This window comes from Felis catus, chromosome D3, assembly GCF_018350175.1.
Source record: "Felis catus isolate Fca126 chromosome D3, F.catus_Fca126_mat1.0, whole genome shotgun sequence".
Lineage (NCBI taxonomy): Eukaryota > Metazoa > Chordata > Mammalia > Carnivora > Felidae > Felis > Felis catus.
The window spans coordinates 80,958,793-81,018,092 of NC_058379.1; the positions used below are offsets into that span (position 1 = coordinate 80,958,793).

The following is a 59,300-nucleotide window of genomic DNA, read 5'->3' on the forward strand; positions in this document are numbered from 1 at the left end:
CACCTGGGCACCACCCTTTCCTTACGTGTCCCCTTCTTGCAGCTCTATAAACTGTGTGCTTTCTGGAATCCGCCGAAATCCCCCGTGTCTTCTGCCCTCGTACGTCTGCTTGTCTCGCTGAAATGCACCCAATCTTCTCGTAACAAATTTTTACTCATTCCTCACGTTTCATCTCCAGAACTTCCTCCCCTGTGAGACCATGCCTCACCTCCCTGGGCAGTCCTACGAGCCCACAAGAGGGTCGGTACTGAGGAGAGAAACTTAAAAGTCGGAAAACAGGGGTTTGGGTCTGGGCTCCATCACTTAGCAGCTGTAACCTTGGGATAGTTACCTAACCTCTCTCTGCCTGTGCCCCTCCGTATAACAGGGGGGTATAAATAGTACCATTTGAGGGTTAGTGTATGATTGAAATGAATTAAATGTGAGACGCTCACAACAGTGACTGGCACGGGCTACGTGTTTCAATGTTAATTACGATCTGTGAATCATAGCTATTGTCAGATTCACAGTGTAATTTCTGGCATATGTTTTCCTCTGTAGATTACAAACTATTTGAGGACAAGGACTATATTTTTCCTTTGTGCATTCCCAGCCTAGAATAGTCTCTGACATTCAAACATTTGTGGCGTAAAATGCGGAGGCCCCAAGCTGAAGAAAGGCATGGGGGAGTGATTCCTCTTTCTCCAGGAAGACTTGTAGAGCCTTCAGAGGGATGAAGGCACAGGGACGCAAGAAACGAGAAATGTAATCACCACCACGGAGGGACAAACTCTTTATGCAGATGGTATCCCTGGGTGCCTGGATGCCGAGCTCATCACGGGCACTCAATAAATATGTTCAAAGAGGGGAAATCGGGGGTATGCAACAGGAGTGGAACAAAAGAAGTATTTTTTTTCCTTTTTAAACACCTCCGTGTGAAAATTATAGAAGGGATGTCGTGTGCCGTTAATGTACAGACGTTGCTCAAATTAAAAGAAAGCTTAAGCTTGCAAACCAAGATGTCCAAAGAATCTCTTCACAATGTAAACCAAATTTTCCCACCTGAGGACTGAGAAATATTAAGGCATGTTATTTTATATATCAGTCTTCTGTGCCCCTCAGCATCTAAGAGATATTTCATTGTTAATATATGCAGGTTTAAAGTATGGGAAATTGGGGCGCCTGGGTGGCTCAGTCGGTTAAGCGTCTGACTTTGGCTCATGTCATGATCTCGTGGTTCGTGAGTTCGAGCCCTGCATCAGGCTCTATGCTGACAGCTCAGAGCCTGGAGCCTGCTTCGGATTCTGTGTCTCCCTCTCTCTGCCCCTTCCCCACTCACACACAGTCTCTCTCTCTCTCTCTCAAATATAAATGAACATTTACAAATTTTTAAAAAGAAAGTATGGGAAATTTGTTTTTATATGAAACATAATGACATTAGGAAACTTTACTAAATTCCACATTTCTTATCCTTTTACTCAGGTATCCGCCCCCCCCCCCCCGCCATCTGAGTCACACAAACACAGAATGTATTTGAAATGAGGGCTCAGAATACCAAGTACTTACTCTGAAAATATTACTTCCTAGAAAATGATCGAAACCAAGCCTTGCCAATGTTTAGGATGCAAGGTGAGGATAACATCATGAAAGAGATCTGTGTTTTGCTTAATTCACTGTCTCTTAAAAATGCAAATTTCTAGAAAAATAAGTTTTCAAATCTGTAAAGCTTGTTCCCCCTTTATTTTTTTGTTGTGATTCAGAAATACAAGATATGAAAATGAGGTTACAATTCTGCCACAAAAGCTTCCAAAGTAGCAAACACAAGTTCTAATATATATCAAAATAGCCATGTGCATTCTTACACTTTAAAAATGTCTTTAAAGTTGCCCCATCAAGCAAGTGTAAAATATAATAGCTATTAACTCCTCTTCAAAATATCAAATCTGCCATCACTGCAGCGAACTAAGCAAGGTTTAGTCCAGGATATGGAAGGTTATGTTTAGTAGGTACTTTTTCAAACGGAGTTACTAATAAGAACTAAGGACATGAGAAAGATACAAAGCATCGTCTATCAAAAACTATGAATATTTAAAAGTGTCCTCATGTGAGTAAGACATGTTTAAATTAGAACATGACATAATAAAATTAAATCTGTTGATGATATAATTCAGTAAAAAAAAATTTTCACGGTATTGCCTTCTTCTAGAAAGACAAAGACGTACAATTCTTTGAATTGAAGCAACTATTTCCTAAATGTTTTTGTCATCTAAATATTAGAAACGGTCTCTCAATGTTTCACTTCCAAGAATCGACAATATACGGTTTAACAAACAGATTTAAAACTAAACGTATATACGTATTAACGTAAAGAGGCCATTATGGACAGCATTTTTAATTCTCTCTCTCTCAGCTTTGAAAATTAATTATTAAAAAATACAGAAAAGAACAATTACCTTGACTTGGTTTTTTTGTAAAAAAAAAAAACAAAAAAAAAAAACCTTTTTTAAACCTTTTTCAGTAATGAAGGGTCCTTGAATATATTTTGGTATTTCTATGGATGAATGACATCAGGCGTTTTCAAATAAATATACTTGCAAATACGCTATAACAAAACAGTAAAACCAAAGCCGGCAGAGAAAAGATTTAGAACCAACACTCACATAATAAACTGTTGTTGGCTACAAACAGAAAGCCAACATTTCATCAGAATTGTAATTAAACTCTTTCTGCCACAGGTAAGGCATAGACACTTCTGTTGAATCAAGGACCCCTTTAAAAAAAAAAGCCAATAGCTTCCTGAACAATCTGACTCATGGTTTTTTGTTTTCCTTCCCCTGAGCAAAAACACAAGTCTACGTAAAAAAAAAAAAATGAATAAAAATTGAGCCAAAAAAGATAAAAAAATAGAATTTGCCTTTGTCCTATTTTCATGTTTCGGATGAAGTCAGATCTTTGCGTGATGCTGCTGAATTTCTATAATCCTTTACCAAACCCTTAGGGCCAGATGTGTTTCAGATTTCTTAATTTGTTAGATTTGGAAAAGGTATATGGGACATACACTGGATATTACGGAACATCTCCACAGAATCTGGGGCAATACCTACAATTAAACCCACTAGTGTCTCTTCAGGAAAAAGGAGTAGTAGATGAAATGGATAAATCAAAACTATAATACATCCGATTTGGCTATCAAATGAATAATGGCACTAAATTTAGAAAGAGGAAAAAAAAAAACCACCTTAGTTTTCAAAGCTTTCTGGATACAGAGCTTTGGCCCTTTGACATCTCTGACAAAAAAAAGCCCATTCCCTGACATTTTGGTCTAAGCAAAATCTGCTCTCGTGAGGGAGCTTCCATTGGGCTGGGGATAACAGTTCCCACCATGGAACAGGGGCTCTTAAGTTTGTTCAGGTAGCAGATTCCCTGGAGGTAATAACAGTACAGTCTATGAGGATAACTTGAGAAGTGTCTATTGAAATAACTGTGGTTAAATAGTGAACTGTATTAAATGAGACACCATCTTGGACTAGATTTTCATATAGACCAGCAGTAGAAAGTGCTGATATTCAAGGAACATTTAGGAGAGAAACAAATACAAGTGAGAAACATCCCGATATTAACATAAATGTTTTCTGTACCTTAAGGAGACACAGTCATTACTCTCTCTCAGAGGCTGTGAAATACGACCCAACATAGTTTGCAAACAATAAACAAGGGCTGTATGAGACTGAAAGAATCATCAAAGTACTGTGGCGTCAACCCACCCCCACAAACTGCAATGAAGTCACTCCAAGCAACGTATATATTCAATAATAACTTCTTCTATCTTTGTCAGTGTTAAAGTATGCCATTCCCAGATCCTCATTAAAAGAACACCAGGAATTAAAGCCATGAAACATTTTACTGGAAAAAAAAAAAAAAGAAGAAGTCATTTTGAAGTCAAGAGGGCCAAAAACTCAAGAGCAAAAAAGGTTGGCTATAATTTTTAAGTCTTTAATCTTTTGTATGCATAGTATATGCATACTTGTGTATGCAAGGAGGAGGGGGGTAGCATTATGAGGAAGGTGACTTGCCTTCAGCAGGGGAGCGAGTACAGTGATGGCGTGAAGCAGGGAACATCGGCCAAACTCATCAGAGGCACTTTATTGTAGAAATCCACTAAACTGAGCAACGGAGCTTGGGATCTAAAAACGGCAGCCACGGGGCCGAGAGGGCTCCAGGGCTATGTGACAGGAGTGATAACTGGGCTTCCTTACCATGGGGCACGGAGAGAAGGTTCTCTGGGTCAGCAGGAGTCACGGAAACGATGGGTGATCATTTTCTTGCCAAGATGAGGATCTGCGAGCTCGGCCCTGTCCTATCTTCTTTTTCTTAATGAGGAAACCGTACATGGACGCTCATCAGCCTTTCCTAAAAGCTACATGTATGCTACGAGAAGAATGTCACGCTTTTCTGAGTTTTTTTCGTGTTTTAATTAATTCGTGAGTTAATTTAAAAAGTCAAGTCAAAAAATTTTCACTGGTCATTTTTTGGTTTTGTTTTTGTTTTTTTACAAAAATAGTATAGCAGTATCAGCAAAACTGGAAAGGAAGGGATGGGAAGAATGGAAAGAGCCCTCTAACGGAATGGGCGGGCTCCACGTCACCATGGCTATTGAAGAAATTGTAAACTTTTAAGCTTCTAAGATTTTATTTCTCTTCAGAAAAAATTGGGGGAGGCTGCCTTTCCCCGTGAATGAAAAAGGAGAAGTGCTCTAAGCATTCGCGTCTATCTAAAGGAGGCAGGAAAGCGTGATTTTTCCTACTGGAGGATCCTTCTCTCCTTCCCTTCCACTGCACTGCCCTCTCTCATCCCCCTGTAGTTTTATGGGATCAAAGAGAGAGAGAAGCCACGAGTTTCCACCAGAAGCACAGTGAGTCAGGGGCTCTCTCGGGCATTCAGGCTCTCCAGCAATGTGTGAAACTCCTCTTGAATCAAATACACCATGTTAAAAAGAAGGGGGGGGGGGGGAAAGGCTCCCAAAACCCACAGAATGCCTCTCGTGGAAGGTTAAGAATGTCCTCGAGACGTCGTCCTATGTATCATAAGGTACATTTCTGGGCTTAATCTCAGTGGAGGAAGAAAAAGAATAAATAGAAAAATGTAAATGATCACTCTGGAATGACGTTCTTTCCCCTGCTCACAGGCCCTTCGGTCCCATACGATCCTCATGTCTCCACCTCAGACAATCAGGGGCCTCCCGTTCCATATTTGCATAGTATTAATAATATCACCTGGCGCTGAACATCTATCCCCTCGCCTGAGCCAGGTATCTGAAGAGCGCTGGTCCAATCTCACAGATTCAAAAGCAACACATTTAAGTGGCTGTAGGCCACAATCTGGGTCCCTTTAAGCAGCAGGCTGTTCAGATTATTTAGAAACAGCCTTTTCTCCCGGGGTAAGAATTAGGCAGTTTTGTCTGCAACTTCCGATTTCGCTCTCTGCATCATGCAGCGACGGACTATGCTGTCGAAACTTCCCAGGTAAAACAGAGCAATGGTGCGGAACAGGCCCATGGTGACCACCTGCAAGACAGAGACAGACCCCTGAGCTCGTCCGACAGCACAAAACAACAGCTCTCTTCAAGGGTTTGTTTTTAAGTTTTGTTTATTTTGAGAGAGAAAGGGAGAGAGATGGAACATGAGTGGGAGAAGGGCAGAGAGAGAGGGAGAGAGAGAATCCCAAGCATGCAGGGCCCAATGTGGGGCTTGAACTCACGAACCGGGAGATTGTGACCTGAGCCGAAGTCCGATGCTTAGCCAACTGAGCCACCCAGGTGCCCCTGATAAACGGTTTCTAAGACACGTCTTCCCATCTGCTCCAAGGATAGGCACGACGAAAACCCCGGAAGCGTCAGGACAACACAGAGGACAGGAGCTGTCCGCTCTGCACCCCTGGACGGCACGTGTCCGTCAGAGGTGTCACAGCGAAGTATTTGTCCAATTAATAAACTCACATTATATAAAGAACAAAAACAGGTATTCCCACTAGTCCTAGGGTTCTACCAGCTAGGGAAGAGCCACTCCAGCATCCCAAATATCCAAACTACCATTAAGGCTTTGTGGTGCAAGACTTCCGTTCTGATCGCAAAAGTCAGACCACCGTATGCTCAGCGCTAACACTGTGGGCAGAAAGACACCGTGCTTGCCCTCCACGAGCTTATTAGATAATTGGAAAGACAACCAGCTGGAGGAGGTAATTACTGCGTCCAGTTGAGACAGCGGATGTCCATTAACTGTCACTCTTTCTGCCACTGCGCTCTCCCTAGGAATTTTTTAAATTCCTAGAAACACAAGGAAAAGCATTTTCAAATACACCCGTTCTCAAAAACCTTGCCTCCCACGTGCCCTTTTCCAGAAAAGTATTAGAAGAGTTAAAAAGGCACATTAAGGGGTCAACAAAGAAAAACAATGTCATGTGACCCAGGAGGCGGGGGACCCGGCCCAGATGAGAGGCAGAGGGGACCCCCGGACTTGCGGCAGTCAGTTCTGACGGGTGGCTCGGAGGCTCCAGGAAGGATTCCTTCCAGAAGGGGAAATTGACAGAGTGCCCGATATGTCAGAGAGGAAATGAAGACGGTCATTGTTAATCATACTTAGAAAAAGGCCAATAATGGTTCCGGGGAAAACAAAAGGTTGCACAAGAAAGGAAAATTGATAATGTGTAATACGGAGTTCGGCTGCGAATAACATTTAAATAGCCAAAATAATGATGACCTCAAATACAGATCTAACCCAAATCGCAACAGAAGTAAAAAGGGGGGTGCGAATGGAGGGGAGGTGGCTGTAAGCGGAAGGAGGAGGGCGTGAAGACGAGCTAACTCCTCGTCTGGGTAGAAATCAGCGGAGGGGGCCACGGCAGTCTAGACTCTGGATGCACCCTCGATGGAGATGTGGAGGCGAATCTCAGGAGGCCCCGCCCACGGGACAGCGCGGTGGTGCGGGGGGGGGGGGGGGTGGGCATGTGGCACAGGGGCCGCTGTTGCTCCGAGGGAGCCCTGAGAACACTGGTTCTCTGAAGGGCGTGTCAGGACAACGCTGAAAAAACTAAGAACCAAAGGGAGGCTGGAAAAAGGCAAAGCGACAGGGCCAGCAATGAGGTCAGTGGTTGCCCGGGGTTCAGGAGGAGGGAGGGAGGGACAAGCAGGCGAAGCACAGGAGAATGTTCGGGCTGGGCAACTATCCCACGTGACAGTCCAATGATGGTCACGTGGCGGCTATACACCTGTCAAAACAGGTGTGACCCCAAGACTGAACCCTAATGCAAACCAATGACGTCTGCAGACGGGCTCATCACCGGGGACAACAGACGGTGCTAATTGATGCAAGATGCTAAGAATGGGGAGCCGGGTGGGGACAGGAAGAGAGCTCCCTAATTTCAACTCAAGTTTTTTTGAAATGTTTTATTTATTTTGGGGTGAGTGAGCATGAGCGGGGGAGGGGCAGACAGAGAGGGGGGCAGAGGATCCCAAGTGGGCTCTGCCCTGACCTCAGGGAGCCGGATGTGGGGCTCGGGGAACCCTGGGGTGGTGACCTGAGCGGAGGTCCACCCAGGCAACTCAGCCCAACCAACTGAGCCATCCAGGGGCCCCTCAACTCAAATCTTCTATCAACATAAAACTGTCCTAAAAAATAAAGTTTATTACTTGAAAAGAAAAAACACCTAACAGAAAGAAAAACACATCAAGAAAAAGCAACTGTAACACCGCATGCCAAAACACCAAAATACTTAAGTCCAAGGAATTTTACTGTCTTGGGAATTTTCTGCAAAAAAGCAACATATAAGGTGAGACTTGCAGTTGGTGGGTTGGTTGGAACAGTTGGTCAGAAAAAGGAAGCGTGGGGATAGAGGGGCAGAGACAAAGTCTTGGAAAGAGGGGGAAGAAAGGCAGAGGGTGAGCGGAGTCAAATGTCAGAGGGTTACCCCATGTGACGTCACGGAAGCTGTTTACCTCAGTGGTACTGGGGAGCCACTGAGGGTTGCCATGCCAGGTGGGTCTGCAGTTCAGAAAAACCAGCGTGGAACAGTGATGGCGCTCTGGTGCACCGGGCCTGGGACGGGTGCTGTGAGGCCCCCGGGATGGGGGGGCCGCGTCCTGTGTCACCGGAGGGGCCGCCACCTGCCCCAGCTGGTTACTGCCAGGTGCCGTGAGGCCTTCTGATTTCCCAAGAGAAGTCCGAAATCTGGACTTTGTGTGGAAAAGCTAATTAAAAAATTTTTATCTCAACAAGCACACTCGTACCAGATGAACCAAAAACATTTTATAGGCCCTCGGGCCCCCAGTGACGACCTCTGGCTCGCAGAGCGTGAGACCCAGGCAGGGAGCCGACCGCGGCGTCCCAGGCCCGAACTGGGAGAGCAGCGGCCGCTGGGGAAAGAAGCGGACCAGGGACTGGAGGGAGGGAGGGATGGACCTGACCCCTCACACGCAGGGCAGAATGAGGGGGGCAGGGACGCCACCCACTGCCTCGTCGGGCTCCTGAGTGAACACGAACACTGATCCTGATCACAGCGCCAATACGGAATCGGGGCCGGGACGCTGGGAAACAGGGCTCTACTGTGGGCAGTGCGGTCACAGCCCGGGGAAACGTCTCAAAGAAGCGTATTCGGCACCGGAGTGGAGGAAGCAGCTCCGTGCTCAAGTTTTAGGTTTGGCGTCACGGAAGCAGAAGGGACAAGGTGACCACACAGCACGTGAGGAACGCAGGCGGCGGCTCCAGCCAGCCTCCGAAGCTCCTAGCATGTGCCAGGCGCGGGCTGAGAGGGGCGTCATGTAGTACAGCCTCCATCTCTAAGAGGAAGTCACGGAGTCGTGGAAGAGAAGAGTGAGGGAAACCCACACCCGCGTCATTTGGGTGTTCAGTCTAGACACGGTCGGCGGCACGTAACTTCGTACCTGGTTATAAACTATATAAACTACCCAACGGCGTAGACAGGCCCCTTCGCGGGCAGCCTTCTCTCCGTCTACACTCCACCATCCGCCATCGGGTCTGTGCAGAGCCAGCCCTCTGTTAGGACACTTGTTATATGACATGGCACGGGTAGCACTTTTTTGTCTGTCTCTCCCCCTAGCCCGTAAGCCCCTGGGGCTGGAGACATTGCTCCCTCCTGATTCTGCACGCAGCACATCCACAAGCGGTTAACTTCCGTGTGGCCTGGATGGACCAGAATTTGTGGAAGAGTAGGCTCTGTGTTGAATCCTTGACTCGTTACCTCCCTAGGCTTAGTTGCCCGTGACCTGACTCGCCTAGGAAAGGTGTTCTGTTCCGATACCCAGTACCTTGCATCACTCTACCGCAAACACTCGGATCGGTGGTTCTCAGACGAGAACCCGGACGAACACCCCGAGGGCGGAAGCGGCCTTCCCTCTCTGTGTCCACAGTGCCCAGAACACAGAAGACCTCTCCCCTGTCGGAACCCCTCCGGTGGTGTCTTTAACCTACGTCCAAGTTTCGTGTCCCTGACACAGGGAGGGAGACAATGGATACTGCCCCATCCTCAGATGAAGGCACTGAGTCTTCCTTTAGCCTTTTCTCATGGGGGTTCAATGAAAGGCACTGTCTGTCTGTGCATCCATCTGTCCGTTGACGTAGGCATAGCTCACCTGCTGGAGCCCTTCAGTAATAGAAGTCACAGGAGCCATTCCACAGGTCAGGGATGAGAGCATGTACCCATCTGAGCCAATGGAACTGTTAAAATTTCCTTGCTAAAAGAAAAGGAGAAGAGGCAATGGTAGTAACCAGGAAAGGAAACAGCACATCAGAAACAACGAAGCGGGCCCACTCCAGGTGGCACACCAGGGTGACAGAGCCTACGTCGGAGCTCACAGATGAACGTGGCCTTGGCAGATGGGCTGGAATAGGGACACAGGTGGTTCCCAAAATGTACGTCCGTGGACGCTGGGGCTCCTGAGACCCTTTCAGGGGATCCAGGAGGACAAAATGATGGTCATAACAATACGAAGACCTTAATCGCCTCGTCGCCGAGTGACATCTGCACCGATGGGCGAAACTGCTAGCTCATCAGCACAAACCACAGTAGCGGCACCTCCCCACTGCCACACGCACTTGCAGTATTAAATGTACAGAAATTTAAAAAGTCTTTAAAGAGGCGCCTGGGTGGCTCAGTGGGTTGAGCGTCTGACTTCGGCCCGGGTCATGATCTCATGGTTCGTGAGTTCAAGCCTCCGTTCAAACTCCTTGCTGTCAGCGAAGAGCCTGCCTCGAATCCTCTGTCCCCCTTTCTTCTGCCCCTCCCCCACTCTCTCTCTCTCTTCCAAAAATAAACAAACATTAAAAAAAAAATCTTACAATAATTTTTAAATGTCAGTTTTGCTTTAAAATGCCCTTGATAGGGGTGCCTGGGTAGCTCAGTGGGTTGAGTGTCCGACTCTTGACTTTGGCTCAGGTCATGGTCTCACGATTTGTGAGTATGAGCCCCACACGAGGCTCTGCACTGCCAGTGTGGAGCCTGCTTGGGCTTCTCTCTCTGCCTCTCTCTCTCTGCCCCTCCCCTGCTCGCTCGCTCTTTCTCAAAATATATAAACTTAGAAAAATTTTAAAATAAAATAAAACGCCTTTGATAAAGCAATAAAATTACTCATTTTTTTTAATTTTTTTTTTTAACATTTATTTATTTTTGAGACAGAGAGAGACAGAGCATGAACGGGGGAGGGTCAGAGAGAGAGGGAGCCACAGAATCCAAAACAGGATCCAGGCTCTGAGCTGTCAGCACAGAGCCCGACGTGGGGCTTGAACTCACGGACCGCGAGATCATGACCTGAGCTGAAGTCGGACGCTCAACCGACTGAGCCACCCAGGCGCCCCTAAAATTACTCATTTTATTAAATCTCAACCCTTAAGGGCAAGTCTTAAGAGCCTACGTCACAAAAAGAGAGGGCACACCCAGCGCCATCTGCTGTGTTCTGTACCCAAGGGGGACGGCTGCCCAGCAGAAAGGCCCTCCTCTGACCGTTTAAGTCATGAAAATTAATCTGTGGTTATTCAGACTTGGGTATTTGGAAGACATTTTGTGGAACACGAATGACAGGAGCCTGTGACTTCAAGGAAGGCTGGCAGCTTTTATGGTCAATGTTAACATCTGAGCTTTCAAGGAAAAATTACGATTTGTGAAAACCTGTCCGCCATTGTGAGACTGTCAGCTGCCCAATATGTAAAGACTTTTATGATAAGACCAGCGGTGATACGAATGGATGAAATTTGGTTTTTTTTTTTTTTTGGTAACTCAATGAACCCATATTTTCCACATGACGGATGCATAACATTACAAAATCATGAATGGGTACAAAACATGCAAAGTGCAAAGACCAACGGGTTTTAATGTAACAGAGAACAAAAAGTTCATTAATGTGGTTTCCAATTCCACACTGTAATTAACCTTTAAGAAACTACTATTCATCCGGTTTGGGTTTAATATCAAAGAAGAATGTCTGCAATTCTCTGAAAAGCCTATTTAATATTCCTCCCTTTCCTAACTACATATCTGTATAAGGGCAGATTTTTTTTTATATCCTTCACTCCAAACAACATTTTAGGGCAGGCGGAATGCGGAGGCAGTGATAAGAGTCCAGCTGTCTTCTTTTCACAGAAACATTAAAGACGTCGGTGAAACGTAAAACAATGGCACCTTTCTCGCTGAAGTTGTGTTTTGGGAAACTATTATTGTAGAAAAATTGCATTAAGATGTAATGGGTTAAATTGTGGTTATTTTAAGCGGATTAATAAATACTTTTTAGATTATGCATTTGCAGTTTCTAATACGGCAAGCATTGATAAATATAAATCTGTAAAGAAATCACTGGGATAGTCAATAGTTTCCTGTGGAAAGTGGCCAAAAAATGAAGTTGCAAGACCACCTGACTCAAGGAGCCCTGCCAACATACAAAGAGCTATTTCAGATCGTTCAAGGCACGGGGTGTGTCCGCTTTGATCTGAGGGGAGCAGGAAAAGCTAAGTCCGCTCGATCCACTCCTGCCATCTTTCTGTGCCCTTTTTTTTTTTTAATGTTTATTTCTGAGAGAGAAAGTGCAAGTGGGGGAGGGGCAGAGAGAGAAGGGGACGGAGGGTCTGAAGCGAGCTCCGCACGGACAGCAGTGAGCCCCACGTGGGGGCTTCAACTCACGGACTGTGAGACCCCGACCTGAGCCAAAGTCGGACGCTTGGCCAACTGGGCCACCCAGGCGCCCCCCTTCTGTGCCTTTGAGCACAGGGCACGGGTGTCCCAACTGGCTGTATCTTAATGGAGTTCGATACTTCTCGTAGCCTGCTCAGCCGGTGCTCGTGCAACAGTGCATGCGGCCCTTCAGGGAGGCTGAGCAGCCCGCTGACACCTCATTGCACGGGTCCTCAAATCTCCCACGTGCGGCGTAGGCCTGAAGTTTACAGACATCCCCCGTTGGTGTGTGTTCTTCTGCACGTGGGCTGACAGGATGTTGTCAAAAAGTGTGTGGCAGTCGGGGCGCCTGGGTGGCTCGGGTGGTTAAGCGTCCGACTCTCGGTTTTGGCTCAGGTCGTGATCTCACAGTTCCGGAGTTCAAGCCCCGCAGCGGGCTCTGTGCTGACAGAGAGGAGCCTGCTTAGGATTCTCGCCCTCCCTTTCTCTCTCTGCCCCTCCCCTGCTCTCGCTCTCTCTGTCAAAACAAATAAACACCTGAAAAAGAAAAAAGTCTGTGGCACATACGTTGTTTTAGAAGATGGCAGGCTCCAGGGGCGCCTGGGTGGCGCAGTCGGTTAAGCGTCCGACTTCAGCCAGGTCACGATCTCGCGGTCCGTGAGTTTGAGCCCCGCGTCAGGCTCTGGGCTGACGGCTCAGAGCCTGGAGCCTGTTTCCGATTCTGTGTCTCCCTCTCTCTCTGCCCCTCCCCTGTTCATGCTCTGTCTCTCTCTGTCCCAAAAAAAATAAATAAAAAACGTTGAAAAAAAAAAATTTAGAAGATGGCAGGCTCCAAACAGACTCAGCAGCCTGGAGGCACATTATCTGGGTGGACAGGATGGTGGCCTGGTGGGGTTGGACACACTTCCTTATTAGTGAACATTTGGGGAAAATGGCACTGGGAAGCAGGAAGGTGGAAGAAAAAGTCCTTCATCAAGGAGTCAGGCAGTTAATGAAGTACCTAACATCACCTACAACTGCGAGTGCTGTGGGCAAACAGCAAAAGGCAGCAGGGCCAGACATGGAACGTGGTCCCCACTACTGACACACGGCTCGAAGGTCTCACGTTCTTTTTAAAGAACCAAAGTTCCCAGACATCCTTACTCATCAATCTGTTCCTAAGGTTGAGATATGTACTTAGTTTCCAGAAGCCTACTACTTTACATGGAATCAATAAAGCATCTAAGGGAGAAGAGTGGCGTCCAACATGCGACATGAATGTGACCCAGAAGTAACAATGACTAACGCTTTAAAATAAGCCCTGGGACAAACATCGTATCTCTTTTCAGAAATCCAGCATCACAACTATTAATGAAGAAAACAAGGACCGTACTTACTATGGCATCCTTAACAATTTGTTTGGCCACTTGCTCTGGTTTGCAAACAGATACGGTCTCTGAAATCAGACGAGTCTCCAGAGGCTGAAGGTGGGAAAAAAAATGGATGCATCAGTACCATTATTGCCCATTAAATTAAAGAACAAAGAGTTCTTTTTTTTTTTTTTTTACATTTATTTATTTTTGAGAGACAGAGAGAGACAGAGCACAAGTGGGGATGGGGCAGAGAGAGAAGGAGACACAGAACCGGAAGCAGGCTCCAGGCTCCGAGCTGTCAGCACAGAGCCTGACGTGGGGCTCAAACTCACGGACCGCGAGATCGTGACCTGAGCTGAAGTCGGACGCTCGACCGACTAAGCCACCCAGGTGCCCCAAGAACAAATAATTCTTACAACCCTCCTTCCCCTTCTTTGTAAATAATTCCAATTTTCCACCTTTGAGCAGATTCCTACTTTTAGAATCCGGTCCATCTGGATTCTAAATCGGTTTCTACCTGGTTACTGTATAAAATTTAGTGCAGTAGCTGAAGCAAGATCACGAGGCCCTTGCCACTCGCCACTGGACACGTGTGGTCTCGGCTCCAGTGGGGACCACCAGAGCTGGAATAAGAAAACGCCACTGGGACCATGCCGGTAGACTCCTCACTGCTGGCCAGACACCTGACCGACAGTGTTTATGCAGAGCCTCGACCGTGTGTCCTGAGCAAGATGACCAGCGTCTCCGTTCTGACCATACTCCCAGGCTAGCAAAAGACTGACACGCGGATAGAGCTGAGGCTATGGGTCGAGACAGCCCCAGCCCAGTCCCTGTTCAACAATGCTGCTGCTTCTTAAAGGACCTGCGGAGGAGGCGGGAAGGAGGAAACTGGGACAGAAAACACCGAGGGGCCCCTGGCACGGGCTGTGCGCTCATTACCAGGCTGGAGCATCAGCACCCCAAATCAAAGGTGGTTAAAGGTTCACCTCAGTTGTCTCCTTTCCTGAATTAAAAAAAAAAATTTTTTTTAACGTTTATTTATTTTTGAGACAGAGAGAGACAGAGCATGAACGGGGGAGGGGCAGAGAGAGAGGGAGACACAGAATCTGAAACAGGCTCCAGGCTCTGAGCGGTCAGCACAGAGCCCGATGTGGGGCTTGAACTCACGGACCACAAGATCGCGACCTGAGCCGAAGTCGGATGCTTAACCGACTGAGCTACCCAGGCGCCCCTCCTTTCCTGAATTCTTAACTGGAAGTCCTTTCTCTTTTCATCTTTGCATGTTGCTGCCTTAATATATATTATAGCTACTTGTATATTTGTATTTTACCTCCTAAGTTCTTTGTGGGAAAGGGCTCCCCCCCACACTTTTTTTTATCTTCCTTAAGGTGACATAAACACGTGCTCAGAAATTCTTTAAAAGGGAGTTTCAGTTTGAAGTTTTAAAACTTAAAGCCTTAAACTGCATGAAACTATACATATTTTTTTACCACGTAGGATTGAGAAAATTGAAGAACAGAATGTATTTTCTTAAATTGGAAAAGCATAGCACTTCATAAAAGTCAAGTACTTCTTGATGAACCTGAATTAAGAGAAGGGTTCTTCTGAAAGTGCCTTGCTCCTTCTTCCAGACCACCAGGCCACACACACAGTAGACTGAAAAGCACTATGGCGCCCCCTGCAGGGCTCACACATCGACATAGAATTTCATTTATCCAAAGTTGGCTCAACACTACACCAGAGGGAAAAAAACCAACTTAACATCAAAATCAGATCTTCCCAGGGAAATCACCACTTTTTGTCAGCTTTGGCTTCAAACAGAAAAGACTGCTTACCAAATGTTACAAATCCGCTTAGCGGGCCCCTGCTCATTCTAAGACAGGGCGTTTGGCTTACATTTACTTCTTTGAAATAGTTGTAATTTTAAGAGGCAGACTCAAAAAGAAGTGAATAGGGAAAAAAATGTTCTAAATCATACACATCTTTTCGCAAATACACAGTCTATGGAGCATAAGTGCCAATTTTTATGCTGCAGAAACTCGCACTTACTAAAGCATTACTACGAAGGAAAAGAAAACCAATCAACGCCCATTCAAGGTAGTTAAGTTCTGGTCGATTCCTTTCTTCTCCACTTGATTCATGTGCTCGGAGGAAGCCTACAATGCATCAAGGCAAGGAAGAAAGAAGTTCCTTTGAACAACGTGCAAAGCTTGCATTCAGCTCAGTCTGTCATTGTGTGTGATGTAAATGTCCAGTGCTGATAAGCATCATAGAGAAAAGCAAAGCCAGAGGAAAGGATGGTGAGTGTTCCAAGGGACTGACGTTTGAGAGACAGAGGGTCAGGGAAGTCCTCTCAGGGTGATGTCTGTACAGAGATAGAAAGAAACAAGGGATGAAGCCATCTGAACATCCAGAGAGAGAGGGGAGCAAGAGTAAACAAAGCCCACAGGTGAGGACAGCCTGGGCAAGCTCAAAGAACAGATGGGGGGTTCTGGTAGGGCTGAGGGCAACAGGAGACACCACTGTGGACAGGTGGCCAAGGTCCACATAGTGCAAAACCCAATGAGCTGCAACACCTTTGGATTCGGGGCACCCGGGTGGCTCAGTCGGTTAAGCTGCTGACTTTGGCTCAGGTCACGATCTCACATAGGGCTCTGTGCTGACAGCTCAGAGCCTGGAGCCTGCTTCGGATTCTGTATCTCCCTCTCTCTCTCTGCCCTTCCCCCACTCGTGTTCTCTGTCTCTCAAAAATGAATAAATATTAAAAAAAATTTTTTTAAAAGAAAAGACCTTTGGATTCTACTCTAGGCATAATGGGAGCCACTGGGGCCATACTAACACATGACAAGACCGACATGTGCGTTTTAATACTAACTTTAAAGGAGTCAAAATTAAAAATTCAGTTTTATGATGGCGGGGGGGGGGGGTCCCACTAGCCGCATTCAAGTGTTCAACAGCCACAATGGGACTACCAGATTGGAGAAGGCAGACACAGAACATTTCCATTCTAGAGCATTCTATTAAACCGTGCTGTTTAAGAAGGGTTTTTCTGGTTTTGTTTTTGGCTTTTTTTTTTCTTCCTTGCAGAAGAGGTGTTTGAACAGGGGAATGACAAGACCTGACTTACAGTTTAAAAGGATCACTGGTCACTATATGAAGAACAGACAGGGGGTCAAAAGAGGGGCAGAAGCAGGCACACCAGTTTGAAGATTATGAAGAGCAGTTCGGGCAAAAATACCAGCAGCTACCATTACGAGGATGGTACTGACAGTTGCGGTCCGAAAAAAAATGGGCCAATTCAGGACCAGTTCTGAGAGTAGAGCCAGGAGGAAGTGCGCGGGTCAAGACGTGTGGTGTGGGAGGAAGAACCAAGGCTGGCTTCTCGGTTACCAAGGAGATGAAAAGCAATGAGGGGGCAATGAGAGGGAATCAAACATTCTGTTTTTGAAACGCTAAGTCTGAGGTGCCCCGGCAACCAGGTGTTTAAGTCCAGAGGAGAGGATATTATTTCTAAAGAGTATCCTCTCATTTGCTAAAAATGCAGGCTGTATTCGTGAAGATAATACCTTGTTAATTAAGTAAGCCTTTGAAGATTATTAGCAAAACTCATGGCCTTGGAAAATATGGGCTGTGTTCTCTAAGACTCCACATGAGAGTTCTGGAAAGTTCAGAGGCCTCTACCTTGCACATCAATTGTAAAGAACGCAATTTTCTGAATGATGAAAATGACTCCAGGCTGAGGGGTGGAAAGTCAGAAAACTGAAAAAGGAAGATATACAACATTAAAGGCTCGAAACAGACACAGAGGAATACTTACCTTTGTTTTGTTTTCTTCCGCAAACCCAGGGGTGTCTGTGTCGGGAGGGTAGGCCACTGTGACGTAGACGTTATATGGCTTCACCTGCATTTCGGAAACAACATGTGCCCCTTCAGTAAACAAGGTCCAATTCCGCATCGACCCTTAGCCACCTGCACCGGCCACCAGGCAAACGTCGTGAATCCTGCCCTGATTTTCCCAAGGCAGAATGTGGCTCTGGGTGGAGAACCAGCACCGACTGGGTCAGGAAAACTCCTCTCCATGAAGATCATTTGGAAATAAAGGCACAGGGTTCACCCCGACAACCTCTACTCCCAAAAACAGCTGGCAGAGATTCACCTCCTTCTGAGTGTTGCCCACCCCCACTGAGCAGGCAAGGCCCCAGGAGCCGTCCAGGAGGAAGGTGGACAGCTAAAGGGAGGTCTCCTTTCCTGCCTGCTCCCCGCCCCCCCCCCCCCCCCACCGGGACACCACTCAGCACTGTGTGCAGGACCATGGGACCGGTCTCTGCGACTGCAAACCTGGCTTCCTTCACAGCCGCTTCTGAAGCTCTTGATTTCGTCTACAGAATGCGTTAAGATCAGTCAAAACCCTTTTCCTATGCTCTTCAGAGCCAGGCCTAGAACTACACGGATCCCCTGAGAAGTCTGCCTGGTCGGGAACTTCCTAAGCCACCAGCCCCTGCCCAACAGGGAGTCAGGAGTCACTTGTACCCTCCCCCACAGAAGAAACCAACAGCCAGGTCAGACAAGCCAAGCAACTCCAGGAAAGACGACCTCACCCTTATTTATATGCAGAAACCCCTTCCCAGCTTCAAACAGGTTCCTCAAACAGGTTCCGAGGCTTCGAGGCTTCCTTGCCTCACTACAAGGCCTCCACGCCTCCACTCAGAAATACACCCCCAGCAATTCCAGAAGATTCTCCCGCGAGCGAGTCGGCCAGGACATACCCTTCCCAAAGATCCTGCACTTCAGTGGCCCTGCTCCACACTCTCATCTGGCCCTGATTCTTAGTGGCTCTAAGGGTGATAGTTCACACCATCCAAATTTCTGTCCCCCGATTTTTATTTGCTCTTGGATGGCTGCTTAGCCCCAGGACGCTACCTCGGGAAGTTAAAAGCAGACAGACAGCTGGGGGTACGTAGACCACTGTGCATCTTAAGGAGGTTGAAAAGTGCCAATAGCGTGTCCTCAGGCAACAGCCCCTTAGAGCACCCCAGGGTCCCGTCTGTTCACACAGCCCTTATTCTCCCTGGGTCCCTCTGCCGGGCACAGTTCTGAAGCCTGTGGGAGGAGCTGTCGGGGTCGGGAGAAGCATTAGATCCTGGCCAGCCATGCTGAACAGCACAATAGCAAAGGGTGATGTCTTTGTTGGTTCATTGCCACTGCACTCAGGGCGTGAGACAGCCCGTTCACTCGGCCTCCACGGGGCATGCAGCTTCAAGGCCCAGCCGTGCTCAGAAATAGCTCTGGATTCGGGCCAGCCAGTGAGGTTGATGAGCAAGCAATTTCTCTTCCACTTGTTTTTGAGATAGTGACTTCAAAAACTGTCTCCCATGGCCTTGCCCTCTGCTGTGCACAGACCAGACAAAAACACCACCAAAAAAGCCGGTGCGTGGCAACTGGCCCACAGAAGGCCTGAAGCAGACTCGACTCAGACGTTTCTCTAACGCTCCTGTGCCCCCTCCCCCTGAAATGCGTAAGGACCGCGGCGCACAAGCAAATGTAAGACAGTGTGTCAGAGCAGTGTTTCTCAAGTTCAAGGTTATGGCTGAGCTACCAAACGCCTGAGACAGCTTTTCAGAACAGCTTTCTCCTGGCGTAGACACAGATCGTCGGGGTTGGAAGAAGCCAGCCCCGGAAGCAGCAGTTTGGGGTGCTGGTAGTCTTGAAGTCACATGACGCTCTCAGTCTGTGGTTGGGTTCCTCCAGCGGCTAGTCCCTTCGTTGTTGTATTTACTCATCCAAGGGATACTTACTGAATGAGTCCCGTATTGTTCTGTGAATGAAGACGTGGACGTCAACAACTCGAGAGAGCCCCTGCCCTCGTGGCGCGGCCCGTCTCTGGAAACTCTTGGTCAAATAACCGGTAACATCTAAGTACGCTATACTCCATCCACACTTTCCTTTAATCAACTAGTCCCACAGCCCCGGCAGAAAACGAAAGGGGGCTGATGTGGCTTCACTTGCTCTTGCTCAGACGATGCCGACTCCTAGAGATCACCCCTGTCTCTAGGAATTTACAAGCCCAGACTTCACTAGCTGACTCCTCTGCTCACCTTGTGGCCGTGTGTTTCTCCTTGTCCCTGCTGACTGGCCATCCTCTTTTCTCCTGCTCTGCCCACCTCCATGCTTTTCGTCATGCTCTTCCTTCCCCTGGTCTCCATTTCAATCAGAAAGACAACCGTCTGCTCAAGAACTGACTACCAAAATCATCCCGCCTACAATGTGTGGTTCCTAATTCCATCGAAATGAAGACGGGGCGAGGGGGGCGGGGGTCCTGGAGGGAGGAGCAGAGCTGTGTCTGAGAAGCTCCAGAATTTCACCTAAGCGTACTTTTCAAGGCTGTGGGGCAAGATGGCCTTAGGGGGAGGGGAGCATGACCGGAAGGAGGGAAGCACAAAGGCTGTTTTTCTTTGACTTGGTCTCTGCTACCACATCTTTGGCCATAACCCAGCAGAAGTTGGCTTTCCAAAAAGACTAACTTTTAGAATCTTTAAATCATATATTTGTCCCTAAAAAAAAGGAGTTAAAAAAAAAAAAAGGAACACCAAAAGGTGCAACAAATGTTTTATTATGCACAAAGCATGGCTAGGGTCCTACTTTAGTTTGGCGGGCAAAGGGTGAGGTGGACAGGAAGACTTAAGAGTTAGTTAAACCGGGGCAACTGGGTGGCTCAGTCGGTTGAGCGCCCGACTTCGGCTCAGGTCATGATCTCACAGCTCATGAGTTCGAGCCCCGCACCGGGCTCTGTGCTGGCCGCTCGGAGCCTGGAGCCTGCGTCAGATTCTGTGTCTCCCTCTCTCTCTGACCCTCCCCTGTTCATGCTCTGACTCTGTCTCAAAAATAAATAAACGTTAAAAAAAAAAAAAATTAAAAAAAAAATTAATCCGAAAAAGATCATCACAAAGTACTTCTAGTCTGAGCAATTCTATGAGGTCTGTTTCATTCACAGAAAACACAACCACGATGGCAAAACAGACTGAAGTATCCAGGTTTCCAAAACACCACACTGTAAGTTTGCAGGGAAACAACTGTTCTGACGTAGGTCTACTATGAACAAACTGGATTTTGATTATTGAATTTATTCCCCTCTAAGCCTACTTTTCACGGCACGTGTTTATCTTATTCCGTGCTTCCGTGGGCACATCTTTCATGGAGTCTGAATATGGACAGGAGTCAAGCTGACTTTCAAGTCCAGGCAAGCTTCCTGCAGCGTGTGAATCACATTTGTCACAAAGAGGCTTTGGGGACTCTGTCTGTATTAGCAACTCACTTTCCTTTTCCTCTTCTTTAGTAACATGTCTGTCCTACCATGTACAAGGCTTAGGGACAAAAAGCCCTAATAAGCAGATTTTTCATTTCCAAAACAGCCCTTCACTTACCAGATGTCTAAGGCCGGATCCATCAGGTAACTTCTGACCTGAATTATAGACACATCATCTGCCCAGGGAACCAGAAAGCCAAGACGTTGTTACTGCTTTTGTTACAAAGTAACAAAGTGGCTTTCAGCAACTCCATGAACTACCATAACTCAGAGTTGGTATCTATCAGGTGGCAAAACGACATCCACCTCACAGATTTCCCAAAACTTTTATAAGCGTGCCTGGGCGGCTCAGTTGGCGAAGCACCTGACTCTCGATTTCAGCTCAGGTCATGATCTCACGGTTGGTGAGTCCCGTATTGGGCTCTGTGCCAACAATGCAGAGCCTGCTTGGGATTCTCTTTCTCTGCCCCTCCCCTGCTCATGTGCACGGATGTGCGTGCTCACTCTTGCTCTCTTTCAAAATAAACATTTTAATAAAAACAAATAAATGGTTATTTGCAAAGGGACTTTCCAAGTAAGAATTTCAAAAGAAATGCTGGCATTCTTGTTTGAAATTTCACAGCCTTACGTGTCCTATTGGCTAAACATATTATAAAGAGCTATTATTGATTATGAGTATTTTTTTAATCTTTATTTTTGAGAGAGAAAGAGAGCATGAGCAGGGGAGGGGCAGAGAGAGAGGGAGATGGAGAATCTGAAGCAGGCTCCAGGCCCTGAGCTGTCAGCACAGAGCCCGATGTGGGGCTCGAACTCATAAACTGTGAGATCATGACCTGAACCAAAGTCCGAGGCTTAACCGACTGAGCCACCCAGGTGCCCTTATTGATTATGAGTATTGAGCAAGTTGATGAAAATGAAATTTGGGACTGGTTCCTTTTCGATGAGAATGGCACAGTCTACCAGTCTCTAAGTGGCTCATGAGGATTCTGTCATTGATTGGACAACTCATCTGTACTGTGATGCTGGGCAATGTGGTGCTCTGTCACACACCATCAAGGGCTCTTCCGGGGATTTTATAAATCAGCGGTCAGCCAACTATGGCCTGTGGGACAAATCTGGCCCTCTACCTCTTTTTGCAAATAAAGTTTTATCAGAACACAGCTATCTCTGTTCATTTACTTTTGCACATGGTTGTTTTCCTGCTCTCACAGTAGACTTGAGTAGTCGCGACAGACACCATCCAGCCCTTGAAGGCTAAAATGCCTACAATCTGGCCCTTTACAGAAAAAAGTTGCCAACCCCTAACCTAAATTATTAAACAGGATCCCCAGGTCACACACACTCCTACCATGAGAAGGTTGGCCAAAATGAATTTTCTTCCGGGCTTTTAACATCACGATGTAGTGTTACATTTCAGTGCAAGTTACAATAGAAAGAATTTTACCTTGCCTTTTCAGTGTGTGATTTGGGATAGATATGTGTGGTACTTTCTAAGCGTCCCCATTGGACAACAATGCGGCAGTCGGCTTCCCACAGCTGAGGTTGTGTGAAAGTTGTCACATCATGACAAGCATTTATTTCGATGCTAATGCTAACCACACCCTCTTTCACAACACGTTCTCTTAACTGTGAAAATAAAAAGCATTCGCTTTCATCAAGATTTCTTTAAGATACTAAAGTATAAGTCTCAGGAGAGCCAAACGATATTTTTAATCCAACCCTCTTGTTTTACAGAAAAGGAAACAGACCCAGTTAAATGATTTGTCTCACAGCTGAGAGCTAGACAGGAGCTGATTCAAGCTTTTCCCTCAAACACGTGCTAATTTCATCACTCGGTCTTAAAGCAGAGATCTTTTCGTTAAAGAAACACCTCTAGAGAATCGCAGGCTCACATGGTATTAGACTGAAAAATACAGAGTAAATATAAAGTAGTATTCTGCGTGTTAAATTAAGCGAGAGAAACACCTCCCAGCCCTTTTGCTTCTATCCCCAGTAGAGTCCTTATGCGATGAAAAATGTTACCTGCAGAATTCAAGGGCTGAGCCGATGCCCTTTCGCTAACGTCACGTCTACAAATGTCTAACGTGATACGACAACGCGTGTCAAGCAGCTGCAAACCAAAGGGGAACATCCACTGCCGAGCTGGAAGATAAAAACTGTGAAACTGAATACAGTGTTTACCTCCATCTGCAAAGCTTCAGCCAGTCCCCTGATGGCAAACTTGGACGAAGAGTAGGCCGTAAAACCGAATAATCCCAGCTGTCCTGCCTGGGACGAGACAAAGACTATCCGGCCGACACGACGCTCCTTCATGGTGGTGATCACTGCTCGGCTGGGGTACACGCTGCCCAGGTAGTTGACGCTCATTAGTCTCTGCCGGGAACAAAGGGCCACGTGAGGAGTGAGCAAGGTCAGAGCCTCAGGGCTGCACTCCATGGCAGTTGTCTGCTCTCCGGATCCGAGGGCCAGTGGAGCCCAAGTGACTGGGAGCCCAAGGGATGTGTCGAGGGAATGAACGATGCAGTGATGCTGTAAATGAGCCCCGGTGCCCATGACCTGCCCTCTCAAGCGTACGTCAGTCTAGTCTCTTATTCTCCTCGTGACGGCAGTGATGTCTTCACTGAAAACCGGTCAGGATTAGTCTTCTCCTTATCCAAAGTATGCTGTGTACTGCAAGCAATACTTTCTGAAAAACAGTTTTAGGAAAAAGCCCCCGAGGATCTCTGGCCCTGTTTAGTTCTAAGCTACGGAAACATCACAAAGAGACTAGGACGTGGTTAACGGCAAGGACTGTGGTTACTACCTATTTGATGACGAACAAGAGAGTCAGGCACTACTTATTTCTGCAGCTGAACACAGGGCTAGTGCAGGTACTAGCCACAGGGTTGTTGCAAGCATTGAAAGAGGAAACACGAGTCAAGGCATAGCCTCTGACCCACCGTCACGTGCTCGGTCAGCGCTGGCTCTTGTATCATGATGGGTAAGAACTTACGGAGGTGCCGAGAGTGTATCTTCCTTTCATCCTGGCAACTCTCAAAAACCTTACATTTTAACTTGGAAATCTGAAAGTGCTGGCATTAAATTGTTTCTATATTAAGGGGCGCCTGGGTGGCTCAGTTGGTTAAGAGGCTGACCCTTGATTTCGGCTCAGGTCATGGTCTCATTTCATGAGATCGAGCCCCGTGTCAGACTCTGTGATGACAGAGTGGAGCCTGCTGGGGATCTTCTCTCTCCCTCTCTCTCTGCCACTCCCCTGCTCGTGCATGGGTGCTCTCTCTCTCTCTCTCAAGATAAATAAAATATTAAGAAATGTTTCTATATTTAAAGTCCTCTAAAAATACTAGATCTATCACCATGTGAAACCAAACACTTCATTGCATACTATATTTACACTGTGACTGTAACTAATTCAAATATTACACAAAAGTACACGTGCATAGGTGCAAACCCAAGGAACTCCAGAACACTGTAAATGATTGTGTTAGGATTCTGGGATTCCCACTTTTCCCAAAATGTCTTTTAATATCATTATATTGTCTTGATAACAAAAATGCTCTTAAAAAGCACCCCGAAAAGATGGCACACTAAACCCAAGTGTTCACTTCAGCTCCCTTCTAGAGACCTAACTAAAATCTCAATAAAAAGATAAATTTTTGTAAAGGCAAGAACCCACAGAGCACAGACAACAGGAAAGAAAATAACATTTTGGAAGCTGAAAATCAGCATGGCGAGTGATAACAAACTTAGTGGAAAGCTGAATGCTAGAAGCAAGGAGCAGAGAAACTAGGGGCGCCTGGGTGACTCAGTTGGTTAAGCATCTGACTTTGGCTCAGGTCATGATCTCGCAGCTTGTGAGTTCAAGTCCCACGTCAGGCTCTGGGCTGACAGCTCAGAGCCTGGGGCCTGCTTTGGATTCTGTGTCTCCCTCTCTCTCTGCCCCTCCCCCTTTGTGCTCTCTCTCTTTCTCTCTCAAAAAAAAAAAAAAAATATATATATATATACACACACACATACATACATACATATAAGAGCAAATTAAACCAAAAGCATGCAGAAAAAAATATTAAAAATAAAAGAAGGAAATAAATGAAATAGAAAACAGAAAAAATAAATGAAATAGAAAATAGAAAATTAACAAAGCCTAAAGCTGGTTATTAAGAAGATCAATAAAACTGAAAAATCTCTAGCCATGCTGGTCAAGAAAGATAAAGGACACAAATTATCAATCTCAAGAATGAGGGGGATGACATCACTACAAACTCTAAGTTTATTTATCTATTTTGAGAGGCCAGGGAGGGGCAGACAGAGGGAGAGAGAACCCCAAGTAGGCTCTGTACTACCAGCACAGAGCCCAATGTGGGGCTCAAACCCATGAACCACGAGATCATGACCTGAGCTGAAATGAAAAGTCAGGTGCTTATCTAAAGATATTAAAAGGACAATAATGGAATGTGATGAATAACTCTGTGCCAATCAATTCAATAACTTAGATGAAATGGACCAATTCCTTGAAAGACACAAGCTACCAAAGTCACTCAAAAGAAATAGATAAGAAGATATAGATGTAGCCCTACATTTATTAAAGAAATTGAATTAAAGTTAGAAATCTTCCCACAAAGAAAACCTTAGGCTTCCGTGGTAAATTCTACCAAACATTTAAAGAAGGTTAATATCAATCCTACACAAATTCTTCCAGAAAAGTGAATAGGCAGGAATACTCCCCCACTTATGCTAAGAGGTCAGCAATACTTTTACAAAAAAATCAGAAAAAAACTACAACTGGGTCTACCCCAGGAATGCAAGCTGGTTTTACATGGGAAATTAATCAGTGTAATTCACCATATTAACAAACTAAAAACAGAATTCTGTGATCCTCCCAATAGATGCAGAAAAAACACCTGCCAAAATTCAACCTCCATTCCTTATAAACACTCTCAGCAAGCTAGGAATAGAAAAGAACTTTCTCAACTTGATAAAAGACATCTACCTAAACAAAGCAACACAGAACTACAGAAAACATCATACTTAATGATTAAAAAACAAAACAAAACAAAAGTTTTCTCCCAAGATCAGGAACACCACAAGTATGTCTGCTCTCACAACTTCTATTCTGTACGGGATGTTCTAGCCGTACAATAAGGGTATCCAGATGGGAACAGAAAAAGTAAAATTGTTGCAGATGACATGGTCTTGAACGAAGAAAATCCAGTGAGCACTAGAATCAATAACTGACTTCAGCAAGACTGCAAGATCAATACATAAATATCAATTGGATTTCTCTACCTTCATTCGCAATGAACACTCAGAAACTGACATGAAAAATGCCATTTACACTAGCATCAAAAAACAGGAAATGCTGAAAAACGATGTGTAAGACCCATACATTGAAACCTACAAAACACTGCTGAGACGCAAAAGAAAATGTAAATAAATGGGAGATATAGACTACGTTCACAGGTTAGAATACTCGGTTATTGTTACAATGTCAATTATCCCCATGTGGATCTACAGACTCAATGTAACCCCAATCAAAAGCTGACAATAATTATCCTTAAAATCCACAGGTAGATAAAACAAAATATAGCTCCAAGGATCCACAAAGAAAACCATTAAAAAGGAAAATTAAAAGAAGTTCCCCGGGACCACCACCAGTTTCGGTGATTCACGGACAACCTCACGGAACTCTGCCCCTGATCATACCCGTGACTAAGATTTATGATAGTGAAAAGGCACAAAACAAAATCAGCAAGGGCAAAAGGCACCTGGGCCAAAGTCCAGAGGAACCAGGCAAATTTCCCAAAGTCCTGTCCCCGGGGAATCATACAGCACGTGCTAAGACCCCCCCAGCGATGAGTTCTATCCTGTGCAGGCAACTTCTGTGCCTGAGAACCCTGTGGGTCTCAGTAAAGCTAAAACCAACCAAGCAAACAAACAGATCATCAAAACAAAACAAAACAATCAAATAAAAAAAAATGAAAGCGAATTGATTTTAAATAGAAATGAACTCTTATCTTCAGAAAATGCATCAAGCCTGGCAGTGGGCGTTCCAACAGGACTTACCCACGATGAGCACACATCCAGATGTGACCACGACACGGCAAGGGACGGAGACGGAGAAGGGGGACAGCCGAGGGGCAGATACCGGCCTGGGAGGGGGACGCTCCCCAGAGTACGTTGGCCTGCTGCCGGCATTCAGGGCAGCCGGGAAGAGGGCCCTTCTAGAGCGGGCCATGAACACGGGGTTGGGGGGGAGGCCTGGTCACCGATAGAGGCAACAGGCTTTGGGTTAACAGTCCTCTCTTTTTAAAAGTCTGGTTCCCGGGGCGCCTGAGCGGCTCAGTCGGTTAAGCATCCGACTTCGGCTCAGGTCATGATCTCGCGGTTCGTGCGTTCGAGCCCCGCGTCGGGCTCTGTGCTGACAGCTCGGAGCCTGGAGGCTGCTTCGGATTCTGTGTCTCCCTCTCTTTCTGTCCCTCCCCTGCTCATGCTCTGTCTCCCTCTGTCTCAAAAATACATAAAACGTTAAAAGTAAATAAATAAATAAATAAAAGTCTGGTTCTCACTGGGCTGAGACCGCTTCCGACACCCGCTATCAGCTGCCCACGCCTCCCCCCGCCAACCACGTGCTGATCTCCGTCCCCCACCCCTCACTCCGAGGTTCCCCATCACCGCCCCCTGCCTCAACTACCTTCCCCCCTGATGCAGCAGGCAGAAAGCACCTCTAACAACCGAAACGCAGATCACACCACCACCCAGCTGACCTTAAGCCCCTTCAAAAGGTTTTGGACTAAAATCCAAACTCCCCGTGGTGGCCGTTAGGCCCTAGCGGTTCTGGCCCCTGCTCCACTCCACATCGCTCCAAGAGCTGACTCCCCACCCCTCTGCCCTGTAAAGGGCTCCTGGTCAGTTCCTTGAGTTCGCCCTCCGTGCTCAGTCAGGGTGGGTCTGTGGATTCCCCCTCCGTTAGCCTCCCTCTCTCTCAATCTCTCTCTCTCACACACACTCACACACTCTCATACATTCACTCACGCTCATACACACCCGACCCCTTTCTTGCTGGCCCCCTCAGCACGTCACACCGAGACGAATACGACCACTAGTTTCCCCAACTGATTCTTTATCTAGCTGTTGAAATCATCTTCAAAATCCCCCTCTGATTACTTACGGTAAAGGCGTGCAGGTCAAGACAACTGCCTTATTTAGGCCGAGTGGATAAAGGAGCCTTAACACACTCCAGCCCCAGATCAGGTGCCCTCTGCTTACAGCTACGTCTGGACTCTCCTCTGACTGGACTTTGTATCACACAGGCCACACGCCTTCCCACAGGCCACCAGAAGCAAGGCATCTCAACTACTAGGCCCGCAGTCTCCTTCTCCACAAAAGGGGGATGGCATTTACCTTCGCGGGGTAAAGCGTTCAAAATCCACTACAGCAGTAAAGGCTAATGGAACGTGAAGAAAAAGACAGGTGATAGGACGTCAACTAAAAACCTGTTTTAAAAATTTTTTTAATGTTTATTTATTTTTGAGGGGGAGGGGAGGGACAGAGAGAGAGAGGGAGACACAGAATCCGAAGCAGGCTCCGGGCTCTGAGCTGTCAGCACACAGCCGGACTCAGGGTTCGAACCCACAAACCGGGAGATCACAAGCTGAGCCGAAGTCAGACAATTAACTGACTCAGCCACCCAGGCGCCCCTAAAAGACTGTCTTGTACTTAAGAAAGATTTCAAAACTGATGTCCATTTATTTAGCGCTGACATAGATTACTAAGACAAGTTCCCTGGAAAACTTGTTTAAAAGTTTAAACAGAAACATGATGCATGGTCTTTTCGTCTTGATTTCAGAACTCAAAAGGGTCTGCTCATGAGCTTTTTTGGCTTACCAAACCCTGACGCTTGAGATGAAAACCCAGCAGCCCTTGGCTTGCAGAGACCTCTCTTAAAGGGAGTAGCTCGGTGAGTCGTCACAGTGATGTGTGTCCGCTTGGAGGGGTCACCCCCGTGTTACAGCTCGGGAAGCCACGGTCCAGAGACCCGTCTGAACTCTTAACGCTGGATGGTCACGGCGCTGGAACCAAAACCTTGTCGAACCCTCCCCTCGCCTTCTAAAACTTCTATTAATCCTGAATGCATTTTATCTATGCTGTCGGTAAAGCCTTCGCCTGTGGCCCCGTTCTACTTCTAGCATATGGCCTACTCAACCAGCGAAAAACACAAATGTCTACTTACTTCAAAAGTGCTAACTTCAAGGTCTTCAAATTTTCCCGAAAGCGACATTCCTGCACAGTTCACAAGCATGTCTACTGGGCCCAGTTTTTCCTGTGCCTGGAAAAATTTATGAGAGCAGGCAGTAAGAAAGAGAAGAATCACGTCGTAGCAGATCAATGCCAATAAATACAATCTATAAAACCATTAAACCTACAGAGATGATTTAACAGCTCCACACTGCACACTAAAACAGTAAGAACCAATAGAAAGGCAAGTGAATTCTTTCCGGTTAACCCGGCCCCTTACTTGTTTTATGACATTCTCTACTTGGCTGTAGTCTTGAGATACGTCAACTGATATACAAAGCACCACCTGTTAGAAAGAGGACACAAAAATGATCAAAGCCATGCAGGTGTCTAAAACTATTTTTTAAAGAATTTTTTTAAAGTAAAGGCAATTGTCTCCAATAACTAGGGAGTCTAGTTTTCTATGCACAATTGTAGTGTCAGAAATCCGCTGATGGTGCAACAGGAGAGCTTAATTTTCTGGGCCATTTTCACAAAAAACTCTTGCACAAACTCAAAAACATGTGTTAAGAAATGTCGGCCAAAGTACAGATTTTTAGGCATAAAATAAGTAAGTTCTGGAAATCTCACGTACGGTGTGGTGACTCCTGTTCCGAACACCGCATTGTCTGCTTGAAACTGGCTAAGAGAGTGGATCTTCCGTGTTCTCAACTCACATAGTCACACACACACAATAACTATGTGAGGTGATGGATGTGTCAGCCACCTTGAGGCGGTAAACATTTCACAGCGTAAATGTGTATCAAATCATCACATGATACACCTTAAATACATTCAGTTTTTGTCAATTATACCTCAGTAAAGCCGGAAACAGAAAGGAAATGAAATGTAAAAAGCTCCTCTTGGAATGCCACTGATCTATAGTGACAGAAAGCAGGTCTGAGATCACCTGCAGCCAGATGTGGAGAGAGGCCCGGACAGCTAAGAGGCAAAGGGAACCCTAGAGATATGGACACGTTCTGTGTCCATTTCAGTGGTGGTTTCACATGCGTATATATCTGTCAAAAGCCATCAAACTGTACTCTTTTTTATTTATTTTTAGTTTTTTGTTTTTTTAAGTAGGCTTCACATGCAGCATGGAGCCTAATGCAGGGCTTAAAACTCACGCCCCTGAGATCAAGCCCTGAGCTGAGAGCCGACTAAGCCACCCAAGCGCGCCCTGTACCCCTTCGGTGGGTGTGGTTTACGGTACATAAATTACATCTCAGGTCGCTGAAAACATAATTCACATGAAAAATAAACTGTACATAAATCGTATCTCAAGTTAACACCTTAGGTTGTTAAAAATAAAAACAATAAATCTAATAAATAAGCTTACACAAAGACTCCTGTTGGAGCCATACCAGAGCTGTGACTGCCCTCCTAGGGTTCCCTGTCAGCGGGCAGAATACAGAGATACGCACACCATACCTATTCACCAAGGCCTGGGACCTCAGTTCGGGTCCCTCCTCAGAGGCTGAGCCAGGTGACTTTATCCTTCAAGGCCAAGGGTCGCTCTGGGCCTGTGGGAGCTTGTGACCCGTCACTCACAGATTCTCTAGACAAGGAGTCACTAAGGGAAACCCACCCAGAGCTCACCCAGGACAAACCTGGCCATGCCCAGAGGTTCACAGCCCAGAGAGACGGCAGGAAGAGGCCAGCCCATGCTTACCACGGAAAACAATTAGTCTTTGGAAAGGAAGGAGGGAAGGAAGGGAAGAAGGAAAGGGGGGGGGGGGAAAGCACATATTTCAGTGCTTACTTACTTTGATAGAAATTTGTAAAACAGCAGTTAAGAATACTAATGGGTACCGACAATGAGCTATTGTTTTAGTTTCCTTTTTTGGATAATGTTTTCAAAGCCAGAGCTTAGCCTCTGACACAGGAATGTTCTACGTTCCAAGGGGGGTCACCGAGAGAAGCAGAAAGGCATTTCTTGACTTCTCGGTATTTCCATGAGTTCCTCTCTGTTGACACTGGCCGCCACGCCACGGGGCAGACAGAACGAGGGCACAGACGCGTCACCACGTGCACCCACAGGCAGCTGCGGGCCCAAGGCGGGCGGCCCCTTCGTTCACTGGCTGAGCAGAACCTGGGGAGCCTGCAGTGGCCTCACCTTCAAGCAAAGGGATCAGAAGCTGGTGACGCCAAAGATCCCTTCTAGCTCTAGGAAGACACAACGTGAAGAATAAAGCCACGACATGAAAGGACACCACCTTAGAATCTGCTGCACCAGGAGGCAAGTCTTATTTGATGCAGGAAGGAACCCTATCCAGATGATCTAAATTCCTAAGAAAAGGAAACACAAATGTAACCGAGAATACTCCAGAAGCGTTGCCCTTGGGTTTTATATCCCTATAATCACGGGATTTTTACACAAGTCTTTTTATACAGTATTAGATCATTTACTATAAATAGAAGCTACGTCACAGGCCAGCAAAATTTTAGGGAAAAAAAGGGTCAACAAATCACCAGGAAAAGAGCATCCACTCCACGGGCACTGCTTACGCTAAGCCATACAACAAACCCACTCTGTGTCAGCAGGAGGACGGAGCTCCCTCGTGCCACCCCGGCCCTGACGATCTTCCCTTCCCTGATGTAGATGTCAGGAACCTGTCACATGCCCTAAAGCTTCTGACAGACGAAGTGGGGGCAGGAGCCACGGAGAAAAAGTCCGGGGCACAGAGACGGTGCTGACCTCGGGCCTGGCCTTCAGCCGGGAGCATTCAAGCTCCTTGGTTTTAGAGGATATTTCTTCCTCTATCAGAATTTACACGAATACGAAAACAAAACAAAACAAAAACTGGAAGCTTTGCAAAGCTGCCTGCTTTCCATGTTCACAGGCACGATCGGAGGCCACAGGAGTAGAGAAAATCTCACATATGTGCGCAAGGAGGCGTGCATGACAATTTCCACCTGCAGCACAGAGTACCAGAGCCAAAGACATGCAACCCTGTACAGGGAACTAAACACACCGTGGGGCGCCCGAGATCGCGCCACAGCCGTGAAAACAATGAGGCTGATTTATTTTTATTGACACGGAAAGGTCTCTAACATATTTTGGAGGGAGAAAAAGAGGCGGTCAAAACTACAGTGAAATACCATCTAATACCCATCTGAAAGGCAAAAATTAGAGAGCGTGCCAGGACCAAGCGCTGGCAAGGATGCGAACAACGAGAACCACCGGGCATTGCTGGTGGGCGAAGCTGCTGAAATGCACACGCACGCCATTAGTCCACGATGCCATTTCCCAGCACGGTCCACTCTTGGGCAAGCACACAGAGACATGGAGAAAAACTTTAGTAATGGCAAGAAATAAAACTAACCAAAAAACTGGAAATGAGATAGCTACCACCAGCAGAACTGATGAACAAAAGGCAGTGTACATATTTTTAGGAAAATGCTGCAGAGCGGTAAAAAAAAAATGAGTGGACTACTGCTTTATGTGGCCACATGGAGGAAATTTGAAAAAACAGTATCTAGTGAAGAAATCAAGTTGCACAAAAATGCATACAGAATGATGTCCTCCAAATCTAACAGAGACAGAAAGTAGACCAGTAATTGCCCAGGGCAGGGGTGGGGAGAGCGGGCTGGGAGAAGTGGGGAGTGACTAGGTGCGGGCTTCACGGGATGATGAGAAAGTTCTAAAATTGACTCTCATGACGTTTGTGCAACACTGTGGATACGCTAAACACCACTGAATTGTACACTTTATTTATTTATTTTTTTAAACTTTTTTAATGTTTTATTATTTTTGAGACAGAGAGAGATAGAGCATGAACGGGGGAGGGGCAGAGAGAGAGGGAGACACAGAATCGGAAGCAGGCTCCAGTCTCTGAGCCATCAGCCCAGAGCCCGATGCGGGGCTCGAACTCACGGACCGTGAGATCGTGACCTGAGCTGAAGTCGGACGCTCAACCGACTGAGCCACCCAGGCGCCCCTGAATTGTACACTTTAAATCGGTGAATTGAATGGCAAGTGAATTGTGCTTTAATAAGGCTGACAAAAAAATAAGAGCGATGCCATAAAATTCAAAACGAAGAGAAGTAAACAGTGTACTATTTAGGGTCACGTGCACATACAGTCAAATTAGGAAGAAAAGCGAAGGACTCATCAACACGAAAGTCAGGTTGGAGGCTGCCTCTAGGAATGAGACCAGAGGATTCAGCTGATATGGGCTCACCAAAGGGGGGTTCAGGGGCCCCGATAAGTCTCATTACTTAAGCTGGGTGGTGAGTGCCGTATAACTTGTTGTCATGTTTTATACCGAAAGATACACACACACACCATTTTTATTTATCCCAAAATTCCACAGCCAAAAAAATTTTAATACTCCTTTCTTCTTAAGTGTTTGTATGAAGTTAACTTAAATAAATAATTGAAACAAAATCATTTTCTAGAAAAACGTTATTTGGTCATTTGTGAGTATATGTCAACGTCTATAACGTTTTTTTGTGATAACCTGAAGACAATTCAAACAATTTGGCCTTTTTAAAAAACAGTCTGACAGGTATTTTAATCAAAAAAAAAAAAAAAATCCTACATGCTTTCAATGAACCATTCTCAGTTGAAATAACCCTTTTTTCCCTCTATACGACTGTGTTGATTAGTACAGAAAATGCATCATGAAGACTGATCATACCTGTTTATCGTTAATAGAGTGCTTTTCAATTTCTTTCTTTGCCTGCAGCAGCTTGTCCTAAAAGCAAAAAAGAACAATTAGTTCTGCTGATTGTCTATCTGCCTGCTTGCTTGTTTACATGGAGTGAAAACGCAATTATCTGTGTGCTTATTAAATTCTAGAAAACACACGAGACGGCACCTATATTGCATAGATAGCTATGGGCCACATCTACGAAAGACAGAAGCTATGAAAGAAACTACGACCAAGTGATAGAGAGGGTTTTAATTCACTGCAGAGAAAGATGACAGAAAAATAAATGAACTGCAAAATCCCAATTAACAACTTAATTGCTGATGGGCACCATATCAATTCTAATAAATGTTTTGATCTGACATTATTTAGTCGTGATATAAAACGGGAACAACCACATGGCCACTCAATGCTTCCCAAACTTAAGGGAACATGTGATTCCATGTCAAGAGTACTTTCATAAGCGACTGTCCACTATCTCCCTCCCCTACTATAAAAGCAAATATAGATAGGAAAAGTCACTTGTGAGACGGACTGAGAAAATCTAATCCTGGCTACTTTCAAAAATAATCTGAAAAGAAGCAAAGGTCCCCCCCAGGTGAGTAATTCTTCCAAGGTCTCCATTTTGCTTATTTTGCTCATTTCCAAGAAGACAGATTTATCAGGTTACGGTGTCTTAATGTGCCATAAAAGTTGTCACTTGAATACACCAGGACAGCTTGAGAAGAACAAAACGGCAGAGGAATCCTTTGGAAAGACACATGCGATTCCTAAACACGAACGTGTCTATAATGAAACAGTGCTGTTCTATTAATAAAGATACACACAACTTGCCTTTGTCCAAGTTGGAATAAAGAATGACGTTAGAAAATAAAGAATTTCTGGATCCCAGGAGGCCCGTCTGCTCATTCATGCCTCGCAATGTGAGGACCACAGAAAGAGCTTGCGAGCACCCGAAACCCGGGCCCTCCTCTGTCTCCTTCTTATCTGTCTCGTGTCAAATATCAGCATTGCTTGAATCTCAGATAATGCCACTTTACTGAAGTTATGTTTTCACTCCCGCAAAGTGACTTCAACGCCAAAACAAATGCATGGTTAGGGACGTCAGGATACCCACAAAAGGTAGCAATTCGGCCCTTCTTGAGTTTAAGAAGAAACTACGAACATCGAAGCCTACTTCTGTGCCGTTGTTTAAACAGTTCCCCCAGAGGCCCTCCCTGGCAGCTGTGCACCCCCTCCCGAGCGGTCACCGTGCTGTGCCCTCCTGTGGCCTATGTGAAGCCGACACCCCCAGGCAGCCCATTCCTGCCTTGTTTCTTCTTTCCACAACCACGAGCCAAGCATGATGCCCAGCACAGAATAACGGCGGGGCACAACGCGGTCATGGTCACCTCCCCCCTTTCTCCCTGGAGCAAGAGGACCCCACAACCGTTCGTGTGAATACAGTGTGACTGCTTTGGCTGCGGAAACAACTTTGGCAAGAATAACAGACCCTGGGGGAAAAGGAGAGGAGGGGAGGGGAGGGGAGGGGAGGGGAGGGGAGGGGAGGGGAGGGGAGGGGAGGAGAGGAAAGAGAAAAGAAAAGAAAAAAGAAAAGAAAAGAAAAGAAAAGAAAAGAAAAGAAAAGAAAAGAAAAGAAAAGAAAAGAAAAGAAAGGAAAAGAAAAAACAGACTTCGTGTTGACTCGACACAGAAAAAACACACATTTTGCTAAACTGCTGGGGAGGAACAAGAGGCCCCCGAGGAGCCTGGATTTCACTAGAGACGTGCGTCATGTCATAAGCAAATTACGCAGAAACACCTGCACGTCCTCCTGGACTCGGGTTATCAGCTCCGCGACCGGCTGGGCCGCCACCCGAGGGCAGGTGGGGGCCCAGCCCGGCTCCCCACGGCCAGGGACGTATGCCCCGGACGGTCTGTGGCCTCTCCCATCTCAATGTGCAGCGCCTCTGATGTTGCCTAACAGTTGCTGAAACTAAATAAATTATTTGTGGAACGGACCCGACTTCAACCAAAAAATCTTTTTGCCCTGAATGTGAGAAATAACCAATGGTTCAAAAATCACACCTTGATCCAGGGACAGGAGCGATTCCTAGCGCAGGTGTCAATGCTGGGACATCTGCACAGCCCCTGACTAACCTAAAGCTGAAGAAGTAAGTTAGGAACAACACACCCAGGAGACTTACCTCATTTCGTGCCACCAGAGTTATAAACGCTCCTTGTTTATAGCACTCGATAGCAATACACTTCCCAATGCCGCTGGAGCCTCCTGTAACCTAAAAGCAAAAATAATAAAATCTTCTTGGCTCTTGAAATTTCCCTTCTGTGGGAGGTTCGTTTACATTGGGGGCACTTGGGTGGCTCAGCTGGTTAAGCGTCTGACTCTTGCTATTGGCTCAGGTCATGATCTCACAGTTGGTGAGTTCAAGCCCCACACGGGGCTCTGTGCTGACGCGCAGATCCTGCTTGGGATTCTCTCTTTCTCTCATTCTATGTCCCTTCCCCACTTGCACACGCGCGCTCTCTCTCTCTCTCAAAATAAATAAACATTAAAAAACAAAACAAACAGGGGCGCCTGGGTGGCTCAGTCAGTTGGGCGTCTGACTTTGGCTCAGGTCACGATCTCGCAGTTTATGGGTTCAAGCCCTGCGTCGGGCTCTGACAGCTTGGGGCTGGGAGCCTGCTTTAGATTCTATGTCTCCCTTTCTCTCTGTCCCTCCCCTACTCACACTCTGTCTCTCTCTCTCTCAAAAATAAATAAATAAATAAATAAAACATTAAAAAAATTAAAGAACAAACAAAACAACTACGATGGGCTCTAAAACCCAATCTACAAGAACGAGATTTTTAAAATTTTTCCAACGTTTACGTATTTTTGAGAGACAGAGTGCGAGTGAACCAGATTTTCAGCTACTGTAGTTTCTATATCCTGGGGTGAATGAATGAAGTAAGTACAAACATGAAAGATTTTGCTGCCCGCGGGTCCTGCTGCTTTGACTGTTTTTGGTACTGAATTATAAATTGCCCACCCATATTTTTCTGAGTTCACTGGAGGGCAAGTGCCCTATACGTCGAGCTAATAAATGATACATTAATCTACCTCTGGGTCCAAATCCAAATGAATCTTATTTCCTTACTTACATATCTTCTATATGACGATCTCCACAAGAGACAAAAAGAATAGCCACCAACTTAGCTCTTCTGAGATTTTATGAGACTGTTTACTATAAAAGTAATATATGATCACATGGAAATATTGAAAAGTAAAGTTTTTCTTCTTGGGCTATTCTGCCCCTCACATTCTATAGCTCAGCCCTACTGACTGTTTTGAGTTCCATGCTCCCTCCAACCCCAGGATCTTTGCACGTTCTATTTCCCAGCCAGGAATGTTCTTCCCCCCCTTTTCATCTAGCTGGCACCCCAGTCACCCATTAAATCTCAGCTCACACATCACTTCCTCAGCAAAACCTTCACTCACTGCCCCTTCCCCAACCTCAATCCACTTTTCAGCACTACATTCTCTGTCCTTTACTCAATGGCGCTCACATAATCAAACAGCCATGCGTGTATTTGTGCGATTATTTGATTCACAATCATCTCTCCTATCACAACCTCCTAAACGCCACAAAAATACCAACTCTAGTTCTGCTCCCCACTATATTCCTAGCACTTAGCACAGTGCCCCACCTATAGGAAGGACTCAATATGTATTTAGCTCAGTAAGACAAATGCAACACTATCGTCCTAGTCATTTTTACTACGCAAATTATACAACATGGTCAAGAGAGTGGGGGGCCCGGGGTTGTCTGGTGAAGGAAGTGGAGAAGTATCAGAGGGGCACCTGTCCTTACATGGTATCACATCCTAAGATACATATCTATATAGAGAGATATATCTTATAACATATATCTATATATATATAGATATCTTATGCCCAAAAAACTAAAAGGCTTCATAATATCACATTAAGGAGCTGTATTAAAACTTAATTGACCATTTCCCTCTACCGGACATTTGGATTATTTCAAGTATTTCACTGCCAGCTATATATCCTGCTGGCCCCATCTCAATGACTTTAAAACCATCGTGAAGCCACTCCTACCCAATGTACCAATCTCTTGGGGGCTTAGGCTCCCCAATTTCTCTTTAGCCTCAAGTCCTCACTATGGAAGAGATTTCCTTGGCAGATAATTAATTATCTACAGAAGGCTACTGTAAAAATCTACCTGTTGCCCCAACTAACAGTGGCCTCTGAGGAGCTCTTGGCTGCTGAGATATCTCACGGTGGCTTTGCCTTACTAACTTCCACCAGACATTCCATTTCCGTAGCAATTGACAGGACCCCAGCTGCCGTATGATGGGACTGCTGCCACCTCGATGTCCCTCCACCCTACAACCCCCACATACCTACCGATCCAAATCCTACCCACCCTGCAGAGGCCAGTTCCAATGTCCTCTCCTCCAAGAAGCTTTCCTGCCACCCAGTCGTGTCCTTCCTTTACCTGTCACTTTCGGCTTTGTGCACGTGTCTTAGCTCCCTCACCTGACTATAAGCTCCTTGAGGACGAGCACCGAGTCCAATTTATCTCCCTCACTGTGAGCACAGAACCTGGCATAAACAGTTGCTAAATTAGCACTCGGCCTACATTAATTTGCAAAATGGTGCACGGTACCACTTCTCTGAAAAATACCGTGCCCCAAAAAGTTGTAAGTAAAGTGTCCCTGTTTGTTATTCAATAAATTAACGGAAGTTGAAGTTAGGAGGTTGATGAGAAAATTTATATGCTCTAAAGTGCTATTGTTATTGCCGTCCTTCTAGACTGCGAGAGGTAAGCTAGCTGTGCACATTTACTGCATAGCCAAGAACGGCTCAGCGTGATCACTTGTAAGTTTTTTCCACAACAGCAAGGTTAAGACACAATCCTTGGGTCAGAGCTCATGGGAAACGAACCTTCTAATCAAGCTAATTCTTCAAAGGCATCTAACAATAGACACAAACCAAGTCTAGGCTATGTTATGCTGAGTGGTACAAGAAAATAGAAGAGATTTTCCTACGGGCTGAGAAAAGTGGGACATACGGATTGAGTTGCCTGACAATTGGTAAACTGAGTCCAGATGTGGGTCACTAAAGATAATAGTTTAATTTCCTTTCCTTAGCACTGCCTCTTACTGTTCAGTGCAAAATACTGTTTAAATATTACTATCTCTTGGGGCGCCTGGGTGGCTCAGTTGGTTGAGCATCTGACTTCAGCTCAGGTCATGATCTCGCAGTTTGTGAGTTCGAGCCCCGCATCAGGCTCTGTGCTGACAATTCAGAGCCTGGAGCCTGCTTCCGAGTCTGTGTCTCCATCTCTCTCTGCCTCTCCCTTGCTCATTCTCTGCCTCTCTCTCTGTCAAAAATAAATAAACTTTTAAAAACAAATAAATATTACTATCTCTTTAATCACATCCTGCAACTCTTACTGAGGGCAAGAACCGCTCCCAGCCAGCCCCCAAAATGGGAGGACCTGATTTTCCAGTTCTCACCAAGTCGATGAAACAGTTTTTAAAAAGTAAGTACAGACCCTGTAACACTTCTGCAGTTTTACTGCTATCATTAGAGAGATAACACTAGCATATAAGAATTGTTCTAAAAAGAACAACAATAAATAATTAAGACCTAAGTCGGCTCCTTTTTTTCACATAAGCAGACACTCTAAATGTTAGCTCCCTCTCCTAACACCACCTGGTCCGGTCCTAACAAATCTCAAGAGAAAGAATTGTGCTTTCCCTCATCTTGTGACATTAGAAAAGAAGACAGATGGTGACATCATGTGAATTATTCATGTCGTCCTCACATTATTTATTGTGGCATATCAAAACAGGATGGCGAAAATAAGAAATTCTTCTTCGTTTACCCCAACGGACTCGTTACCTCACTAATGGCCTGCAGCGCCATGAGGCTAGAAGGACTAGAGTCAAGGTCAAGTGAAACTCCCTTAGAAATACTGAATCACACTGTTCATGCTTGCTTTTGGCTTTACCTTTTTTCCAAGTTACGCTCTGCAAACATACGCTCTAAAAGATTCCAACTTTTAAAGCCATGCTTCTGAGGCAGAAGTTCTCTTGTGGATCTGACACTTTCAGGATCTGGCATAAGTGTAAAGTTTTCCTTCTCTCTTCTTTTTAAACGAATGTACACTAACCTCGTCTGTCTTCTACATCAGGAAGAGCAGGAGTTGGAAATTCACTAGTAGTTTTGCAAAGGACAATCTAAAGAAAAATACGTTCTCTAATTCACAGATGCTTGTCCAGATTTAAAGCACATTAAAATGAAAGGCCATCCCATCCTAGGACAGCTCAGCGGGGAGGCTCCATCTCAGCGGACACACGCATGTGTCACCTCGGGCACCAGAAGGATTTGTGCGGCCAGCTTAGTAACTAACTCTCCTTATTCAATAACCTGCCACCTCGGTGCGGTGAGATCAAAATACGAAAACGGAAGAGAAAGCCACGGCAAGCGGCCAAGTCCTGGGCGCAGGTGAGGAAGGTTCCCACACCTGCAGAAAAGGGATCTCTGAAGCCACGAGCTTCCGGTAAGAAACAAACCAAACCCATGCACAGTCCCTTAATTCCTAGAGCACCGGCAGCTCGGTTAGCTCATCCCTCGGGCTCTGAAATGATGGCAGAGGGCTGCACTGAAACGGCGATCAGCCGACCCCGGGCTGAGCTCCGAGAGCCAGGCGGTGCAGACACGACAGAAGCGTCCCAACACCGCCCAGCTAGGACTGCCAGCCTACTGGGTTCGGAGCGGTTTTCCCCCCAGGTGAGTCACTTCCTGGATTCCTCCGGCAACTGCTCTTTCTGTCACGGGCACAGGCCGTCTTCCCGGTCCGAGCTGCCCCGGCGGGTCCCGGCGGCCGGGACCCCTTCCCCGCCGCCCGCCTCCCCGCGACCCGGCCGGGACCGCGCGCCTCGCCCCGCGCGGCCGCCGACCGCGGTGTCCTTGGCAAAGTTTCTCAGCCTCTCTGTTCCTCAGTTGACTCATCGGGAAAACCGAGGACAAAAATATCCACAACCCACGGATGCCCCGAGGATTAACGAGCGGCCCCCGAGCCCCCGGCGCCCCGGCACCCCGCCCTCCGGCCCCGCGAGGGCCAGATGAGGCGGAGGGCGGGTCCTCGCGCCCCCCGCCCCCCCGGCAGGGACCCGGCCGGGCCGCGCGGCGGCAGGTGGCCCTCCGCGGAGAAAGGGACGCGGGCGGCCGGGCCTCGGGCACGGGCCGGCGCGCCAGGGGGCGGGCTCGGGGCGGCCGAGCGGGCCGGGCGGCGGCGGCGCAGCAACAGGAGGCCACTCACCACCACATGCGCCCCGGGCAGGGCGAGGGGCTTGGGGCTGATGAGCGGAGACACCATGTAGAGCAGCAGCACGAACGCCACGAGGAAGGCGGCCGCCAGCAGCAGCATCGCTCGGCGGGGCCGGGCCGGGCCGGGCCGGGCGGGCGCGCGGGGCTCGGCGGCGCGGCGATCACGCGCGGCCGCGCGCAGCGAGAGCCGCTGTTTGGGTTCGCGGCCGGCGCGGGGCGGGGCGGCGGCCGGAGGGGAAGAGGCGGAGCCGGCAGAGGGCGCGACCGCGGCGGGGCGGCGCTTCCCGGAGGCGGGGGGCCGGGGCCTGTCCCCGAGGGTCGGACGCGGCCCGCGGCCTCCCGGGGGAGGGGCTGGCCCCGAGCGCGCGGCTGAGGGCCCTGGCGGCGCCACCTGCGAGCGCCTCCCGAAGGGCCGGGTGACGCTCCGGGGCGGGGGCGGGGTACGTCTTAGGACCGCGGAGGCCGGTTTCCAGGCCTCCCAGAGCCGCGGCGGGGGCGGGGGCGGGGGCGGTGGGAGCCGCTCGGGGCCGGGTTCCGCCCTCGCGCGGGGAGGCCGCGGGAGGCGCGGGAGCGACGCGATCCCGGGCGCCCGGAACGCCCGCGCGGGGATCGGCAGCCCCTGTCGCAGCGTGGGAGCCCCGGGAGCCAGCTGACATCCCGGCCCCATGTCAAGCTTTCTCGGCGTGCTCCGAACTTGGTCGCAGCCCACCGTCGCGTTTCACTGGACCGGGAAAGCTTTACCGCGGAGTTTAACGCACACTCAGGTCGCATTTCCTTTCCCAAGGCTGGGTTCCAAAACAAAACAAAACAAAAACAGCTTTATGGAGGTCTGATTCACAACCCATACGATTCACCGATTTAAAGTGCATAGTAAGTGGGTTTTAGTATAGTCACCGACCTGTGCAACCACCACCGGGATCAATTTTAGGACATTCGGTTACACAAAATCGCTTGTACCCATCAACAGCCACGCCGGATTCCTCCCAACCCGCGCCCAGCCGTTGGCTCTCACCCATCTTTCTGTCTCTACAGATCTGCCTAACGTGGATATTTCATATAAATGGAATTCTATGATATGCAGCCTTTTCTGTCGGGCTTATTTCACTTTACTTTTCGACGTTCATCCATGTTATACATGTATCGGTACTTCATTCTTTCTATCACCAACTTGTATTCCATTGAATAAATATACCACTTTGCATTTATCCCATCATCAACTGATGGACATATGGGTTGTTTCCATTTGGGGGCTATTATGAATAATACTGCGGTGAACATTCGGGTGCAAGATTTTGTGTGGATATATGCTTTCATTTCTCCTGGGTATATACCCAGGAGTAGAATTGTTGGATCATGTTTAACCTGAACTGCCAGATGTTTTCCAAAGCAGCCACACCATTTTATATTCCCACCAACAATATATGAGGGTTCCAATTTCTCCATATCCTCACCAACACTTGTTATCATCTATCTTTTTAACGATAGCCTTTCTAGTGGGTGTGATATTTCATCGTGGTTTTGATTTGCATAAGGTATATGTTTTTGTTTGCTTGCTTGCTTTTCCTTTCTGTTGTTTTTAGAAATACGAAGGACAGGCGCCTGTGAGGCTCAGTCGGTTAAGCCTCCAACTCTTCATCTCGGCTCAGATCGTGATCTCACGGATCGTGGGATCAAGCCCGAAGTCTGGCTCTGCTGACAGTGTGAAGCCTGCTTGGGGTTCTCTCTCTCTTCTCTCTTTCCCTACCTAACCCCTCTCTCTCCCTCTCTCAAAATAAACAAACATTAAAAAAAGAAAGAAGCTCAGGGGCAAAGGAACTGATCTTACTTTTTCTTCTTAATTGTGTTGTCTCGAGTTGGGCAAATTGCAAGGTTTGAGGGCACAGGCCTCAGGACTTCTGACCCCAGTTACAAATTTGGGGGTTCCCCCCAAATAGAAACAAATTAAAAATAAAAAAACAGGGGCACCTGCATGGCTCAGTCAGTTGAGCATCTGACTCTTGGGGAGTCTCCTGTCTCTCTCTCTCTCTCTCTCCCTCCCTCTCTCTCACTGCCCCTCCATGGTTTGCTCTCTCTCTTTCTCTCTCTTTCTCAGAAAATAAACAAATAAACATTAAACAAACAAAACTGGGGGCTCCCAAACCACCTTCACTTTTGATAATTCTCTGGAAGGCCTCCCAGAACTCACAGAGGCACTCCCCATGGCTGTGGTTCCTGATGAAGTCAGCTAAGGGAAGAAGTGCAGAGGGCAAAGTGTGGGGGCCTCCACACGCAAAGCTGCTGTCGCCTCCCATGCAGTCAGGGCGTGTGACACGCCCAGCCTGGGTGTGTGAGGATTGCACACCAGGGAAGCTTGTTTGCTGTTCAGTGTTTATTGGAGCTTCCAGTATGTAGGCATGACTGATTGATTGATTGATTGCCCTTGTGGCTGAAGTCAGTCTTCAGGTCAACTTGACGATGCATGATGGGATCTCTCAGCTACATCACCTGGATGGGTCTTTCTGGCACGACCAGCCTCCACCTTAGAGTACAGATTGGCCTGCCCTCGTCTAAACAAAGACGCTTTTATCAGGTGCGGCATAGATTACCTCCCAGAAGGCAAAGACAAAGGCCAGACCTCCTCTTCAGGCAAGCCCAAATTCTTTACTGCACCACCTCGCCTTTATCCAAAGCTCTCCTGCAGCAAAATAAACATATGCCCTAACGTTTGGAGGTGGCAGCGTGGAGTAGGAGGCTCTTAACTCAGTTTTCAGACTATCAATATCAGCGGTGCAATCTTCCCGGTGACACGGTACCAACGTTACACCACATCACAGTGTGGGGAGTGGACGTAACCTGAAGGGTAAGAGTCACAAGATGGTGGCGTATTACTGAAATTCCACTCAATCATCGACAACCGGCCCAACTCGTCATCATGTCATACGACCACAATGGGTCCCAAAGCATTCCCACTCAGGTTTGCAGGTTTCCATTCAACTCATCAGTTTCTAGAAACAGGAGAGGTCTCTACCCCCAGAGACGTCTACCGAGTGCTCTTAGGAGACCGTCTTGTCTCTTGCTCCGAGCCCCCCACCCCCACCCCGCAAGGTGTTAATGTAATACTGGATCTTTCTTGTGGCATAGCCTATTTATTTGTTCTTTTGCCCTTAGCTACTATTTCTCCTTCTATTTGTGATTTATTTTTATTCAGACTATCTCCTGTTGGAAGGAATGTGTGTGAAGTTCAGCCCGGTGATACGCTGTTCCTGATTGCCTGCACTGACACTACTTGAGGAAATGCACCCCCCTCAGTCCATTCCCCTTCATACAAGGTAAGGTGAACAGAGCTGCATAACTTGTGGGCTTTCTCGACCACCAGGCAGCACAGCTCCATTTGCTATCAATTCCAATTTTGCCAGATGGAGTGAAAGCGTAATCCACCCCATCAATGTCTTGGGAATTCTAGTGTAATGGTTTAAAAATATAGTCATAGTTTCTTGCTTAGGGACCATCCTTGGTTCTAGCACTTGCAGTTGAAGCCCTGGTCCTTAGGACCACTGCATCAGGAAGAAAAATAAGAAAGTTGAGGCAATGTGGAGGAAAAAAAAGCAAAAACTATACTCATACTGTCTTCTCTCCATGGGAAGAGCTACACAGTCATACCAGCGTTCTCCCTCACCCCTTCTGGAGACCCCCCAGAAAAGCAGAGAAATCTACCGAGTAAGCAACACCCTCATGAAGATACGTAAGTCAGCCCTTCATGCCTTATCTCTCCCTCCCCCATTTTATTTTTTCTCCGTCCCCCATTTTAGACAACCAATGTTCCAATTGCCTGTTCCAATTCTCGGTTATACCTTTACTCAAGATATGCAACCTGACTCATCCATTTGATGTGATATCTGTTTGTTCATTGTTGGACACTCTGGGCTATGAAGTGTGTTCTTTGGTCTGAAGAAATGGGACTTGGTGGTCCAGACTGGTGCAATAGCTTCTGGTCCAGTCTTTTTATAGTATGTTGAACATTTGCATCTACCTCTAGGCATGGAAAACCCGGTCCAGAGTGTGTCTATTCCTACCAAAACCCATTTGTAACCTTCCAGGGCTCCCAGCATCAGTCCAGCCGCCAGCTCTGCATCGGGCCTTTCCCCCAGGGAATCTGCCCCACAACCATCTGCAGCCTCCATCATTTTTGCTGGCCCACAACAAAGTTCTTCTTGGCATTTTGTGCTCCAGAGGGTTTGAGAGGGCGATGTCTAGATTTGTCCCATCTCTGCACTGCTGAACCCCCATATCCACTCATTCCGTGGGCCCAGGGGGCTACCTCAAGTGAGCACACCAGGATATCCACTTGCTGGTTCCAGTCCCCTCCCAGTCCTACAAGGAGGTTCTTCTGATGGACAGTGACATGCCCCACTTTAATGTACCCCTGAATGCCCATGGTCATTTCCACAGGGAAGTGCCCCCCAACAGGCATCCCTTTAATAGGCAAATTTTCCATTGTTCTTCTACTTAACCACATGGCCAAGACATTAGCTGTTGCCCATGAGTTGGTTCAAAACCCTAACATAGAGGGGCGCCTGGGTGGCTCAGTTGGTTGAGGGTCCGACTTCGGCCCAGGTCATGATCTCGCTGTTTGTGAGTTCCAGCCCCGTGTCGAGCTCTGTGCTGACAGCTGGGAGCCTGGAGCCTGCTTCGGATTCTGTGCCTCCTTGTCTCTCTGCTCCTCCCCTGTTCATGCTCTGTCTGTCTGTCTGTCTGCCTCTCTCTCTCAAAAATAAACATAAAAAAACCCCCAAAAACCCTAACATAGGGATCACATCATGGAATTCAGCCACTGAACTCATTTGTTTTTATCTTCATTTGGCAGTCTTCCAAACACCATGCTATCCATTCACCTTGAAACTGACATCTGTAAACCAAGCAGCTCTTTTTTGGTTAATAGACAGCACTGCCCAAGTGGCTATAGGGCCAGCAATTTCTCGCATGATTCCTGAGTCGGCCTTAGGGGAAATAATTCTAGCTGCTTATGAACATATGTGTATCCCCTTGCATACCCTGGTTCCATGTTCCCGCAAAACCAGCCCCGTTTTACCATGGCACTCTTCTGGGCATTGCCTTCTCCATTAGAGTGTTTCTCCAAGGTCACCTAAGACATTATGTGTATTTCAGGTTTCAAGATTATTTTATGTTCTTCAGTCACTGGGGCCATTAGCAAGGTAGTCCAATACCAAGGTAGTAATTGCCTCTGAAATGGAAATCTTCTGTCCAGACTCTCAGCAGTCATTAATAGGTGGTGCTCACAGCCTCTTGCTGTGAGCCCCAGTCTGGGTAAGGATTCCAAGACTGCTTCCAAGTGGTTGGAGGGGTAAGATCTTAGGAAGATTTCCAGATGTGGAATATGCACCCTGCAAAATCCAAATAAACCAGGTCTCGTAACATGTTTTGTCTAGCAGGTATCCCATACTGTTTAAAATCAACAACCTGTGTGGGCTTGGGCAAGGTTCTTGGTTCCCAGTTAGGATGCTCAGCCAACATTGCGTGAAAAGACAGGTTTACCTGCCCTCTGTTTTATAGCACTAGGTAGAGGAAACTTTCCCCAGTCAGACACAAAATCCATCCCTCTAGTACTTTCACATAAAGGAGATGTAAGCACTTTACAGAGTCTGTTCGTTCTCTCTAGAGAGAGACAGACAGTGCACAAGAGGGGGAGAGGAGAGAGACGGAGACAGAATCCGAAGCAGGCTCCAAGCTCTGAGCTGTCAGCACAGAGCTCCACGTGGGGCTCGAACTCACGAGCCATGACTCACAAGCCATGAAATCCTGACCGGAGCCAAAGTCGGACACTTAACGCTGAGCCACCTGGGCGCTCCAAAGAAAACACTGGATTTTAAGAAGAATGAAGACGTTGGTCAGTCAGAAAAAAAAAAAAAAAAAAAAAAATCAGGTCATTAATTTATAAAAGAAATCAAGCTAGTTTCAGATTTCTCCATGGTAACATTCATCATGAGGGAACAATGACATCTGTAAGATCCTCAAGGAAAGAATGTTGAGCCAAGGTTTTGTAGCGAGCTAATCTGTATTTCACCCATTGAACGTGTAATAATTAAGGAAATGTTTTTCCTATGAGTGTTCCTTGGAAAGTGTTAAGGCAATGAGCCCACTCGGGCTGCTCTAAAACAATACCACAGACTGGGTGGCTTACAAACAACAGAGATTTATTTCTTACAGTTCTGGAGGCTGGGAAGTCCAAAATCAAGGTGCTGGCAGACGTGGTGTTTGGTAAGAGCTCACTTCCTAGTTCATACTGTCCTCACATGGTGGAAGGGGAAGGGAGCTCTCTGGGTCTCTTTTAGAAGAGCACTAATCCCATTCGTGACACCAAAATTACCTCTCAAAGGCCTACCTCCAAATGCCATCCTGTTGGGCATTAGGATTTAACATAGAACACAAATATTCAATACGTAGCCAGCCAGAAAGATGACTGGAAAAATATAGCACTGCCTTTGGAGACTTTGAGAAATGGATATAGTTAACAGTAGAACAAAGACTAAAACAAACGTCGGGGCTAGAATGCTTTGTAATTGATATCTACCTTAACAATGTGAAATAATAATAAAAGACATGCATTTTAGAAGGGGAAGGAGGAAAACGTGGAAGGTAGGTGTGACTTTATAAATTACATCATTTGTAACTGAAATCCAAAGGTATCATTTCAATCTGACACATCAAGTAATAGAAGTATAGACATTTAGGGGCACCTGGGTGGCCCAGTCGGTTGAGTGTCTGACCTGGCTTCCGCTTAGGTCATGATCTCACAGTTTCGAGCCCCATGTTGGGCTCTGTGCTGACAGTTGTGAGCCTGCTTGGGATTCTCCCTCTCCCTCTCTCCCTGCCCCACTCGTGCGGTCTCTGAATCTCTCAAAATAAATAAATAAACTTAAAAGACCAGTATAAACATTTAACGCCATCAAGGTAAACATGAAGAATTATTGACTCAAATCAGGTGAGTGGGGAAGAAAGAGGAAGTATGTACATTTTATCATTGTTTATGGTAAAGGACTAAGATATTATCAAAGGAAGTAGAGGGATATGGGGCCAAATGAGGTGTAATTACAGAGGCGAACGAAACAGTACAAACTTTCCTAATAACAGACCTGAAAAAAGGAAGAGGGAAAATAACACTCTTGAGTGATGACACGATTGCGTTCTTTTCTGCTTCCACTGCCCTTGCTGCTTCTGGGACCCTGGGGTATTCTGGGGCATTCTGTGTTAGGCAGGGCTGGCTGGCACCTACCGGGTGGCCCTGCCCTTTCCACTCTCAGCTGAGATCAGGGCTTTCAGTGCTTCTCAAACTGTGTGGAATGTCCCGTTTCCTTTCATCGTTCCTTTCTGCGGCAAACCAATCAGAAAAATGGAAGGAGAACTAACGAAAACAAACACACACAAAATACAAGCTTTAATGATTTGCTATTAGAGTCAACAGGCTTAAAAACAGTAAATATAATCTGAACAAACATAATTTCGAGAAAAAGAATGACAAAACTGCTAGGTTCTTTGTTAAAAGTATGCATAAAAGTGATTCATGTAGAGGATTATTTTTTGTAGTGAGCTAGATTTTCCAAAGATGGCTGCCACAACATCTCCAATCCAGTATGTTCTTTTCTAATGTGACACTTATTCCATTGAGTGGTGGGGTCTATAGCCCCTCCCCTTGAGCCTGGGTTGGCCTTTGGACTGCTTTGACCCATCAACTGTGGTAGAAATGACACTGGAGGACTTAGGAAAGCAGGCTCCAAAAGCCCAGGTAGCTCCTCCCTGGTTTTCTTGGGACATGAAACCCGACAACTGATCCATGAAGCTCTGAGTAAGCTCAAGAAGTCTGTGGCGATGTCCTTGTAGAGAACATAGTCCCAGTTGAGTTCCCACCCAATCGCTAACACAGACTTGCCAGCCAAGTGAGTGAGTCATTTCAAAAGTTCACCCTCCATCCCCCCAGTGATGCCTCACGGAGCAGAGATGAGCCATCCATGCTGAGCCCTGCCCGGATTGTAGATTTTGACTTTTTTTTTTTTTTTTTTTTTTTGGCCAGTTCTTGCCCCCCAAACTCCTCTTGTTGGCTTGTGGAGAATTCTACTTCTAACAACAAATGTCACCCAACCCTTATTCTAACAACTTTCCTTCTTACCTATTTTAAATGCTTATTTATTTATTTTGAGGGTGGGGACAGCACAGGGGGGAGAGGGAGAGAGAGAGAGAGAGAGAGAGAGAGAGAGAGAGAGAGAGAGAGATTCCCAAGCAGGCTCGTGCTGGGCCCAATCCCACGACCTTGAGATCATGACCTGAGCTGAGATCAGGAGTCAGACTCTCAACCGACTAAGCCACCCAGGTGCCCCTTAGGTATTATAAAATGTAATTTGTACTTTCCTCAAATTCTAGCATTTGAATTATACAAAAAGTAACATAAACCTGGTTAGAATTTAGACCCCACTACAAAAAAGCTTACTTTTGGTATGAGTCATTTAGGAAATTCCAAATGCTGACTCTTTGTCATTACCGGTAGTACTAAATGGCCCTTTTCTGCACATCAGCAGGAGCTCTTTTCTCAAAATCTGTAGCATGAAATATGTGTGGCTATTAATCTGCTAGGTTTAGCAAGGTAAAGCCCTACATCTGACATTAATTCTGGCAACTTCAACCGTACTTCCAGGATCTGAACACGGCAGGACAAGATAAGGGTGAAGAAATGTGGGCACTTGACTCAGGCACAAAGTTTGATGAGATGCCAAAATAATCAGTAATCAAGATAAACAATGTTTTAAGATGATATTACAAAAGCATCAAAATTAATCCATGGTGAAGCAAAAAAAATCCATGGTGAAGACATATCAAAATCGTAAAGATCATCTCGACATGACTGACCGAATGAGTCATAGAAGTTTGTAATGGGGTTACATTCCTACGGTCACCACCCCAAAGCAGGTTATCACCTCATTCTTGGTCTTTAAAAATTGTTGATTCCAACATTTTTATCTGATTTGAAAAATAACAAATAGACTTCACATTTTCGTTCTTTTTAAAAATTTTTTTTTCAACATTTATTTATTTTTGGGACAGAGAGAGACAGAGCATGAACGGGGGAGGGGCAGAGAGAGGGGGAGACACAGAATCTGAAACAGGCTCCAGGCTCTGAGCCATCAGCCCAGAGCCCGACGCGGGGCTCGAACTCACCGACCGCGAGATCGTGACCTGGCTGAAGTCGGACGCTTAACCGACTGCGCCACCCAGGCGCCCCCACATTTTCGTTCTTTAAAAAAATCTAGACAAAACCCAAATAATAAGTTTTGGTGATGATGTGGAGAAATTGGAGCCATCATGCATTGGCGGCAGGAATGCAAAATGGCGCAGCCACTGTGGTGGTTTCTCAAAAAGTTAAACACAGAATCACCATATGACCCAGCAACTCCACTCCTAGGTTTATACCCAAAAGAGACTCAAAGAGATCCTTGTACACCCGTGTGCTTAACGGCATTACTCAATAGCCAAAGGTGGAAACAACTTAAAATGTTCATTAACAGATAAATGGATAAGCAAAATGTGGCACATACATACACACAATGGACTATTATTCAGATTGAAAAAATGAAGTTCCGATATGTGCCGCAACATGGATGAACCTTCAAGATACTATCTCAAGTGAAATAAGCCACATACAAAAGGACAAATAGTGAATGAGTCCATTTATATGAGGTACTTAGAATAGGCCAATTTCACAGAGGAAGAAAGCAGAATAGTGGTCACCAGGGACTGGAGAGGGGGGGTGGGAAGTTATTATTTAATAGAGAGTTTCAGTTCGGGTTGATGAAAATTCTGGAAGTGGAAAGTGGCGATGATTCTGCAACACTGTGAATATACTTAATGCTACTGAATTGTACACTTAAAAATAGAAAAAAGTAGTGCATTTTATGCCATGTATCTTTTGCAGTAAAAATAACAAATGCTCACTTCATAAAGTTAAAAAAAATAAGAAAATAAAGAATACATTTTAAATTAGTTCTAATGCTAGTACTCAGAGAAGTAGCTGATTTGGCTCCAGACTTTTCTCACATCTTGGGATGACCTCACAATATGTGGCGACCTTATTAAGACGTTAATTTTTCCTCTCTGGATTTTCCCTTCCCTTGCATTGTGTAGACAGGCAAAAACATAATGGCTGGCCATTTTCCTTTCTGCTGGCTCCCTCTAACAAATCCTAATCTGTCATGTCACCGAAGAGATTAAACTAAAGACTTTGAGAGCAACCGGAAAAAAGAGATTTTGTCGGCCCCCGGAAGGACTGGGGACAGAATTTCTCACCTCACAAGGTCTGAAGGTTGGAGCCGCCCACACCCACCAGCGGCCAAACCTGGGATAGGATGGCTCTGAGGTTTCCAGCCTCTGCAAAGATTCCTCTGCGTGGAAGGGAAGAGCTGAGGACGTCTGCGGACTTAAGCAATAAGAATGCCAGTACTAGACTTGGTGCACGAGAGATACATCTCCCGTCTGAGCACCGGGAGAGCCTCTTGGACCTTAATGCAACCCTTTGGCGAAGAGGCCTAATAAAGACTTCACAATGGTTTCCCTGACAGCACAGCAGATTTGGATTTGGTTTAATGGTGATGTAGAAGTATGGTCTTCTCTGCCTACTGGAATCTGTGGGCCGAGATGTAGACTTGGCATACATTGAGTGCCCATACTTTCAACATCCCCGAAGTAATAGAAAAATGTCGGTGTTTCCTCTACTTTGTAGTCAAACCTCTACCAGAAGGAATCCGTGAGGACTAATGTTCTCTTTTAGTGGAAAGCGGTGTGTGTGTGTGTGTGTGTGTGTGTGTGTGTGTGTGTATCATCACCTTGGAGATGAGCGGCTGTCGATAGCAGCCCGCTGTTCTGACCGGCCAGTGCCGTGCCGCAAACCACCCTGTTCAGTCTCGTGTGGTCGCTAGCAGTTTCCTCCATTTTCAGTTTTAATGTTTTAATTGAATCATCTAGAGCTCTTTGGTGTGATACTTTTTCTTGTCATCACTTCTTTAATGTGGAGCTTTCAAAGGTTTCTATAAAATTGTCAGTGGAGTTATTTATGGCCTAAGACATCCTATGTTGCATTTAAGAATCCAAAAGCCTCGGGATGCTTGGGTGGCTCAGTCGGTCAAGCGTCTGACTCTTGGTTTCGGCTCAGGTCATGATCTTGACGCTTTGTGGGTTCGAGTCTCACATTGGGCTGTGCTGGCAGTGTGTGGGGCCTGCTTAGGATTCTCTCTCTCTCTCTCTCTCTCTCTCTCTCTCCCCCTCTCCCTTTCTCTCTCTCCTCTTTCTTCCCCTCCCCCACTTGCACTGTCTCTGTCTCTCTCGAGATAAATAAACTTAAAAAAATACAAAAGCATTTTGATATTGCAACATTTTGTTTTGTTTAATGGCATCGACTTTTTGGAGACCAGGTCAGTTGTCTAGTAGATGCCCTACATTCTCTTTTGACTGGTTCTTCCTGATGTTATTTCTCTCTCCCTCGAATTTCCTATAACCCAGCAGTTAGGTCTGTGGCTTGTTTAGATTCAGATTACACAGTTTTGGTAGGAACACTTCGTAACTATTTTGTATTGCATCCTCCCCAGCAGCACGTGCCGGTTTTTCCCCTATAAGGATACTCAACTTAATCTGCTTTCTTGGGTTAGGGTGGTAACAACCATATCTCTCCATTGTAAAGATCATGTTGCCCTTTGCAATCGGCAGATAATCTGGGAGTGACATCATGCAATGTTGGTAAATTGTCACCAATAATGCCTCCAACTTCTGTTAATGTATGCTGCTTCTCCTATCAAGAGGTAGAAATCTAGTTTTCATCCCTTGAATCTGGACTGGCATTATGTGGTGGAAGTGGTATTTCCTTATTTCTGGGCCCAAGCCTTAAAAGGCCCTGAAGCTTCTCTTTTTGTCCACTTGGGTTCAAGCCGTCAAATAAACTCAGGCTGGACAACTCAATGATGAGAGATCACATAGCGGAGAGAGGCCCAGCCAGCCCACCACCCGGAGGCACTAGAAATAGGAGTGAAGCCATCTTCAATTCCTCAGCCCTGGTCAAACCACCCCAGCCAACACTACGTGGAACAGAGGCTCCACAGAGTTCTGCCGAATTTGCAGTCACGAGAAAAAATAAATGGTACTTTGAGCCGGCATTGATTGATTTTGAGTGGTTTGTTATTCAGGAAACAAATCCCATGTAAATATTGTTTCACGTGATAGTTTTAGGATTCATTGATGATAGTTGCCTGGGTCAATTATTTCATTGGGGTTGCCACAGGATAGTTTAAGTTTTGTTCTCCTCTCTACATTATTAGCTGGCATTCTTCTGCAGAGAGAGGGACGGTGGGAGAGAGAGAAACACACCAGCTTTCTCTCATTAACTAGGTATAAACTACTGTTTCTCCTAAAAATGAAGGGTCAATGTTTAATCTTTTCCATTAAGTATTAGTTTCAGAATAAAAAGTTGAGGTAATATTCAACCCCCAAGGATGGCAAATAAGGTTCTTTGCCCCTCTACTTCTTTTCTAGTCTTTAGATGTTTGTCCTCCATAGTTGTGCCCTCTGCATATCTGCCATTGAACTTAGAACATTGCAGTATAATTGATTCATTTGTTGATCTGTTTAACTGAACTTTACGTTCCCTGAGGGCAGGGACTTAGAAACTAAGCCAAGTACATGTAAGTTCTAAGTGAAACTAGATTTCTGTCATGCCCTTACTTATCTTACATAGATAATATCTGATAATTTTTTAATGGTGTAATTGCTTTTTTTGGTGATTTTGATGTTTTTTCATTTTTTAATCAAAAGAATAACTGCATGTGGTTATAAAAACAAATATAGTGGGCCAGTAATATAAATTAGTTCCTGGCTCTCAAACCCTCAACTCCACCAGAGATGATCATTCTCGATTCTTTAGCTTTGGTTTTTGTAATTTTTTTTTCAGAAAAATGGCCACTTCTTTCAACCCAAATGCCTTATTTACAATGTCACCTTGCTGTTTCTCCCAGTGACAGGTGGGATCTATATCCTCTCCCCTTGAAACTGGAGGGCTTTTGTGACTGTTTCAACCAGTAGAGTATGGCACAGGTGACACTATGTGACTTCCAGGACCAACATTAAAGGGACTAGTTTCTGCTTCTCTGGAATACTTGATATTGTAGCCTTCATTCTAACTGCCCTGAGGCCACCGTGCTGTGTGGAAGCCCAAACTAGCCCATGCACAGACGGCTTGGAGAGGCCCTGGGATTTCATGCACGTGTCCTACTGCCCCCAGATGTCTCAGCCCTCTGGTCTTTCAGCCCCAGCCAGTGTCTGACCACAACTGTACACATGGTTCCTAGCTAGACCTCAGGAGTTCCTGAGCCACAGAAATCAAGAGAGAAAGTAGTGCTTTAAGGCATGATGGTCAGGCTTCTTGGAGGCCAGACTTGGGAGGTTTTTGGTTATACTAATGAAGTAGCACCTTCACTTACTTTGGGTTTAAGGCCCCACCATCACTGAACTATTGTTTACGATCTCCGTGGCAAAGACCATTCCGATGATCAGGCTAGCTCTCCTGCATAATGAGCTAAGCCCACTTGGCTTGTAATGGTTAACTGCCACTACTTGGCTTCTGCAACCGAAGGATCGGATCATTCCAGCTCCGATGACATCAAAAAGCCAGCAAAACACTTTGGAAAGCATCCTTTCACCCAGCAAAGGTTTGGTTAAGGGACTGGGTTATTGACCTTCTCTGGGAACAGTGAGGCCTTGTGAATGGTTCTCACATGGGAAATCCACACCAGCATTTCTATCTCCTAAAGATGTTGGGTTCTTCCTTTTACATTACATATTAATGGAGTTCCAAGTGAGTCGATTGTTGAATTGTTTCTTCAAGCGGCCAAGCAAACAATTAAAACCGCTCCCAGCAGCTCAAACCGAAACAGTAAATTCAGTCTGTGACTGAACTCACATCAATAGATTTGATCTGAAACTAGGTTCTCCTTTTCTTGGCTGATCACCAAAATCCCCATCCCCACACGCAATGCCCAAGTATTTCCTGAGACTCAGAAGCCCCCACATCCTTCTAAATATACATATCCCAATACTGTGCACCCTCTTGCCCTCCCCAATTTCCTTACCTTCACATAACCTCCCCCCACTACCAACCCCAAACCCCAAACCCCAACTTGTTGAATCTGAATTCAACTGGTATCACTTGGTAACCTGCAGGATCAGCTATTAAGTTTCACTTGATTATTTTAGTACTGTGGATGCAGGATATGTTTGTAGTCCTAGTCCCAGAAGATCCTTGGGCTGCTCTCCTGGCCTTGACCTCAACTAGCAGTCCTTCGAGTTCTCATGCCTTCATTCTGTTCTACAGCAGCTATGAAGTGGTTCCCCAATGTCTTGTCCTCACTGGGGACTTCTTCCATGCAACCGTAAGGTAATTAGCTGTTTCACCACAGGTACCAGGTTCCCATTGGGTTGGATGATATTGATGCTTCTACAGTCCTTTTAACGTCCTGCCATCTTTGTGGTGCTCCAGATGGATGGACCTAGATGGCACCTGGTTAACCAAGGCTAGTCAGGTGCCCCTGTGATGCCTGCCAGACGATGAAGAAAAACAGGATGTCCCCACTGTGGTTTCTGCAGCAGGCGGCCAGGGGCATTCCCAAAACCAGGAAGGCAGTTTGGATGAACAGCACTCCTCCAAAGTACATTTGTTTGAGGAGTATGTTGTCCTGTTTCTCTCTTTCTCTCTCTCTCTTAAAACCTGTTCTGTTGTTTCATAGAGTTCCCAAGGGGGAGACAAATGCCTGTGATCAGGTGTCAGCCTAACGGTACCTTGTTGTTGGTTTTTTTAAGTTTATTTTTTGAGAAAGACAGTGCACGAGCGGGGGAAGGGGCAGAGAGAGAGGGAGACACAGAATCCGAAGCAGGCTCTAGGCTCTTAACCAAGCGAGCCATCAAGGCACCCCCCCCCCCCCACTGTAACTCTTAATTAAAAACTTGTACTTATTTTGGGAAACTAAAACTTCTCTTATTTTTATTTTTTTTTAATTTTTTAATGTTTTATTTATTTTTGAGACAGAGAGAGACAAAGCATGAACAGGGGAGGGTCAGAGAGAGAGGGAGACAAAGAATCTGAAGCAGGCTCCAGGCTCTGAGCTGTCAGCATAGAGCCCGACGCGGGGCTCGAACTCACAGACCGTGAGACCATGACCTGAGCCGAAGTCGGAAGCTTAACCAACTGAGCCATCCAGGTGCCCCAAACTCCTCTTTTTTAAATGTTTATTTATTTTGAGGGAGAGAGAGGAGAGAGAGAGAGAAAGAGAGAATCCCAAGTAGGCTCCGTGCTGTCAGCGTAAAGCCCCAAGCAGCACCTGATTCTCAGGAACCTGGAGATCATGACCTGAGCTGAAATCAAGTTGGACTCTTGACTGAGCCACCTAGGTGCCCTGGGAAATTTAAATAAAAATGAAAACAAAGAAAAAAACTAACAAGTATCCATATTTCTACCACCCAAATTTAGCCACTGTTAATTTCTTGATGTATCCATTTTCATTCTTAATTTTTTTAAAGGTGAAAATGGGGGGGGGGGGGGCAAAAATTATAAACACTGTAAAGTAGTAAAACTTAGAAAAAAATCCAAAGATTCATGCACTCAATAAATATTTATTGAGCACCCACCAGGCACCAGGCACTGTTCCAGATATTGAAATACAGCAAAGGAAAAAAAAAAAAAAAAAAAAAAGACAAAATCCCAGCTCTCACAGAACATACATGTTAGTAGGAGAAATTACAAATAAGGAAAACAGTACACTATACAATATATTACATACATGGTAAGTGCTACAGAGGAAAATAAAGGCAGGGAATGGGTATAAGGAACGTCAGGAGGGACTGCAAGTTTCAACAGGATGAGCAGGGACTGCCTCACTGAAAAGGTGACATCTGAAAATAGGAGATGAAAGAGGTAGAGAAAATTTTAAAAATCAACCAAAATCTCACTACCCACAGATAAGATAACGAACACAAGGTGAAAATAATTTGTTATGTTTCTCTGTGAACGTACAGATATCTGGATGAATGTTTATATGGACAGATACAGCTAGGAGAAATATACTGTTATAAAAATGGGTTCAAACTACAAAATTTTTAAATCATCAATGAATTCATCAAGGATCTATTTTTTAGAGAGATAGATAATATATACGTAGATAACACAGACAGATCTACATATCACCCAGATCCAGATTTGGGATTAACTAAAGTCTAGTATCAACTGGGTTAGAACTGATATTTTGGTCACAGGCTTCCAAGTCACGAACAGGACCCATCTCTCCACTGACTCAGGTAGTTAATTCTTGAGCTTCCGTTTGTAATGTGTCCTAGCTTTCTATGGGAAGGTCTGCACATCTTTCAGATTTATTTTGAGGCAGTGGGTGCTTTCTGATGCTATTACAATTGGTACTATTTTCCTAACTTCAGTTCCTGATTGTTGCTCAGATAAATACCATGATTTTATTAACTCTGCATCCTATCATCTTGTTAAATTCAAATTCGGAGTTTATATTAATTTGGATGTGCTACATATACGATGTCCCCTGCAAAGGACAATTTTGTTTCTTTGTTTTTAACCCCTAAACTTAGACTCTCCTGTCCAAAGTTGAAAAGAAGTGGTGATAGCAGGCTCCAGTATCTTTTTCCTGATCTCTGGGGGGTAAAGTTTTCAAAAATTCACAATTAAGTATGGTGCCTATTATAGCACTTTTTTCTTCTTGGTAGATGCCCTTTGTTAAACGAAGAAGCTCCCTTCTGTTCCTAGTGTGTGACGTTTTTAAAACAAATCATACATGGGTACTGGATTTTATCACATGCTTTTTAGGACTCTACACATGGAACTTCTGTATTTTGTTTTTACAAATGCAATAAATTAGTTTTTCCGTTTAAATTACGGACACGCTGTGTTTTGTGTGGCGTCACGTGAATGGAAACTTGACCTCTGTGGTGTGACACCTCTTGCCACGGCAGATTTCAAGCTCCCGGACCTCCCAGGTGGGGAGACATGTGCACTGGTCCTCGTAAGCTGACACGAGCCAGCGCTGGCGTAGCTCGGCCTTCAGTCCCTGGTAACCAAGACTGAAATTTATCATTTCACTAGACCAGCAAGAACAAAGTCACTTCAAATTCTCTATTTTATAAAAAGTCTCACAGATAATCCAGGAAGTAGATAAGGACTTGACGCCCTGATTTCTCGAGCCTTCAGCAAGTACCTAATAAGAGAGGTCACACACTGTGCCAGCCGCAGGAGAAAATGTAATATTGCTTTGAAGAGCTTACAGTGTAAATGATCTAAACAAGATTAACAGAATGTGCTTGCAATTTAGATAAAGATTTTAAGATAGGAGTAGCAATTTATTACTAACGGAATCCAAAGGTAGGATGGGGAGAGTTTAGGAACGCTCCTTCAAGAGATTATACACGTCATGAGCTAGGTCTTAATAGAGATAATGGGATTTGGACCAGCAAAGAAGAAAGGACTCTATGTGCGAGGAACAAAATTGACATAAAGAAGGTACAGAGGTAGGAAATGACGTGACATCTAAGAGAGCTCATAAAGTTGAGATAAATTCGGTGTCCATGCTGGGCATTCACTGTCGCTTCATTTGCAACAGCGTCGAGCAACATTTATGGCTACAAGGTTAAGGAGCTGTGTCTCAATTTCTCAACCATGCCAGTAGGTAAATGGGACTTCATATTAATAATCAAATATACATACTCATTGTTTTTCTGCATGTAGATGACAGTGAACTCAAAAGTGACTTTTCTACTGAAACTCTTTTTACTAAGACCCCTGTAATTTTCAGGCTGCGAAAAAGAATGTTCTTTAACATCTAGGGTGTGGCTCATAGAGGTACTCAAGTAGCCTCAGAAACCATCTACCCAAAATTTCATAATGGTCAAGGTTCAGACACAGCCTGAGTAATCTGTCCACAAGGAACTCAGGGGAAATGGCCTATGTGCTACCATTCTAGAATAAGTCTAAAATTACTTGACTCCAGAAATAGGTTTAGAACCAGAAATGTTAAAAATGTAGAAGATGCAATGCGGAAAATGGAGCTATGACCAGAAGTGATATGGGTACTGAGATATAGTTCTCAAAGCCCATGTGGGAATCAAGTGTGATAAAGTACCCATTTGTCATC

General features: G+C 46.0%; 1 protein-coding gene and 2 long non-coding RNA genes across 12 annotated transcripts; 1 reads left to right on the forward strand and 2 right to left on the reverse strand.

The window, feature by feature from the left end:
* Positions 1–1,700: 1,700 nt before the first annotated feature.
* KDSR (3-ketodihydrosphingosine reductase) lies at positions 1,701–41,306 on the reverse strand. 5 transcript variants are annotated; one of them, XM_045041070.1, is made up of 11 exons: positions 41,069–41,299; positions 35,918–36,007; positions 33,720–33,776; positions 29,318–29,383; positions 29,033–29,128; positions 22,987–23,178; positions 17,320–17,403; positions 13,527–13,610; positions 9,623–9,724; positions 7,970–8,206; positions 1,701–5,543 (listed from the first exon to the last, which is right to left on the reverse strand). In XM_045041070.1, exons 1-11 carry the CDS (start codon positions 41,174–41,176, stop codon positions 5,424–5,426), a joined length of 1,236 nt encoding a protein of 411 aa, XP_044897005.1. In that variant the 5' UTR covers positions 41,177–41,299; the 3' UTR covers positions 1,701–5,423. The 5 variants fall into 5 exon arrangements, with proteins under 5 accessions (XP_044897005.1, XP_044897004.1, XP_044897007.1 ...); XM_045041069.1 differs by having other exon boundaries at positions 7,970–8,221; XM_045041072.1 differs by lacking the exon at positions 22,987–23,178 and having other exon boundaries at positions 7,970–8,221; positions 41,069–41,306.
* On the reverse strand, positions 22,493–22,980 carry LOC123381088. The gene is made up of 2 exons (XR_006587591.1): positions 22,828–22,980; positions 22,493–22,708 (listed from the first exon to the last, which is right to left on the reverse strand). It is a non-coding gene; the product is annotated as an uncharacterized LOC123381088 (long non-coding RNA).
* A 293-nt stretch (positions 41,307–41,599) lies between the features above and the next one.
* Positions 41,600–53,259, forward strand: LOC111557344. Of its 6 annotated transcripts, none has more exons than XR_006587589.1 (4): positions 41,600–44,384; positions 44,700–44,797; positions 47,281–47,331; positions 53,037–53,259. It is a non-coding gene; the product is annotated as an uncharacterized LOC111557344 (long non-coding RNA). The 6 variants fall into 6 exon arrangements; XR_002737383.2 differs by lacking the exon at positions 47,281–47,331 and having other exon boundaries at positions 41,600–44,029; positions 44,264–44,384; XR_002737384.2 differs by lacking the exon at positions 47,281–47,331 and having other exon boundaries at positions 41,600–43,915; positions 44,264–44,384.
* The last annotated feature ends 6,041 nt before the right edge of the window (positions 53,260–59,300 follow it).

Coding starts and splice junctions, on each gene's coding strand:
- KDSR (XM_045041069.1), bottom strand. CDS start 41,176: ATGCTGCTGCTGGCGGCCGCCTTCCTCGTGGCGTTCGTGCTGCTGCTC. Junction 17,404..22,986: donor CTGAAGCTTTGCAGATGGAG/GTAAACACTGTA, acceptor TCCGAAATGCAG/GTGAAGCCATATAACGTCTA. Junction 5,544..7,969: donor GGCTCCCCAGTACCACTGAG/GTAAACAGCTTC, acceptor TCTGTCTTGCAG/GTGGTCACCATGGGCCTGTT.